Genomic DNA, 72,089 nt, shown 5'->3' on the forward strand with positions numbered 1-72,089 from the left:
TTAGTATTACTAAATGAGAATCCCTTGGAATAAGTCAGGACTTAGAGTTATGTAAGAACGAGCATCGTTCCAACAGGGGTGGAAAATAAGATCCTTGGGGTAACGTAGTAATTTTTGAATGGTTAAAGTGTTAGTGGATGCCCAAAGGCTCTGCATGGCGTTGCAGTAAGTGCCTTCATCACATACACACACACACACACACACATGAATTTCTTAATTTCAACGGTTCTAGAATCTTCGTGATGACTTGGATACGAATAAACAACGAAAAATTTTATATGATAAGCAACGAAATTTTTATGAAAATCGTTTAAGGTGACAATGTAAGAAAAGAAACGAAGTTCTTAGTAAACTAGGGTTATGTACAACACGTACCATTCAAGGTAAAATATCTTTTGAATAAAAGATTTGATTTGTAAAAGCGAAAGTAAAATTTCATATGTATTTGTCAAAAATAAGTAATCATTTACTTTACTTTATATATAACATATACGATTTCAAAAATTTGCACGTATGGCAAATAAAATGAATTTATTTTTATAAAACTTTAAGAGGATCGCACAGTAAAATAGTGTATGTAAAATTTTGGCAACAAAATTTTCATATTTCGGAGGTTACAAGTTGGAAAAAGATTGATGAGAATCGAGTAAAAGACTTCTGAAAATCTCGGGTGATATTTGAGCAAAAATGTTACGAGGTAATGAAAACTATTGAATTTAAATGTGGTTGATGACTATTAGTAGGGCATAAGTCCTTTGACCAAAAATGCTTAAGTGTGAAGTTGTTGCTTATGAGTGAGATACGAATGGGAGAGTATGAGGATGGGATTTAAGCACCCATTGATTTTGGAAAGTTTCGAACTGGTATGACTAATATCGAAGTAAGAAGGATGATTGAGTAATTATCATCGAATAAGAAATATCTCGGGATGAGTTAGGATTCATAGACGCGTAAGAATGAGTATCAAATCAGATTCTTGGGTAGTCCTTAATATAGAATTTGAATTGCTGAAGTGACGGGATACAATTTTCTTTATGTATTGTCGTGTAAGTTTGTCTATTGTATCGGTTTCTTTCATGGCTAGAAAGTGAGCAGATTTGGTGAGGCAGTCAATGATAACCCAGATAGTGTCCTAACCGCCTACCGTTTTTAGTAGCTTGTGATGAAATCCATGGTTATTCCTTCCCATTTTCATTGTGGGATTTCGGGTTGTTGTCATGCAACTAATAGGGTTCAACTTCGGGCTACTTCTCTCCCAGCAACCTATTAACGGCTCACCATTCTTGCGAGGTATACGAATGACCTTCTCACTATAAATAACTTTCGATTTCATCCTTGAAAGCCAGCCCGTTCCAATTATTTCATCAAAGCTTCCTAACTTGATGAGTATTAGGTTAATTCTAAAGTCCATTTCAACTTTTATATCAAGCTTCCTAACTTAATGAGTATTAGGTTATTCCAACCAAATCTTATTGCACTACCGTGAAAAATTCCATCAATCTTCTCAAATGACATCTGCCTGTGCGTAGGTAACTAATCCTTTCCACTACTACTTTAAAACTTCCATGTTTTGTTGACATGAGGTCATTTCCAAATGACCCACCTGTTAATTTTAAGGTACCACCTCAAATTATTCCTCTATCACTGCCCGCTTACCATTATCTTGTCCTATAGTATACTTAACTCTCATGGTTGTTAATGGCTTATTAGTCATAACACTAAGGTTCTTAGATATAAGGTCTCTATCGCTATAGTATTAAACAATTCCGAAACGTACCCTAACTAAAATCAAGATTCATACGAGTCCCCATAGCTGAGATAACGATTGTTCTACCGCAAGTAAGTCTAAAGTTTTTCCTATTTGAGAACTTTTTCCTTAAGTGTCCAGGGTATCTATATCCATAACAAATTTTCGGTTTATCAATTTTGCAATCAAGGCCCTTCTTGTGAAGTATCTGGGCTAAGTGGTTATTCTTTCCCTACCTCTAACAGACCATAATGCGTATACTCAAGTGGTTCCTACTAAAATTTCCTTTGAATCGCTTCATATTCCTTATCTAGTAACATTGGGACTTCTGCATGATTCACTTCAATATAATCACGCCGGCCTGGCGTCATTATATTGTACTAAATCGTACGTTCATTCCAATATCACTCCAAATGGTCAATTTAACGTGATCACTTCAAGTTCTACTCAATTTCATCTAACGGTGCTTTATCTATGCTATCTCAAAACAAAATCTACATAATTAATCTCACGGTTTCTCGGTGTAGGTGCGTAGGTTCCGTAGGTCATGCATCAATGCCTAAATGTCCCAAAATTTCTTCAAAATGTTCGGGTTCAGGTAATGTCGTTAGGTTCCTTTCTAGAAATTTAATTTGGGTCTTGCGTCGAGTTATACGTGTAGCAAGTAGTAATACGATATGTCTTGAGGCGACTCCCAAGTCTTTGGATATGGCTGAGCATCAGTAGAAGGCACTCTAACCTTGTGAAAGGAGATGTCCTCCCGACTTCTCCAATGCCTAAGAGTGTTGGGGACCTAAGTCAAGAAGTGTCGTTAGATTGTCGAGTAGTGGTGAAGAATGAAAGAGATAAGTGATGGTCATGAAAGCGTACGGGATACGAGTCAACTTGCGAAAATTGAACATCCTTCTAATATTCATACGTTGTACGTGGCTAATTAGGGTGGTGCGGTTACTCCGACAAGTCCTCACATATATCCTCCCCCGAGGATCAACTTTAGTGGGCGTGTAATCCGAGGGGTACTCCTTCTAGATTGCGTGAAGTAATGTTTCGATCTCTGGTACGGTGGAACGGTAGTAACAGGTGGATTGCATTACTAGTTCTTTGTAATAACTCGTCCTAATCCATAAGAACGAATACAATAACATATGATTACATCGCGAGGTAATTGACCTCTATATGATACATTTTACAAACATTGCATTCGTTTTTAAAAGACAAACTTTCTTTACATCGAAAGTTGACGGCAAGCATACTATTTCATAATACCTCCAACTATAATTGACTTAATAATAATCTTGATGAACTCGACGACTCGAATGCAACGTCTTTTGAAATATGTCATGAATGACTCCAAGTAATATCTCTAATATGAGCAAATGCACAGCGAAAGATTTCTTTCATACCTGAGAATAAACATGCTTTCAAGTGTCAACTAAAAGGTTGGTGAGTTCATAGGTTTATCATAAAACAATAAAATTCATCATTTTGATAGACCACAAGATTTAAATCCTGCATGGTACAAATGGACCCGAATCCTATACCCACCTGTAATGTACATGCGATATCTTTTAAATACAGTACACCTTTCTCGTGTACGAAATCATCTTTCATAAATCTTAGTATCCGTACACATATCTTGTGCACAAAAATAACATACACATAATCTGTGTATAAAATCATTCTCTCGATACATAACATTCACTTTTCATTGCTTTCATAGCTTGGCTTGATAATCGACCTTAACATATAATGCACATAAATAATATCCCCAAAACAGAACATCTCGTCTGTATAATAATCATATAAACTTCGAAGTACTAAACACCACGCCCACTAGCCCTTCCGTCTAGTGAACATTCTGGGTGGGGGTGTTAAACCCGGTAGCTACCTTTAGGATTCTCGTCAATTAGGCGTGCACTAATTCTCAAAATTAGTGATGTTCCCTAATTCTTAGGTTACCAAGCAATAATAATCAGGGAAAAAATATTCATATCAATTGTGGCAATTATCACGTCCACATAATTCAATGGTGGCAATTATCACTTCCACATAATTCATTCGAGGAATGTTTTGCTTGTGTCTATCTCGTCAAACATTTATAAAAGCATTTCATGTATTTGCAGTTCAAAATGTATTTCAAAAACATTTAATAAATCAGTTGTAAAAGTAGCGCATGTATTCTCAGTCCCAAAAATGTAAAGAGTAAAAGAGAATCAAATGAACTCACCTAATGTATTTTGTAGTAAAAATACATATGACTATATTGAACAATGCAGGGTTGGCCTCGGATTCACGAACCTATATCATTTATATATTTATTAATATTCATATCGTAATCGAATAAGTTTGTATATATATATAATTTACTAATTATATCATTTTTATATTAATAATATATATACGTCTCATATATTCATTTTGTATATAAAAATATTAATTTTGTTATGTTATAAGTATTAAATATATCTTTATATATATATATATATATATATATATATATATATATATATATATATATATATATATATATATATATATATATATATATCATTTGTTTGTTAATGAAGATAGTAAAAATAATATTAAGTATGATAATTATAATACTTAAGATTTCTAAGAAAAGTAATAACGTTAATAATTCTATTAGTGATAATAATAATGATAATCATAATATTAATTTAATAATAATATTACTTATAATTATAATAAAAATCATAGTAATAACAATAGTGATGTTAATAATAATACTTGTAACAATATTGATTTTACTGTTAATGATAGTCATGATACTGATTTTAGTAATTACATAATAATAATAATACTCGTGATAATAATATTACTTATGTCAATATTAATAATTCTATTATTTATTAAAAGATATTAATACTAATATTTACGAAAATGATAATGATTTATATTACTTTCTTAATAATAATAATAATAAACATGTTCATGATAATAATATTAAAGTTTTAAGTTTAATAGTAATATCATAATTAATACTTATAATAATAATAATAGATATGATACTTATAATTGTTATAATAATAATAATAATAACAATTCTAATACTTGTAAAAATAACAATAATTAATAATAATAGTAATAATAACAACAACAAAAATAATAATAATAATAATACTAATAATAACAACAATAATAATAAAATTAATAATAAAAACTACCTTAGAGACTTCTCTTAAAAAAATGCCCCAAGTGGGACTCGAACCCGAGACCTCTCGATAAACCGAAACACTCCTAACCAACACTCCGTTTCTGCTTTTTCTGATTTAAAATATGCCCAAAAAATATAACCCGTTTACGATTATTCATCTTCTTCCTTCTTCTTAAACTAATTCGGCCAAATCAAACAACACCTATTTCCAGTGATTTAAAGATTTTAATTATGACTTGTAAACGAAACTTAATTGACCTGTATTAGTGGTTTTGATTAAACATAACATAAAAGAAAATAAATTAAAAATTCTGCTGCAAGAACACGCGTATAAACTCAGATTCACATCTCGAATTTAAAATTGTTTTAGTTCATGATTACAACACAAATTAAGTTGTTAATGCCTCTTAGAAACTTTCTGGGTTGTCAATTATACTTAAAACATAACATAAAACTCGAATTTGATCAAAGAACTAATGTAAACTTTTTTATCTAAAAACTTTGACTCAAAAATTCTTGCTCGATAGTAAAAATTGGGATTTGAAATCTTCCAGAAAGTTTAAATGAATTGTTTTAAACAGAATTTCATTGTTAGTTTTTTTAAAATCGAGTTGATTTTTAGACTTGGCTAAAGAATGGAAGAACAGAGCAGTTCTTGGGTTATTCATCTAATTTCATTAAATTTAAACAGAAATAAAAGCTGTGAAGGGTTTTTAAATGAAAGAGCAGATGTATAATGAGTACCTCCACAATATAAGGGTGTATCTCGACTGATTATATAACTAAATTAGGTCGACAGGAAGATTATTCTTCAGGACAGAATTAAATAAAATAAAATAAAAAAAATAAAAGTGAAATAGATGGCTAACGGTTTTTGGATCTGTAATGTAGCTGGAGATCGACAGTTTGTATGAATTAAAGACAGAAATCGCAATTATACACAGGTTCTTGATGGGTACGTTCAATTGATTTAGGTTCCATTTGTAAATAGAATTTTATATATAAAGAATATTATTAATTAATAATTATAATTATATTAATAATAATCAAAATTACTAATAATAATAATGATATATCAAAATAATACTAATAATAAGAAGAATAATGACAAAGGTAATAAAAATAATAATTTGAAATAAAGATAATAATAATACAAATAATACTTAGTAATGATATTACTTTTAATCATAATAATTAAAATGATGATATTAATAATAATCATAGTATTATTAATAATTATGATAATTAATTGGATGTTAATCAAAATAATGATAATAACAATAATAAAATAAATTACATGTATCACATTTCTTATTTATATATATATAAAAAAATAATATTAATAATACTGATGTTAATATTAATATTAATATTAATGTTAATAATGCTAATGAAAGTAGTAATAATAACAACTTATATTATAACTTGTAATTAAATTTAATATTTTAATATTATAGATTATTAATTATGTATCATTTAATAATAACATATAGTATTTTGACCTTTTATGTATAATTCAATATATATATCATAATAATTATTTATAAAGTTCATACACATTTATATATAGCTTTATTTTAATAACCAAATTATTATCTTGTATATTATTTTACATACTTAATCTTAATGATCTATTGTATTTTATTAATTCAAAGTATTATATATACTTACATTTATATATATATATATATATATATATATATATATATATATATATATATATATATATATATATGCATATTCATTTACACACAATTGTTCGTGAATCGTCGGGAATGGTCGAAGGTCAATTGAATTCATGGAACAGTTCAAGAATTTTGAGACTCATTATTACAGACTTTGCTTATTGTGTCGACAACATATAAAGATTAAGTATAAATTTGGTCAGAAATTTTCGGGTCATCACAGTACCTACCCGTTAAAGAAATTTCGTCCCGAAATTTGATGGAGATTGTCATGGCTAACAATAAAAATGTTTTCATGACGATTATGAGTTGATAATTAGAGTTTTACTACCATAGAGTAATAAGGATAAAATAATTCGATTATTCAAGGATTACGAATGAAGCTATCACTAAATATTGAAATGAGATAGATAAGTTTCATCATAACTTTTTACTAGTCATGGTTGAATTCTGGAATTCAAGGGATTTCAAAGAAAATCTTGGAAATCTATAAGATCTGATTCTTCGGAATTTAAAGAAATTAGGATCCTCTTTGATTAAATGCGATGATCTGTCTTGATTGCTCTGTCTGATATTTCACTATAAATCCACCCTCTTCATTTCCTTGTTTTCACACTCCCATTTCTATTTTGAAACTTCATTCTTTTGTTTTTCTCTTTTTGCCATTAAGTATCGCAAGTAATGGTCTAGAATTCGTAGGTACTAGATTTGGAATGAACATAACTAATGTTCTGAGAGAGAAATTGTAATAGCATGATCTTGATTGGTTATATTACCAAAATTCAAGAGAATAGAACTATCAAGAATATACTTTCTTGATATGTTTAGAAGTTAAGCAGAATGAAAGAGTTATGTAACATGGCACATGATAACGTTATGATCTGTGAATCATCACGTTTCTTTAGAAACTCAGCATGACTTACTGTAATATAATCACATTGATCAAGTGTCATTATATTATACTAACTCATGCTTCAGTTCCCAACACTACTTCAAAAACATTCATAGTTTAAACTCGAAAGTTTACAGAATATAGAAACTAACAGTTTCTTATATGATGTAACACTGATAGCGCGAAGAGATTAATGATTTCAGATAAGAATAGTTATGAAAATATCTTCAGAAATATCGAGGATATTTATAATGAAAAATACGTTGATATCTTAGAATTTTAGAATAAAATTGTGATGAAGAAATTCATTCACGATGATTTAGAGCGATTAAGGAGCAAGATATTCGCTAAAGATTTCAACGGATCCAGAATTACCTGGATTCTTTGAATATAGAGTATGATCCTTGTATTTGTCCTTGGTCCTTCGTGGTTAGCTCAATCCATTTTCCAGTTCCAATTTTTCTGAGCTTTTTCAACATACCATTCTTTATCATCAAACTTCCGACGATTAAGGTCGTTTACGGTTGTCTATAGTTTCTGCTGCTTCATTCAGCTTTTTCAAAGTTCAATGTATTGATTCGTAGGCTGGGTGCTTTTCAAAATTTTCCGAATGGAAGATCATAATTCTAAGAGATACATGTTATATATATACATATAACTGTTGATGTAGTAACGCTACGAGATTCAAAATACTGATTGTTGATTTCCCGGTACTTGGTATGGCAATTCTCGTTACAAGATGCGGATGAGTATATGATAGGGTTATAATAAGGTTACTCCGGATGAAAAGTCAAAATTGTCTTGGTGGAGCTGTGACAAAATTTGCTACTTCGAAAAGGAATTGCAAAACACAGCTACGTGTTAAACGTTTACTCAGTTTCCGAGAGTTTTTCAGGTGCATAACTATATGAATAAATCTTTCCTTCTGTAGATGAGATACAGTTGGTTCATTCTCTCGATTGAGGTATTTTCAAGAATCATGAAAGGTTTGAACGCATATTGTAATCGTCAAGATACAAATGAGGTTTAAGATGAAATCAAGTGGCAAACTTGAAGAATTGTTTAGTTTCATATGTTATAATCAATATTTTAATTCATTTTTAATTGTCCAATGTTGGTAGTCCACGACCGATAGTCTACAGTTAACAGTCCAATAATTCATATATAGTTTAATATATAATATTCGAATTGATTAATGCGTATCGTGACCCGTGTACATGTCTCAGACTCGATCACAACTCAAAGTATATATATTATTGTAGAATCAACCTCAACCCTGTATAGCTAACTCGATCATTACTGTATATAGAGTTTCTATGGTTATTCCAAATAATATATATAGATGCGTCGATATGATATGTCAAAACCTTGTATACGTGTCCCGATATTTAAATTGAGTAAAAATAAATAACAGAAATTAAATGACGATAAATAAAGTGCGTAAAGTAAATAACAGAAATTAAATGACGATAAATAAAATTGAGATAATTAAATTGCGATAAATAAACTGCGATAAATAAAATGTAATCAGTTAGCTAGGAACAGTTAGCTAGGATTTTGTTAGCGTGGATTCTTAACGAAATTTTCTCATGGTTAATTTGTTTATTTCTAACAAATTTTACTTTGTCAAATGTTTTCTTCATTATGCCACTTGTTGGATTCTGATAGGTCAAAATCCGAATGTAAAATTGAATGAAAATGGTTATTCTGTGGTGAACGGATTCGTATATCTGTGGATATAAGTAGGATAGTAAATGACTGTTGAATCAAATTGGAAGAATGTACAGTGTAACTTATTAATGTGAAATCTAACTATTTCTAGGGTATTACCTACCCATTAAAATATTTTCACCATTAAGAGTCTATACAAAAGAATTTTTAATTACAATCTTTATGAAAGCATATATACATATATATTTTCTTCAGATGTAACCATGGATTTAATGAGTCAATATGATATTAAACTCATTTGATTTACTGTTAGAACAAGAATATATAATCTCTAAAACATTAGAGATTACATAGTCGCCATGTCGAACGAAGATAAATGATGTAGAACGATACGTAGAACGATGATTATACTCAAGGTACAGAATGAGATGTTGAGGCATGGATTGTTGATGGTACTGGTGCTATTATATGGTACTGTTGGTGCCGGTGATGTTGCTGAAGCTGGTAAATTTTGCACCATATTCTCCAAATTGATTACTCGAGCGCGAAGTTCGTTGACCTCTTCTATTATTCCGGAATGATTTGTCGGTCAGAACGAGCGGATGAATAAGGTTTAGAATTGTGGATAGAATATAATCGTGTCAAGCTACTCTAGAAATGAGGGTGAAAATGGTGTTTCGGATTGATTCACCGGTAAGTGCTTCGAGTTATTCGTCAAGAGGGCAATTTGGTTGGTGGAAAAGATCGCCTTCTTTGCGTCTCCATTGATTAAGTCGACTACGAACCCATCTCTAATTCATCCAGAATAAATGATGGCTAATTGGTTGATTCATTCCGGTTACACTGCTTTCAGAGCTCGAGTGGAAATCCATATCGGAATAGCTGTCGGAATAACTATCGGAATAGCTATCGAAATCTGAGGGACTCGAACTGGTTGAGGGATTCATCTCGTACAATCAAATGAAGTATTTTCGATAAGAAATAGATTATAGGATGTAGATTAGTACCCTGCAATACATAATTTACATATGCATATATAATACTAAAATCCCATAAGTTACGGAGGAATCTACGGAAGCTGTCAGGCAAAGGTAACAATAACAGATACGCTAAGATATAAATTTATCTATACACTGTCTATGCAATAGAGGCAGTAAGACGTGTCTAGACTTTAAGGATGATAAGCAAATAATTTTTGACACTAAATGATAAGTAAAACTTTTGACATGCAGACACGGACGAAGTCCAGACTCACTAATGCATCCTAACGACTTATCAGTTAGACACACTAATGCAGACCTGGTTTGCTAAGACCACCGCTCTGATACCACATGTAATTACAGTGGGGACAACCACCGTATCACCCAGTGCCTTCCCAGCTAACCACCTGGTGACCACTGAGTGTACCTTAGATACTGATTTTAAGGCCTGCCTCTCGGCTACTACCAACCCTCGTAAGGGATCGCAAAGAGTAAGAGCCAATGCTTCGTCACAGGTAACACTGTGAGAACCTCCTTTACGACTAACCCGCCACACATGGACAGCGTTATACCAGCTCTGATGCCACATGTAATAACCCGTCCTAATCCATAAGAACGAATACAATAACATATGATTACATCGCGAGGTAATTGACCTCTATATGATACATTTTACAAACATTGCATTCGTTTTTAAAAGACAAACTTTCTTTACATCGAAAGTTGATGGCAAGCATACTATTTCATAATACCTCCAACTAAAATTGACTTAATAATAATCTTGATGAACTCGACGACTCGAATACAACGTCTTTTGAAATATGTCATGAATGACTCCAAGTAATATCTCTAATATGAGTAAATTCACAGCGGGAGATTTCTTTCATACATGAGAATAAACATGCTTTCAAGTGTCAACTAAAAGGTTGGCGAGTTCATAGGTTTATCATAAAACAATAAAATTCATCATTTTGATAGACCACAAGATTTAAATCCTGCATGGTACAAATGGGCCTGAATCCTATACCCACCTGTAATGTACATGCGATATCTTTTAAATACAGTACACCTTTCTCGTGTAAGAAATCATCTTTCATAAATCTTAGTATCCGTACACATATCTTGTGCACAAAAATAACATACACATAATCTGTGTATAAAATCATTCTCTCGATACATAACATTCACTTTTTATTGCTTTCATAGCTTGGCTTGGTAATCGACCTTAACATATAATGCGCATAAATAATATCCCCAAAACAGAACATCTCGTCTGTATAATAATCATATAAACTTCGAAGTACTAAACACCACGCCCACTAGCCCTTCCGTCTAGTGAACATTCTGGGTGGGGGTGTTAAATCTGGTAGCTACCTTTAGGATTCACGTCAATTAGGCGTGCACTAATTCTCAAAATTAGTGATGTTCCCTAATTCTTTGGTTACCAAGCAATAATAATCAGGGAAAAAAATATTCATATCAATTGTGGCAATTATCACGTCCACATAATTCAATGGTGACAATTATCACGTCTACATAATTCATTCGAGGAATATTTTGCTTGTGTCTATCTCGTCAAACATTTATAAAAGCATTTCATGTATTCGCAGTTCAAAATGTATTTCAAAAACATTTAATAAAGCAGTTGTAAAAGTAGCGCATGTATTCTCAGTCCCAAAAATGTAAAGAGTAAAAGGGAATCAAATGAACTCACCTAATGTATTTTGTAGTAAAAAATACATATGACTATATTGAACAATGCAGGGTTGGCCTCGGATTCACGAACCTATATCATTTGTATATTTATTAATATTCATATCGTAATCAAATAAGTTTGTATATATATATATATATATATATATATATATATATATATATATATATATATATATATATAAAATTTACTAATTATATCATTTTTATATTAATAATATATATACGTCTCATATATTCATTTTGTATATAAAAATATTAATTTTGTTATGTTATAAATATTAAATATATCTTTATATATATATATACATATATATATATATATACATATATATATATATACATATATATATATATATACATATATATATATATATACATATATATATATATATATATATATATATATATATATATATATATATATATATATATATATATATATATATATATATATATATATATCATTTGTTTGTTAATGAAGATAGTAAAAATAATATTAAGTATGATAATTATAATACTTAAGATTTCTAAGAGAAGTAATAACGTTAATAATTCTATTAGTGATAATAATAATGATAATCATAATATTAATTTTAATAATAATATTACTTATAATTATAATAAAAATCATAGTAATAACAATAGTGATGTTAATAATAATACTTGTAACAATATTGATTTTACTGTTAATGATAGTCATGATACTGATTTTAGTAATTACATAATAATAATACTCGTGATAATAATATTACTTATGTCAATATTAATAATTCTATTATTTATTAAAAGATATTAATACTAATATTTACGAAAATGATAATGATTTATATTACTTTCTTAATAATAAACATGTTCATGATAATAATATTAAAGTTTTAAGTTTAATAGTAATATCATAATTAATACTTATAATAATAATAATAGATATGATACTTATAATTGTGATAATAATAATAATAATAACAATTCTAATACTTGTAAAAATAATAATAATTAATAATAATAGTAATAATAATAACAACAACAACAATAATAATAATACTAATAATAACAATAATAATAATAATAAAATTAATAATAAAAACAACCTTAGAGACTTCTCTTAAAAAAATGCCCCAAGTGGGACTCGAACCCGAGACCTCTCGATAAACCGAAACACTCCTAACCAACACTCCGTTTCTACTTTTTCTGATTTATAATATGCCCAAAAAATATAACCCGTTTACGATTATTCATCTTCTTCCTTCTTCTTAAACTAATTCGGCCAAATCAAACAACACCTATTTCCAGTGATTTAAAGATTTTAATTATGACTTGTAAACGAAACTTAATTGACCTGTATTAGTGGTTTTGATTAAACATAAGTCTGCTGCAAGAACACGCGTATAAACTCAGATTCACATCTCGGATTTAAAATTGTTTTAGTTCACGATTACAACACAAATTAAGTTGTAAATGCCTCTTAGAAACTTTCTGGGTTGTCAATTATACTTAAAACATAACATAAAACTCGAATTTGATCAAAGAACTAATGTTGACTTTTTTATTTAAAAACTTTGACTCGAAAATTCTTGCTCGATAGTAAAAATTGGGATTTGAAATCTTTCAGAAAGTTTGAATGAAGGGTTTTAAACAGAACTGCATTGTTAGTTTTTTTAAAATCGAGTTGATTTTTAGACTTGGCTAAAGAATGAAAGAACAGAGCAGTTCTTGGGTTATTCATCTCATTTCATTAAATTTAAACAGAAATAAAAGATGTGAAGGGTTTTTAAATGAAAAAGCAGATGTATAATGAGTACCTCCACAATATAAGGGTGTATTCCGACTGATTATATAACTAAATTAGGTCAACAGAAAGATTATTCTTCAGGGCAGAATTAAATAAAAAAATAAAAAAAATAAAAGTGAAATAGATGGCTAACGGTTTTTGGATCTGTAATGTAGCTGGAGATCGACAGGTTGTACGAATTAAAGACATAAATCGCAATTATACACAGGTTCTTGATGGGTACGTTCAATTGATTTAGGTTCCATTTGTAAATAGAATTTTATATATAAAGAATATTATTAATTAATAATTATAATTATATTAATAATAATCAAAATTACTAATAATAATAATGATATATCAAAATAATACTAATAATAATAAGAATAATGACAAAGGTAATAAAAATAATAATTTGAAATAAGGATAATAATAATACAAATAATACTTAGTAATGATATTACTTTTAATCATAATAATTAAAATGATGATATTAATAATAATCATAGTATTATTAATAATTATGATAATTAATTGGATGTTAATCAAAATAATGATAATAACAATAATAAAATAAATTACATGTATCACATTTCTTATATATATATATATATATATACACACACACACACACACACACACACACACACACATATATATATATATATATATATATATATATATATATATATATATATATATATATATATATATATATGTATATAAATTAATATTAATAATACCGATGTTAATATTAATATTAATATTAATATTAATATTAATGTTAATAATGCTAATGAAAGTAGTAATAATAACAACTTATATTATAACTTGTAATTAAATTTAATATTTTAATATTATAGATTATTAATTATGTATCATTTAATAATAACATATAGTATTTTGACCTTTTATGTATAATTCAATATATATATCATAATAATTATTTATAAAGTTCATACACATTTATATATAGCTTTATTTTAATAACCAAATTATTATCTTGTATATTATTTTACATACTTAATCTTAATGATCTATTGTATTTTATTAATTCAAAGTATTATATATACTTACATTTATATATAAATACATATTCATTTACAAACAATTGTTCGTGAATCGTCGGGAATGGTCGAAGGTCAATTGAATTCATGGAACAGTTCAAGAATTTTGAGACTCATTATTACAGACTTTGCTTATCGTGTCGACAACATATAAAGATTAAGTTTAAATTTGGTCGGAAATTTCCGGGTCATCACATTCTTAGGGTTAGACGAGTGGGAAAGTAGTTCAGAAAAACATCTGAACTGGGAAGGATAAGTTCTCCAAGTCGGTACATCAAAAAGCAGACGGGTAGCAAGCACGTAATCAGGTATAGTAACTACAGCAGCCTAGGTCGTCTACAGCAGTACATAGCATGGCAGTAATAGCAGTATCAACAGAAGTATCATGCAAAAAGCAGATAGTAGCATGCAGTAGCGAGAATAAGCAGCAACATACAGTAAGTTCACATAGCAGTAAAAGTAGGCAGTAGCATGCAACAAGTTCATATAGCAGTAAAAGTAAGCAGTAGCATGTAGTAGGTTCCGCAGAAACAAGTAAACGAGCAAGTTGTAGATTAGTCCTATTAGCGAATCCTACTCTACTAAGTCAAGACTCACTAATGCAACCTAATTTCCTACAACCAATGCTCTGATACCAAATGTGACGCCCCGTACAAAACCATCGTGTACGGATTATCAACAACATGATCATTACAAGGTCAAACACTATATGCTGTTTGAAAACCAGTTTTGTATTCATAAAAGATAGCGTTTACAAAAGATAACGTGACACAAAGGTCGTTATAAAGTCATTATTTGAAAATAACATAAATTACAAATGCAAAAGAAAAGTTCCATGGTTGAGACATCTCTAAGTAATGCAGCGGAATTCTAGCACAGCAGGTTCTTAACAGCTAGTTTAAACACCAAGACACCAAGTCTAACCAGCGGAAGAAACAAACCTCTAAGCACCTGAGAAAACATGCTTAAAAACGTCAACAATAATGTTGGTGAGCTATAGTTTAAGTTGTAACAGTAATGTAAGGTAGGCCATGAGATTTCAGTGTTTCAAAACAGTATGAAAAGTATATGTTTAACCGTGGGCACTTGGTAACTAACTTAACGTTTATAACCCCCTAAAAGTACACTTGGCGAGTTCGTATGTTTACGAAGTATTAAACACCCGTTAAATGCTAGCGCGACTAGCCCGACTGGGGATGTCAAACCTTATGGATCCATATCTAAGATTCGCGTTCACCGGTTCAAATACCAATGACTAAACGTTACCGAGCTAAGGGGAAAGTTTATGCCGTTGTATAACCCACACATATATAAATTTTAAGTACTCGTGCCTAGTATGTAAAATGTAAAAAGCGCATGTATTCTCAGTCCCAAAATAATTAAAGTAAAAATGGATGCTATAACTCACAGTGATAAAAGCGGTAAAGTCGATAATGAAAGTATGCAAGTAGTAAGTCGGTCCGAGAGGTCGTTAACCTAAGTCAAAGGTCACTAGGTCAGTATGTTGACCCAAAAGGTTTAAAAGTGAATAAATTAAGTTTTAGTGTCATCATCAACATCATCATTATCATCATCATTCATCAATACTAAGGTAAGTTTAACAAGAATAGAGATCGAAACAAAAGGCTGACTTCGGACAGTTGTTACGACATCTATACAAATCTAAAAAATGCGTAGTCAGTGGTTATGGCTCCATATGTGAGTCCTCCAACCGCTGACCAATTTTCAAAACCTAACTAGTCTTCGTTTGACCGTGGCGACGGTTTAAGTGCGAGTAGGTCAGAAATTTCAGCACAACGTTACAAGGGCGTAGTGTCTTTCGGAAGGCCATAAATCCTAAACCGTATATCGGATTAAGTCGAGGCCTAAACGAAAAGTCATCTACTCGAAACGAACTATCTAAAATTAATTTTCCAGAAGCCCAGGAGTCTGATCAGACCCCGAGAAACAGCAAACAAGTGCTCCGGTGAGGTTCTTGGTGCTTGATGCTCATCACGGTTCTCATCCTTGATGCTTGTAAGCTTCAAGTGTACAACTCTTTGATGTTTTAGCATCACTTTGACCAAGGTTCAACCATCAACACACAACTAAGAGTAAAATCTATCATTCTATAAGTTTTGAACATCAAGATTGCCTCTTTATTGCATAAATCCAATAAAGCTTCAACCTTTGTTCATTTTACACAAGTTCATGCATCTATATCATATGTGATGATGAAGACTTGATATTTATCATCACAACAAACACAAAAAGGTTCCAAGTAAGTGAGATCTACAATAATAACTTAGATCTCAAGTATTAAGAAAACCCTAAGCTAGAAAGCTTGGATCTTTACAAGATTAATGAGACCATAAGCTAGAAATCTAAGATCTTTAACAAAATAATGAAAGTAATGAGACCATAAGCTAAAAAGTTAAGACCTTTAATATAATAATGAAACCCTAAGCTAAAAAGCTTGGATCTTTAGTGTTCTTGAAGATCTTGAAGCATAAAGCTTGGATCTTTAAGATACATGAAGATTTCAAACACAAGTTTGAATCTTTATAACAAAATAACAAGATTAAAGCTAAAAAGATTTAGATCTACAAAATAAGTGAAGATTCAAAGCTAGAAAGCTTGAATCTTCCATGTTCTTGAAGGATTCAAATCTATGTTTGAATCTACAAGATGTAATCAAGATCAAAAGCTAAAAAGCTAGACCCATGATGATGATGATGAATCCGTGAGAGAGAGAGGAAGAAGAAGAAGACAAATCAAATACCTACACTTTTTAGAGAGAGAAGGACTAGAGAAAGAATTAGAGAGTAAGTGTGTGCAAATTACAAATGAAAGCAAGTGTAAAATGGATGGAATAAGGCTTGTATTTATAGGTGGAGAGGTGAGGGGAGGGGTTAGTTGGACGTGGGATATGGTGGGGGACAAAGGGGACACCTTTTTGCTTTTTGGTTAATGGTTGTCTAAAGTTGGTGCTTATGTTAGGATCCCATGCAACATTAAGGATAATACTTGACAAAAATGCTAGTATGTTCCCTCTAATAAATGGACATTTGTCTTACTTATTAATGGGTCACTAGTTATTTATAGTTGGGCTAATTAAATAGTCCACTAGCTAGTGTAGGGTGGGCTAAGGTCCAACAAGGTAGAAAGTCCAACAAGACTAACTAGTGTGCTCTAGTAAATTACTAAGCGTAATTAAACATCTAAAAAACTAAGTAATTGTTATTATAAAATAACAATTAGTGTTTCGTAGTCATAATATTCCGATTACGACAAAAGTTAGACGTGTACGCAGTACGCAATCCGTTAAAAACGTCAAGTAACACCAACGGTCGTAAAAGCTTTCGGGGATCAAGTTAAGTGATTATACACTTAATAGCATGTTGTAAGGTATTAATGAAAGTAATTAATCATTAAATAAGATCCCAGAGCATAAACTAGCTCAGTACGCACATATACGCAGTTTCGTGAAAGCACAAAGCGCAAAAGCAAGTCGAAAAAGTCGGGTCGTTACACAGTGTGACTGGAATGGATCAACCAATCAGTCATCATCTATTTTGAATGAATTGGGGATGGGTTCGTAGCCTCCTCAATCATTGAAGACAAGAAGAAGGCGATCCTTTCCATCCACCACATTGCCCTCTTGGCGAAGAACCTGAAGCACTTACCGGCGAACCTGTCCGAAACACCATTTTCTCTCTCATTTCCAGAGTATCTCGTCAGGTATTAAGGAAATCTTCCGCTGTGCATTAGCTCATTTTAAGGATATTACTTGGAGTCATTCATGGCATATTTCGAAAGACGTTGCATTCGAGTCGTTGAGTTCATCAAGATTATTATTAAGTCAATTATAGTTGGATGTATTATGAAATGGTATGCATGCCGTCAAATTTCGATGTAAAGAAAGTTTGTCTTTTGAAAACGAATGCAATGTTTGTAAAATGTATCATATAGAGGTCAAATACCTCGCGATGTAATCAACTATTGTGAATCGTTTATAATGTATATGAACGGGTCCTTTCACATAAACGGTGTTTGCATATGCTTATCTGAATGTTAATGCGATAATTAGATAATAAAATTTTTAGGTGATTGATAAATTACATTGTTTTATGACTTAATGAATATATAATTAGAAAATAGGCAGAAAAAAATTAATTACTACAGTAATGATTGACATGCTTTTTTTCATTCTCATATTTTGAATATCTTTACATCAAATTAATATATATTTAAGTTTAGCTTGAAAAATTAGAGAATTTGCTAACCACATCCCTTAAGATTGTTGTTAGTGTGCTTTAATGTGTTGTATTAAGCGATTACATACTAATTTGTTTCAACTTTACAATTATTTGATGTATATTAACGACAATTCTAAGGATACCAAAATTCAAAAATTAATTATTATTTACGATTGAAAGTTAAATAATTACTATCCAAACACAAATTCAAACGCCTTTAATAATTGAAAATTTATATTTTTATAATTGAGTTTGATAAACCTACTATAATTAACTGTTAAGTAATAATTCTAATATATAAATATATATTTAAATTTAATATTTAATTAAATGCATCAAACGTATAAATGTGGTGAGTTTATGACTTTATGATGTACTATTACAATTAAATTGGTACAAAATTAACAGAAGATTCTGAATTTAATGAGCTAGATATATCAAAATTAAAACACGAACATAGAAATACGGGGGGACAACTAGAACATTCCAACAATATTACGTCCAACCAACGAGGGTTAATTACGAGAAACCAAATCACTTGTTTTGAAGGGGTTGAAAAAATAATTAAAAAATAACTTAAAATAATATCCATGTGGACTAAAAAAGTACTCCACCCCCCATCTCGATCTCACAAATCACACCAAGAACCGGTATCATCAGCTTCCAACTTTTTTCACACATTTCACCAAACTGTGTAAAATTAAAATCCTTTTCACCAATAACAATACACTTAAACTAATTAAAATTATGTTCTCTTTCCAAGTTTAGATCTCTAGATATGATGTCGAAGTATGTTGAAATCTAGGGCTAGAATTTGGGGCCAGTTTTTTATGATGTGTTTTTGTATTTTCTTAAAAAATAAAATATAATAAATAAGAAGATATGAAAGATATGTTTGGGAGCCCAGGAAGTGTGAGTGGATTGATGCTGAGAATTGGACAGTGTTTATGTGCTGCTGCTTCAATTGGTTGGATGGTTTCAGCTACTGGTTTTTCTAATTATACTGCATTCTGGTATGTTTATGTTTTGAAATTTTTAGATTAAGAATTACATTTTAATTTTTATTTATGCTAAAGCCTAAATTGTGTGTCTTTAATGTTTTTACTGCAAAATTTGTGCTTTGTTGATTGAGAGTTTAATCTTGAAGTTATTTGGGAGACAATGTAATATTTTTATTGAAGTCCAGTTACTGAAGGGGAAACAATACATATAAAAGAAAATATTTATTGGGACTAGACCAGTATTTAAGATTAAGGGAGGTAACTTAAACACATACATAATTTTAGGGAGGCTCACAAATAATTAATTGGAGGCTCACATATAATTTATGGATAAACATTATTGTGAATACTTTGTAGTTAGCCCAGTTGCGGGTGGCAAAACATCCACATGCATTCCCCTATCTCCGCCTTTGATTGAGAGAAATATGAAAATCAAAAGTTTTAAGTTATGAAAAAGGAAATATATGGTTGTTGTAGAACTTGTTCTGTGAGCATGGTTGTAGATAGTGGCTGATTTAGTAAACATATAGAAAGGATTTCATGTGGAAGTTTATGGATTGGTTAGTGCATCAATTAATTAACTTCTGTTAGTTATGGGTTGGGTTCAGTTGAGAGGGTGATTTACGCATCATGGTGGTATAGTATCATTTAGTAAAATATTGCATAATATTATGATCGGTTTTCAACCGTTAAGTGAATGTTCTACGTATTGTGGTTCAGATTAAGCTTCCTTGTTATTGTAGTTTAGGTTTAGATTCTTTTGTGCCAATTAGAGTCCACTATTCATTATTGAAATGATAAGCATTTTGCACTAAGTTGGGCTCATTTATTTATATACTCCAATGTTTACTGTGTGGATGGGAAGAACTAAATTAACAATTCTTCTTCTGCTTTGTATATAGTTTATACTTATATGGTTATGGTTATATTGGGTATTAGCTCATTAAAAACTTGCTAGTCATGATACTTTTGTCTTACCATCATACGTCCCTACTTTGTTGCAGCTATTTAATTGCATCAATGGGGCTTCAAGTGTTGTGGAGTTTTGGGCTGGCATGCCTTGATATGTATGCTCTTAGAATCAAGAAAGACCTTCAAAATGCAGTCCTAGTGAGCTTGTTTGTAGTTGGCGATTGGGTATGTACTTTATTATTCATTAATACAACATCTTTAATCTTATCTTTAATTTTAATCTTGACAAAATTGCACTGTTGGTTCTTGAACTTTGTTCAGAATTGCACGTATGAACCTAAAGTATTTTTTTGATGCAGATGACCTTGATGTTTACACATGTTGCATGGTTGATACCTGACTCTAACGATAGTTAGTCAAATTCCGTTAAGTCACCTTACATGTCAAGTACATGAAAATATTTTTTTTCATTTTATCATCCTTCATCACCTCCATTCTCATCTTCAATCCCTACTAAAAGTTATAACCCTTTTTTTATCTCCAATTTATTAACTAACACTAATAATCATAATAAAATATCCAAAGTCAAATTCAAATTAAAACCTACAAATTAATAACCCTACTGCACTTCAATTACAAAAACACTCGATTACCTGTTGCACTACAAATTAATAACCATACTCCGTTTCCAGTATGCTCATCAGATGGCCGATTCGAATAAGTTGTCAAAAACTCGATTAGGTCAAATACCAGTAGTAACACACCCTTAATCACCTTGTAGATTAGGTACATTAATTTCCAGATGCTTCGCCAGTTTGTATCCTTCGTACAATTGCGGCGGAAATATAAGTAAAAGCCATAACTTCGATTCAATAATAAAAAACGCAGAAGTGAGTACCGTATACATATTTATATGTACGTATATATAATTGTGTGTGCGTTAAGTGTGTGTTTATGTGGAGCCGTGGAGGTGCAAGTTATATCACGAATTCACAATGCCTCCTCTTTGTTTCTATTTCCCCCCATAATCACATTTTTATTCCAGCCTAGAAAGATTGAATGACAATTATACGTAATTTGTTAAATATATCTTTTTCTGTTCGATACTTCGATCAAATTCCTTTTAGTTGTTCTGTTCAATTTGTTAAATACATTTTTGTTATATCTTTTTCTGGGTTTGTTTATGCAGTAGGATGAACTAAAGAAGAAATACGTAAACGACGTCTTTACCCTCATGTGTCAAGCACATGACTGATTTTAGCGAAAAAATCTAACAATCATTAAAGTCTGGTATCAACCGCGCAACATGTGTAAACATCAAGGTCATCCGCATCAAAAAAATACTTGAGGTCTATATATGCATTTTTAGACATACTTTGAAGACCAACCACACAATTTTGTCTTTAATCTTCTGATATTCAATATAAGCTTGTTTCCATCATTAAATCCACCATTAAACAAACTTTTTATTTTCGTTTTCCTTTCGTAACTAAACAACTGATCGAGGGGCGTAAACATATTTATATTGCTATTGATTTTGATTTTAACTTATAAGAATATATAATTTATAATTTATAAATTATAAATTATAAATTATAAATTATAAATTATAAATATAAGAATTTATAAAATTAAAAATATATAATTATAAGAATTTTTTGCTCCGGTGGTCACTCGTTTTTAGTGAAGAAAGGAGTAAAAAGATGAATTTACCCTCACATGCAAGGCACATGTCATGAGTTAACGGACTTAGTTAATGGAAGTCAGACGGAGGGATGCTGATTGCAAATTTTTAAAAAATAAAGGATTCTAAGGGCAAAAAAAACCAGAGGGACGCTGTTAGCAATATAGGGCATAATATGAGGACCAACGGAGCAAAAAAGTCTAAACCAATACTTGAAGAATGCTAAAATTTGGTTAAAAAAATGCAGGTGACAGCTACGTTGTCTCTTGCTGCCGCTTGCTCTTCAGCTGGGATCGTGGTATTATACGCGAGAGACTTGCATTTTTGCGCCAGCACTAAACCGCAACTCCCGTGTAGCAGATTTGAGATCTCAATAGCTATGGCTTTCATCACATGGTTCTTTATAGCTATATCTTCTCATGTTATGTTTTGGTTACTAGCTTCGGCTTAACCAAATATTGCTAATCATTCTTTTACATGATTACCATTAAAAACTCACTTGTAGCTTTTGTGTGTATTCTGTTGTTGAAAATTATTATTCAAATTTTGATCATGTAGTGAATTATGTGTAATCAGTTTGTACGATTTACTCACCAAAATGATTCTGTATTTCTTATTTGGAATGAGAATGACAGCTTCCAGATTGTAATTAAGAAGGAAAACGGGTCTGTCGATGCTTCATCCGATTGAACTATGCGGTCTAATTGTCTCCTGCTCCAGGTTATATAACCTTCATGCTCTTGATATCCTTTTTTTTCTCTGGTTTTTAGCTTATCTTTATATTGTACTCAACATTGTAAATTGGTTTAGACTATTGAAAAGAGTATCAGTATTTTGTAATATACATGGTGCCGAGGCAATTAGCTTGTTGAGTCTCGTGCAATGCACTTTAGGGTTGATTGTCTCCAACATTTTTACTTAATATGTTTCTATATGTTTATGTACAACTCTTAATTCAGTAAATAATTATTTTATTGCCATTTTCTATGCCGTTTAATCTGAAAAATGGTCTATTTGTAGTAAACATAGATACAGAGACCCCTTCCCAAGCAAGGCACATGAAAACAACACTTAATTATTCAGTAAAACTAAACTGCCCCGTTATCTAGAGATTTGAACACGAGCATTCTCGCGAGGGTTTTAGGACTTTAACCACTGAGCTATGTTGAGATGGTTATAAAAAAAAAAGTTAAGGACTTTATGTTACCTTAAAAAAGAAAAATAAAAAAAGAAGAAAATAAAAAGTATATAGTTTCATGTACTTGACTATCACCACTTAATGGAATTGATGCAGTCATTTTATAAGTATTGGGTGAGAAAAAAAGGGTCCTCAAAATCCTCTTTTCCACAGCCCCTAAATAATCTGTTACAAGATTTTCATATGATCAAACAAGCAACAAAAACGCCATAACCAAATTCTAACAAAGGAGAATTATACAAAAAGTGGTTCATATTTTCGTCTTTTTAAAAGATTTTGGCATCTAGTGGCCTCTGCCTTGGATATTAACCAAGGCAGAGATCAACCGAAAGCATTTTTGCTTTCAGAAACGCAACGTAAATAATGGCGTTTCAAGATTTCGACCAAATTTCAGAACGTCGAAGGCTCGAAAGAAAACAAAGGTTGAAACAAAGGATCATCATCGGCGTCGTTGTTATCGTTCTACTTGTCTCAGGAGCTATCGCGGCATTCTTGATATACCTCAACAGCTCTCAAGCAGACGAACCCGAAGAACCTGTGGATAACGTGGAACCCGTCAATAATGAAAACAGCAACAACGATCAAAATAAAGACAACTCGTCTGGTGACGTTAAAGATAAAGACACAAATGTCTTGCAAAATCAAAAGGTGATTAAATCGATATGTCAATCAACGGATTATCAGGAAACATGTGCGAGTCACCTCGAGAAATCATTGAGCTCAAAACCTTCAGGTTTACCCAAACCTAACGATTTTGTCACTGCTGCAATATCAGCGGCCTCTGATGAGCTCGATAATGCTATCACACAAGCGACCACGTTCTTGAACATTGAAAAAGCCCCTGATAACCAAAAGGCTACATTTGAGGTGTGCAATCAAGTTCTATTAGATGCACAAAATGACTTTTTTCATTCAAAAAACTCGACATCAGGAATCACATCAGCTCTCGATTTACGCAGTTGGTTGAGTGCAGTGATGACTTATCAGCAAACGTGCATCGATGCAATAACAGAAGACGCTACTAGAACCAGCATCGAAGAAGCTTTAAAAACTAGCAAAGAACTCACCAGCAACTCTTTAGCCATAATCGCTTCACTTCATAAAGAAGCACCATCGCCAGCTGCTGAAACACCGTCAGCTGCTGCAGCACCGCCAGCTGCTGCAACACCGCCAGCTGCCGCAACACCGCCAGCTGCCGCCCCTAGTCGCCGTCTTCTATCTCGGGACCAAGATTTTCCTGTATGGATGACCTACGAAACCCGAAGGTTACTCAAAGCTGATACTCCAAGTCTTAAACCAAATGTGACCGTCGCTAAAGGTGGTTCAGGAGATTTTGATACCGTTTCTAAAGCACTTGAAGCCTTACCTGAGAATTATCAAGGGCGATATGTTATTCATGTGAAAGAGGGAGTATATGAAGAGAATGTTATCGTTAACAAAACGATGGTGAACATCACAATGTACGGTGATGGGTCGCAAAAAACCATCATCACGGGCAACAAAAACTTCGTTGATGGCATTCCTACCTTTCTAACAGCAACTTTCGGTACGAATCTATCTATAAACATATATTATGTACAATCACACATATTATGTAGACAACGATTAAGCTATGTGCATTTAGGTGGTGTTTGTTTTTTAATATGTTTTTGTCTGAAAATCTGTAAATCACATATGTAGAGAAGATGTGGTCTGATGATATGTGTAGGCTGAACATCAAAGATTGTTTGTTTTTAGGTCTGCACCATATCTCTAAGTCTGCACAATGAAAAACAAACAACACCTTATTAATCTGCCATTTAAATTTGTTAAAATAATGATGTGAATGTATGTATGCAGCGGTGATCGGGGAAGGATTTATGGCACAATCAATTGGTTTTCGAAACACAGCAGGCCCTGAGAAACATCAAGCAGTAGCATTAAGAGTACAATCGGATCGTTCGATATTCTTAAATTGTCGTATGGAAGGCTATCAAGACACATTATACGTACAAACACATAGACAATTCTATCGAGGATGTTACATAATGGGTACAATCGATTTCATATTTGGGGATGCAGCTGCAATCTTACAAACGTGCGATATAGTGATCCGAAAGCCAATGAAGAATCAAAAGAACACAGTGACAGCACAAGGACGAATTGACAAGCACCAAACTACAGGCATCGTGTTACAAAAATGTAAAATTTTTGCAGATAAATCGCTCGAGGGTGAAAAGTCGAAAATTTTGAGTTACCTTGGGAGACCATGGAAGGAATATTCTAGAACAATCGTGTTGGAATCGGAGATTGATGATGTCATTCAATCCGACGGTTGGTTGCCATGGGAAGGAGAGTTTGCGCTTCAAACACTTTATTACGCAGAGTTTAAAAACATAGGTAAAGGATCTCGAGTCAAAGATAGAGTCAAATGGGCAGGTTATCAGACAGATTTTAAGAAAGAAGAAGCGGTTAGATACACGGTTAGCCAGTTTATACAAGGCGAAAGTTGGCTGAAAGGTGTAGATGTTCCTGTGCGTTTAGGATTATATAGCTAGTTAAGGAGACAATTGTTTAGGGAAAATCGAAAATGAAGTACATCAACTGTGTGATGATCGAGTAGCCTAGAAACGAGACTTGTTTCAATCGTAAATCGAGGATTATTGGAAAGAATGATGACGGAGACAAGTAGATGTGGTTGTAAATGAAGTGTGAAACATCGTTGTAACTTGTAAGTAGTTTATACTGTTGATGTTTTTTCATAGAGTTGCAATTTGTAACTATGGTTGCATACCTTATTTGATACGTAGTTAAAGAGATGAACAGTATTAATTACAGTAATAGAGTCGATTTAGTATTCGGTGTTAGTTGATATTGCTAACTAGGTACGTGGTCGCATAAATAATGAAATGTCAATAGGGTTAAGCAGCAACAAGTCACGAGTGAGGTGGTTGTAAATTTAATAATTTTAAGGGGGGTGTGAATACTTTTTTTTAAATATAAAGGGAAAAAAATTACTGTTTTGATCCTGTAATATTATGACTTCTTCATATTAACATCTTAGTTATGAGTGGGTTGTGGGAAAAGTTTGTATTTGTAGAAAAAGTTTGTATTTATTAGAAAAAGTTTGTAATATTATGACTTTTTCACAACCAATCGACCATAAATGAACCAAGATAACCATTTTGACATAACAACCATACACCTGACAATAAACAATCATTTTGACCCAAGGATCATAAGCATAACAAATTTGGCTCAACGTCATCAAACGCCCATACTTATATACCTATTCCAGTTGAAAAGCCCCAAACAATCATTTTTACGAAATGACCCAAAATTACACCAGTAAACATTGGCGAATTTATGAACAAATCTTAAAGAGGTCTCGTACTATAAAACAATAGCGAATCTTAATGGCCCAGACAATAAACCATAAATATTAAAAACACGTGAGACCTATAATTATATTTAGTGATATATGTACATATTTAATGAAAATTTTCAACATTTATTACATAATTAGCGATGTCACCTGACACCACTACATACTAAATAGAATCGTCACTGTCCCTAATAATTTACTTCGTTTTCAAAACACTCAAGAAACATTATAAGATCGTACAAATTACAACTAATGAGAAGAATTCTAGTCAACAATACTCTAGATACTATGTAACCACTTGAATGCAACACCTTAAGAGAATAGGATGAAGACGACTAAATTGTTAACCATGAACCCCTTAACAACAACCGATATGATAAACAACACGATCCAATCTATTCGGAAAAAAAATAAACAATAAATAACAAACTAGATAAATTTTGTGCTTTTGAACCAATCTTGCAAATAAATAAAAAAAGGAAAAAACAACATGATGGACTTAGACCATAGATAACGCAGGCGTTTGTCGCCGTTTTCCGACCACAAACGCCCGGAATGGGCGTTTGTGGGCGTTTGTGGAGGGGCGTTTGTGCTTTAAAAACGCCGGTACAAACGCAATTTAAGGGGACGTGGCACGTTTTGATTGGTTCAAATTTTATGTCCGTTGGAGAAGCTAGCCGTTGCTTCTTTTTTTTTTTTTTTCCTTCTATAAATACACTCTTTATTTTCATTTTTCACACACTTTTATTCACTACACACTCACATATATACACACTCACATATATATAAAAGTTTATATTTTCTTTTTGTTTTAGTAACTAAAAAATATGGATTTTTTAGCCTTAAGTATCGATTTGCTATTCGATTCAACGTCGTCCGAAGAAGAGGAAGAAATCTAACCAAGAACTCGTTTTCAAAGACAACCACGACGTTTTTTAAATAGAGATCGTGAAGCAGCGGGTCAATTATTGTGGAACGATTACTTTTGTGAAAATCCGACGTTTCCGGACGACATTTCCAAGAGACGATTTCGGATGCGCAAAGTTTTATTTCTCCGTATCAAAGACGGTATTCTTCAACACTCTTATACTCCTAATGCCCCCGATCATTTTACTTTTTTCCAACAACGTCCGGATGCACTTGGACGTCTTGGTTTCTCAACTATTCAAAAAATAACTTGCGCGTTACGGCAATTGTCGTATGGGATGACCGCGGATATATTTGATGAATATATTAAAATGGCGGAAAAACGGGTTATGTTACTTTAAATAATTTTTGCAAGTGTATAATTGACTTATATGGGTGGGAATATTTGAGGAAGCCTAATGCAACTGACATTGCTCGGTTGTATTCGACGCACGAGGAGAAACATGGTTTCAAGGGAATGTTGGGTAGTATTGACTGTATGCATTGGGCATGGAAAAATTGTCCCGTAGCATGGAAAGGTCAATATACGAGAGGTGATCGCGGTCACCCGACGATCATGCTTGAAGCGGTTGCTTCATACGATATGTGGATATGGCATGCGTTTTTTGGGATGACGGGTTCAAACAATGACATTAATGTGTTAAATCATTCTCCGTTGTTTGATTCCCTTCGTAAGGATAGAGCCGCACCTTCACCGTTTGAAGTAAACGGAAACCAGTATCCCTTTGGTTACTACTTGGCGGACGGGATATATCTCGATTGGACAACACTAATAAAGGGGTACACGACTCCAATTGAAGAGCCTAGAAAAAAATTTACTAGATTTCAAGCGAGTGCTAGAAAGGATGTTGAGCGTACATTTGGTGTTTTACAAGGTCGGTTTGCGATTTTAAAAACACCGGCACGAGTTATGAGTGTTAATAAGATGAGAAGGATAATGTATAGTTGTATTGTTATGCACAACATGATACAAGAAGATAACGGGTTTGCGTTAAGTACTTGGGAACAAGAATGGTTAGATAAACCCGAAAACCGGCCTCGTCGCAATATTCGTAGAAGGGTCAAAGATCGTCGATCACGAGAGAAAGAGATTCGCGATCGAGACGTGCACGATCAACTTCGTGAAGATTTAACGGCTCATATTTGGAACCTCCCGCCAAACTTTCGCTCGATGCATAACTAGTGTTTTTTTTTTTTAATAATGTACTGTAATTTTTTTTTTTTTTTGCGTGTTTTTTTTAATTGTAATGTTTTTTTTTAAATAATTAATGTACTTTTGTCTAATTAAGTTTATATTTTGTATTAAACAAAATAAAAAATAATTTAAAAACAATTAAAAAAAAGAAAAAGGAAATGCCACGTCACAGGCTTACCAAGACAAAAGCCCCCCATTACAACTCCCCCCAAAATGTCATGGCCCAGTCACAGTTTTTCCCCAAAAAGTGCAACTCCACCACTCCACGTCACAGTCACCATTATCTATGGTCTTACGGTGCGAAAATGATTAAACTACATGGACTACCTTTCAAATTATTATTTTACTCTTTATAATGTTTATTTATATATATATTACTAATTTTAGTAATTTTTTACTATTTATATATTTATGTGTATTTTGTAATTTGTATTTGTATTTGTATTTTGTAATTTGTATTTGTATTTGTATTTGTATACTCCGTATTTGTTTTGTATTTTTGGCTATACCTGTTTCCAAACAACCTCCTGCTTGGATATTTGGATTGCTTTTGGGGTATCACCTATTCACCTCTTATTTTGGCGCGTTTGCCAATTCTTTCAAATTGTTACTATCACCTCCCCTTTTAGCTTCACCACTGTTTTCTTCAATTCACATTTTGGTTGCCACCACCACCACCACTATCACCATTTTCTACCATTTATTGATCTCAAATTTCCCAAATAATGGAACAGAGGCAAAAAAATCAAAATCAAGTACTGCAACAACAACAACAACAACAACAACAACAACAAGAAGATGATGATGAACAATCAGATGAAATTCAACATGGCCCTTTTCCAGTTGAACAACTTCAGGCAATTCTATCATCATTTTCTTTCATTTAATTCTTTAATTTTATCATTACTTGATTGGTTCATGTAATGGGCTTCTTTCAAGTCGATTAATTTGTTTCTGTTTACCTATTAACGTGTTTTCCCCAAAACAATTTGTTCAAAATTAGGCTTCCGAAATCTCACTTTACAGCCAAGTCCTTATACTTTGTGAAAAATATGTCTAATTTTCAATTTTGAATTAGGGTTTTTGTTTTTCGTTATAAATGTTTGTTTCGTTATTAGGGTTTTGACCTTTGGTTTTAATTCACGTTTCTTGATGGGGGTTACATTGCTGGATAATGGATTTAGGCTTCTGATATTAGGGTTTTGGCCTTTGATTTTAAATCATGTTTCTGGATGGGGTTACATTGCTGGATTTAGGCTTCTGTTACTAGGGTTTTGACCTTTGACTTTATTTTGTGTTTCTTGACGGGGTTATCAAAATTTAGTAAATTTATGAACTTGTATCATTGGAATTAGGCTTTGATGATAGGGCTATGACTGTTAATCGTAATTCGTGATAGGAATTTCAAGATTTTGTTAAATTGATGAACTTATGTACTTTTATGGGTGCTGATAAAGATCAAAACCCATTAATGATTTTGGTTGATTACTAACTATAAGTATATATTAAATCCTAAAGACTGCTGGAATTGCTGCCATGGATGTAAAGAAGTTGAAAGATGTCGGTTTATGTACAGTTGAAGCTGTTGCATATTCTACTCGAAAAGAGCTTCTGCAAATTAAAGGAATTAGTGAAGCTAAAGTTGATAAAATTGTTGAAGCAGGCATGTCAGTTTTTAAACAAGATGATTTTGTTCTTTTTGGGTTGCTTGAAATTAAAGTATTAAAGTATACTAATAATAAATACATTATTATTATTGACTTTTTTTTTTATCCCCATTTCAACAGCTTCAAAACTGGTTCCTTTGGGTTTCACCAGTGCAGCCCAACTCCATGCACAGAGACAAGAGATAATTCAGATATCTTCAGGGTCAACAGAGCTTGACAAGATATTAGATGGTATATATACATACGTTCGTATACATATATGCACTCCATATTATGTAATGATTATTTTTAACGGATTAATATATTTTAATTTACTGACAGGAGGAATCGAGACTGGATCTATTACTGAATTATATGGCGAATTTCGCTCCGGAAAGACTCAGCTTTGTCACACTTTATGCGTGACTTGTCAAGTATGAATGATTTTGATTACCGTGAATTTACTTACGCTTTACATTTAATTTTAAATTTTAAATTTAAATATACTGATTTTTTTTTTTGTTTTTAAACTTTTATCATTTTCAGCTTCCTTTAGATCAAGGTGGTGGTGAAGGAAAGGCAATGTACATTGATGCAGAAGGTACATTCAGGCCCCAAAGACTATTACAGATAGCAGACAGGTAGTTGACAAGTTCTTTAGGATCAGTTTTGTGATTTTTAATCAGTTTGATTTTAAAAATTCGTCTTATATCATGTTCATCCTGCAGGTTTGGATTGAATGGTCCTGAAGTGTTGGAGAATGTAGCTTATGCAAGGGCATACAACACAGATCATCAGTCAAAGTTGTTGGTTGAAGCAGCTTCAATGATGGTGGAAACCAGGTTCTCTTCATTAATCATTAAACTGAATTAATTTTAGTAACGATGTGCATATTATTATAAATTTGGTTGACCTAATTGTAATTTCTTGTTTGAAGGTTTGCAATTTTGATAGTGGACAGTGCAACTGCACTGTATAGAACTGATTTCTCTGGTCGAGGGGAATTATCAGCTCGACAGATGCATCTTGCAAAGTTTCTAAGGAGCCTTCAAAAGTTAGCCGATGAGGTAAACATTCAACGTAAACCACTTTAGTTAGTAATAATTCGACTGCAACTAATAATTAATCTTACTATTATCTGATTAGTTTGGTGTAGCTGTGGTGATCACTAATCAAGTGGTAGCCCAAGTAGATGGTTCTGCCATGTTCGCTGGACCTCAATTTAAACCAATCGGTGGTAACATCATGGCTCATGCTTCTACAACAAGGTATGTTATGTTATGTATATATATAATAATAAAGTGCAGGTGGTCATCTGTTTTTCGATATATGTTTAGTTTAAGATGTTCGTTCCCATTTGTTTAACAGGTTATCTTTGAGGAAGGGAAGGGGAGATGAACGAATATGTAAAGTAATTAGTTCTCCGTGTTTAACTGAAGCTGAAGCAAGATTTGTGATTTCTACAGAAGGTGTTATTGATGTCAAGGATTGAAAGTCTTTAGCGAACTCTACTTTTTTAATTGGTTTAGTTTGCAAATGCTCTCTACGTAGGTAATATGTACATGTTTGTATGCAATGGCCTTAAATAGATTCCAAGTTCAACCCTTATGAAAAAGTCTTGAAGTTTAGGCATTTTTGTTTAAGAGCACACTGTACAACAGAAATCGGATAATGATTCAATATCAAATGAGGTTATCTCAGTTGACCATAGATCTTGACCCAAACAATTCTGCTACATGACTAGTGCCTTTTGACCCAAATGTATTAATACATGTTGAAAGAGCTTTTGGAAGTCATTTTTTAGTTCAGATTAGTGATGTTTTGTAGGCTGGCTTAGTTCAGATTGGTAAAGCTGACTCATGATGCTCAGTGTCAGGCTTGCAATGCATCTTCAAGATGCAAGGCTTCAAGCTATGTCAATTTTAGTTGACTAATCATCAATTATCTGGGCTGACTGCTAACCAACGGTCAACGTTTCGACTGATGAGCGACACAACTCAATGTCCGTTTTTAATTATTTCAAAACTGTTTTATACAGTTCCATTTTAGAGAAATTCTATCTTCATCAAACTCCACCTAAAGATACATGTAAGTGTCTTTCAAAGAACTAAAAATGTATACTATTTCATTTCATATAGTAAAAGGACTAAAAGTGTAAAATTGTAAATTGTTTTGCCTAAACTGCACCCGAGTCTGCAACATACTCTGTATTTGTCATCCTTTTATATTTTTACCATAAATATAAATAATAATATTAATATTAATGATAATAATAATAATTATAGGTGTTTTGTATATATGAAACATCAAACACGACTTAGTTGTTAGTACACATTAACATTCCAAATTTTGGGTTCATTGAAGAGATGAGTTTCCGTGTTTTTTTTGGAACGGCCGAATTATATTAATAACCAAACGGCTGTCTAGTAAGGAGCTAAAAGAGCTTTACAACGGGCATAAAAGTCAAACATTCCAATTGAAGACTATATTGTCCCTATATCTAAGTCACACAAAAGAAAAAACTAAATGGAATCAATGATACAACATTTTTTAAGGACTTGTCGTTAAATAACAAACAATTCCTAAACCGCCAAATAATCAAACACTAACTTGGCATACAAACCTTTGTTTTAGTGCCTAAAACAAAAGTACAAAACTAATATTGAGTTATATACGCTGGTCGAACTATTACTTATGAAAAGTTATACTAATTCACGCGATTCATTAGACCACAGCAAGTTATTAGGATCATTCACTAACATATGTATAGCTAACAATGATATATGTTATTGTCGCCTTTCGGATCATCATTATGCCTCTTACATAACTCGAAAAGTTAAAAATCTACATACATTTTTTTATCCTACTTCCATTGTTTAATTTTGGACTTAAATCAACTTGACATTGGCCTTTTCTTTTAGCGTCTTTAATAAAATTACTTAGAAAACTGCCAATGGACAATACACACCGAAAAGTCATATTTGAGGTCATGGAATCTAACTTATTTAAATAGTTATGTCGTTTTGTACAAGAGATGGTAGTCCACCATACACCTCCATTTCATAGTTAGAATTTTAGATAGAAATCAAAAGTAATTGATAAATTTAATGACTCATTTTTATTTTGTCATGTTCTTGGAAAGTCTCAATCACATAGAAATCATAATAGTCCGTAATACTTTATCAAAAAATCAAGAATGGCCTTAAACATCTACAATTTGTCCCCAACATATATATTATATTATTATCACATACACACTTACATAGTTACATATATAAAAGCTCATAGGATGAAATATCCCATACCATTCCAACCAAAGCCAATAACCAAAAGGCAAAAGCTGTATATATAAGATGCCAACTTTCATCCTTTTTTTCTCTCATTAACTCCATACCAAAACCTCTGTTTTTCATCTCAAAAACTATGGCTAAATGCGGAAAGTTAACGAAGATCAAATCCGTTTTAAAGAAATTGCATTCGTTCAGCAATAACAAGTCCGTCGGTCTAACCAAAGATCGTCCTAATGTTTCCACTTTCGACGATGATGATTTAAACCATTCTCATGCTGTCTATGTTGGCAAGTCAAGAAGACGTTATCTTATTAGTTCCGAAGTGGCCCAACACCCGTTGTTCCAAGAACTTGTGGAACGTTCGGGCGATGAGGATGATAATGCGACTATCGAATGTGAAGTTGTATTGTTTGAACATTTATTGTGGATGATTGAAAATTCAGATCCTCAACCTGAAGGTTTACATGAACTAGTGGACTTTTACGCTTGTTGATACTAATTTTGGTTGTTTTTCATATTTCATTCTCGTAATTTGTTCTTGAATTCATGTTATTATTTTCTTTTTTGGATTACAAGCAATCCAATGAATTTTAGTTTTTATTTTACTTTTGATTTTATCAAGTCAATATGGTGAATATAATTTAATTTGTAGCAAAGATTAAAGTTGTGTTTATCACGTCTGGAGTTGATAAAGTACACACATTTAATTGTTTTAAATTCTTAAGTTATGAATAGGTCCAGAATATGAACATGTACTAACAGTCTAACAATGTGAAACATAATCAAGTTCAAACGTAAAAAACTAAACTTAGAATTAATATCGAGACGAGTTGGAGCCCATCTAAAGCAATATATTATCGATATTGATTCGTATTGATAGTGATATTAATATTATTATCAGATTAAGGGTTTTGCAAACTTGTGTCTTCGTTGGCGGAACTAGAATCCGACCACATATAGGGTGAAACTAGTGATCGAAAGCGTAAGCATAAAAAAACCTTATTTTTTTTAAATATTAGAATTTGTCATTAATAAACGAATTAATAAGACAAAGATGTCGTTATTTTTTTTATTTTATTATTTTATTTATAAATAGATACATTACGACGTGTGCAATAGGAGCACAACTAATATATATGAGCAATGTTAACCACAACTTTTAGGTTTAGGACAATGGTTAAGCATTAATTGAAAATTATTATTTTTTTGTATTATTATTTATACAATTATTGTTTAACCATTGTCCTAAAAGTTATAGTTATCATTTTTCAATATATATTTAGCTACAATTTGTACATATATTTGTAATAAATCTTTTTTTGAAAATTCATATCTATATAATCTTTTGAAATTTCAAGCTACGCGTGAGTTTAAATCTTGAAGAATATTACGATGGGCAATTGAAATTTCATCATGGATCGACTTGATTATGAGCAATTGATCGAGCCGAGCTCGACTCTCATTTGCAGGATATTACCATGTTCACAACTCTAATTCTGCATAAAACATGACTACATCAAAGGGACATCATATCATATCTCTAGTCAATTTAATGTGGTATTACTTTTTTACAAGAAAAGAATTTAGGTACTTTTCTAAAAAAATGGTTGCTTCCTTACCGAGGACATAATAATTGCTCAAAACTTTGATATAATAATATAACTTTCTTGCTTGCCTTTCAAAAAAATAATAATATAACTTTCTCACAATATATGCTTAGAAAATTTAGTTAAAAGTGTAACTAAGTTTATTTTAAAAATACACATTCGTCATATCAAATAACAACAGATTGTATCTAGTATTACTTTTGGCATTGTGTCATTATCATATACCTTTTGTTTGAATGCGACAACTTAACACTGACCAAAAAATTGAGTTGGTAGAAATTAAAAGCGAAAAAGAAGGTGATAATATAAATTAATAAATTTAAAATTAATTAAATAAATGTCAAGGTGGGGAAATGATTGAGTTAGTTGGATGCTTTATGTTTAGATTAATCAACGTTAACGTACCAAACAGCCGAAACTGACCCCCTTCTTTCTCCTTCTCTTCAATTTAGCATCCTTTTTTAAATTTTAAAATAAAAATAATAAATGATAGTAGTAACTAGTAAAATAATACTATCTCCTTTCCATATTAATAATCTATCTATTTTTTTGTTCGGTTTTAAATTAAATTAATAGTTCATATCCGTAAATAAATACTTATAATTTATTAGACAAAAACATAAGTAAAAATTAAAGAGTAAAGCTTGAAAGTAGAAAAAAAAAATTAATGTCACAATTATTTTTTTTTAAACCGTGAATTTTTGTGTGTGTGAAATATTACATTGAGAGTGGGAAGTAGTAATAGTATTGTTTACTCATAGAACTATAAAGTATAGAAGAAACGTGTATTCAGCCGCTTCACCTTTAATCTATAATATCTATTAAATTTATAAAATAATAATGTCATAAATAAACATTTTCTAAGCATAAAAATAATTCAAAATAAAAAATAAAAAATTAAAATATCCTTGATGATGTCATTATTTTATATTAATTTAATTAAAAAATAATACAAAATCTCTTATAAAATGAAATATTAATCTCTCCTAAATTGTACAATCTTCTACACAACATCCAATGAACATATTTACAAAATTTAAAGCATATTGTACAACTTTTATATAATAATTGTATTTTAACTTTCTAAAAAATTTGAAAAATATTTATTATTACTAATTACTAATAATTATTATTAATTATATAAATACTCAACTTTGAGCAAACTTTATGATTATTATTATTATTATTTACTTTTATTATAATAATTATAATAATTATATTATTAATATTTGAATATGGATTCTCTTTCGAGATTAATTACGTCACATATGTATGCGAAATACATGTCTCTATATATTCGTAAAAGCAACGACAAGTTTTTTAGTCGAACGGGTCATTAAAATAAATGACTTTATCATTTACATTCACTTAATACCTAAAACATGTTATTAAATTGTTTCGTTTAAACAAACCCGTAATTTCATGGGTCATTTCACTAGTTTATTACTATATTTTATTACTCCATTAATTGTGAATTTGTTTATAAAGTTTGCTGAAAAGGTAACTCGATCCATGATGAAATATTTAATCTTTTAAACATGGCAAAAAGACAATTAATTATGTTATTAATGATTTAAGGTTTAGAAATTGAAAATTTGTTACATTAAAAAATATATGTAATATTCTATTTGTAACTTTATAAAAAAGTTCATTACTTGATTATGAAATAATCCGTGATGAAATAAGTTATTTGTGAACTACTCGAGTTTTACTCCTTAAAATTCGATTCAAGTCGAGCTTTAATAAGTTCACAAACTCAACAGGTTCATGAGCCTAATAACAATAAAGCATATAATATTTTTGATAATAAAAGTGTTGAACTTAAGTTTGTTTATATATATATATATATATATATATATATATATATATATATATATATATATATATATATATATATATATATATATTCGAGCTCGACTTGACTCAACTGGTTTACAACTCTTATCATCAACATCATATCAACATTACACAATCTTGCAAGGGTGCGGTCTGATGTAGGATGTAGACAGTCATATTTTCAGGTTACAACTTTATTTATGTTATTCCCTTCGTCTCAGAATTATTGTCTGAGTTTACTTTTTATTAGATTTAAAATATTTTTGTGAGTTGTTTATTATGTCTTTGATTGAATGAGTTATTTAAGTAAATGAATTTACTATAAAGAGTAATTAGTAAGTTTGTTTCTATATTAAATGTTACATTTTCAATTATAAAAAGTGTTTAATTGAAAATTAAGTAATAATTTATTGTTATTTAAAGTAAAAGGCAATATTTTTAAGATAAACAAAAATAATATGGTAGACATTTTTTTTTTTTTGAACGAACAGAGTATATAAACTTAGGGTGTGTTGACAATCAGATGATCCCATCAATTAATGGCTATTGACACTTAAATTAGCATGCTAAATTCCAAAATGAAAAAACATGCATGTGATGTGATGTAAGCACCATTCTAGTATGTCTACCAACACCATACAAGAAGAATGTTTCATGGGCAAGGGGAAGTGTAATGTGGTGAACAAATCGTGTTTCTTGATCTTTCTATTATTAGTTTTTTGATGTCCGGTTATCTATAGTTAATATTAAATCTTTAACCTTATGATGACATAAAAAATAATTATCCTTTATAAAAATAAATCAAAATAAAAAGAAAATATTAAAAGACATCTAGATGATGTCATAAACACTAATTAAAATAAATTAATTAAAAAATAGTAATTATTTATCTTCTACTTTTTAGTAAATTATTTTGTTCTTTTCATAATAACAACTAAATAATTATTCCGTATTATTTTTCTTTCATATAATAATTGTAATTTTAATTTTTTTTTAAAAATAAAGGTTATAACTAATAATTATTATTAAATATATAAATACTCAATTTTAGAGCAAAATTTATTATTATTATATTATTATTATATAACTATGGGTTTTTTGACAGGATTAATTACGTTACATATGTATATAAAATACACGTCTTAATAAGTTGTTATAATGTAGACTTTTATGACAAGGAAAATAACAACTGTGGTTCCACGGATCAATATATTTACGTTCATTTATTCTGACCAAGTTAAGTGTGTCAATATATTTGTAAAAACAATGACAAGTTTCTTAGTACGAATCTGTGATTTCACGGGTCATTAAATTAAATGACTTTAACATTTACGTTCACTTAATACCTAAAACATATCATTAAACTATTTCATTAAAATAAACCCGTGATTTCACGGGTCATTTCACTAGTAATATTTATTTATCTATGGGATACTTTATCCAAATGGTTTCAGTTATCGTTGGATTTCTATGTGGTTGTTCAATTGTATCAAATAAGTTTTGGGTTAGCTGCCCATCGCGACCATTCAATTTAAACAAAAAAGGTAAAAAAAAAAAAAAATTTACCACCAAGGCAACCGTTCAATTGTGTTATATGCTCATAGCTAATAGTATAAATATAGACAAATTCACACTTTAAAAAAAATAAAGAATCAAAGAAACCCCTGCAAATTGAACCGGAGACCTCCTGCTTACACAACCACACGCCAAACGATTTAGCTACAAATGCATTTGCGTTATGGGAGGTGATCCTCACACACCACTTTTTGATTCATCTACACTTTTGTCTCATAAATTCACAGTTATACTCCTAAATTAATATAGGAAGTTGAACTTATATTATTATTCTAAATATAATTAATGGTATAACATTAAATTATGGCATTAAAGGTATAGATGGATTAAAAATTGGTGTGTGAAGATCACCTCTCAAGGACGATGTGAAAAGGGGAATGCACGAGAAAGGGAATGTCACACCCCCCAAAATGGACCAGGGGTAATTGTGACCAATCATATCATAACACAGTTGTATAAACGAGAACGACTCTATATGAGACTTTTTAAATTAAACCTTTGTTAATAAAACAGCGGAAGCAGTAATACATGTTTACATTATTATTAAAATGTAAAATAAATGTTTATGAACTAAAATATAATATGCGATGTGGAATCCATGCAAGCATCAAATCTATCATCACAATATTGCAAACAGCTAGCTCAATCATCACCTGAGACAAAACATGCTTAAAGTGTCAACCAAAAAGGTTGAGTGAAATTCACAAGTTTATAAATAATATCCAAAGTTTTAGACCACAAGATTTAGTTTAAAGTTGATTGATATAGAAATATCAATCTAAAAGTGTTGCTGCATTTTGTAATATCGCTACTAAACAAGTTTACCCTATGACACCTTGTACTGTCAGTGTTGTGGAATCATTATTATGTAACCAAAGACCAATGGTCGAATGGTTAGAGACGTTACTCTCAATAGGCCTACTCACAATAATTAAGTTTGCATTTAAACGTAGCAATTAACGATATTACGGTAGGGATTTAGCATGAATCAAAGCATGACAGCATAGTTAACAATTTAGTACTTGTGTCTAAGCGTAAAACAGTTATAAAGCAAGCATGTGTCTCACCCCAAAAGTTATAAAACAGTTATGAAATAGTAAAAATGGGGCTATGAAGTTCACCTTAGCAGCACAAAAGAGTATTTCACGAAAGAATTGAACGGAAGGACGTGACCGAGATCTCAACCTAGAGATAGAACGTATGATCAGACATTGCCTAACAGACAATAGTATATATTACTATATTGATAGTAATGGTTCACTAAAGAATTTCCATTTTCGGAAGGTTACTATTTATGGAAAGTTTCCACTTATAGTAATTTTCCAATTTTAGGAAGTTCGAGTTAATATTTAGCAAGATGTTGTACAACTCTACTCAAACTTCGTTGCTATCAAATAAGTCAGGAATGACCAGATGTAACCGGGGGCCCAGGATTCTTGACCAGAATCTAAGTCATGGCATTCGAGATTCACAAGCTTACCCATAAATGGCAACCTAGACATCATTCACTTACGACCGTGAGTAGCGATGAAGTTCACATGAATTATACATTATCTTTGATTAACCTTCAGTTTAGGTGTATACACACAACGAAGTATTAATGTACTTAATAATTATATATGTGATAATATAACCTAAGTTTTATTTAATATTTAGTTATTATACCTTAGTATGTCTTATATATATTAAATATAATTACCTTTAAATAAATACCTAAATTACTTCAAAAATAATTGTGTTTTATTAATCGAACATTATTCAAAAATGTCTAAATAATAAATTAAATATCTAAAAATTACATACATAATTTTTATAATCTTAGTTAATCATAAAGATTAGTAGAAAAATTTAAGAAAATGTTTTTATTATATTTTTGTATTTATTTTTGTTTTTACCCTTAATGTATTCACAAAATAATTTTAATTCTACATAATTACTAAATAAACCCAAATAATTATTTTTATAATTTTTATAAGTTTCGATCAGTCTAATAACCTATAGAAAAATATTTAAAAAATATTTTTTAATTATTTTATATTTATTCTTAATTTACCTTCGAATTACATAATAATAGAGTTTAATTATATAATAAATACTAATTCGACCCAAGTAATTATTTTTATAATTTTTTCAGATCTATATAAGTTTTAAAAACTCAGAAAAAATTATATATATTTTATTTTTGGTTAAAAGTATTTATTACGAATTTTACATTATTTTTACATTTAAACACTACATAATTCGTATTTAATTATAAATAATATTCCATAAATTATCAAAATTATTTTTATGCATCATAACACTTATAATACTAATTATAACATATAAACATAATTAATTTCAAATTTTACAAAGAATATACAATAAATATAAATATAAATGACAATATTGAAAAAAAATTAATAAAAATAGAAAGTACCTCAAATTTTCTTCAAGATTTTGAGAGAATAACTTAAGTTTTTATGTTTGGCAAAAAAAAAAATGAATGAGGAGCCATGTATTTATAGGTAAAAAATGGTTGGTGAAAAGAAAAAAAAATAATAAAATAAAGGTGCCAATTTTGACAAAATAATAAAAACATGTTAAAAATGTTTTTAATAAGTTTTTGTTTTTGAAAATATTTAGTCAAAATTCATGGGCTCATTATTTAATTTATAAAAAAAAATCTTATTTCTTTTTATTTTTATTTTTTTTATAAGCTAAAAATATATATAATGATTAAAATAACTTATCATTTAATTAATAATTATGTTACATATAGTTTTAAATATAATACGCATTAATATTAACTAAAGTTATTTTATATAATTAGTGTAAACTTTAGTTAACAGAACGTGTCAACTAAAAATAAATATTTGATCAATGTCGAATTTAATTATATATTACGTATGGATAACAACCCTATAGTCAAATTAGTCAATTCAGGTATGGAAATATGAGGGTTGTTATAGTACCTACCCGTTAAAAGAAATTTCGTCCCGAAATTTAGTTGTTGCCATTAATCGGTGTTGTTCGTACATATACGAGGATATTTACGTTTTATTTGGTTTTCACGTTCCCAGGTATGCTCGGGGCCTTGCGTGAATTCCAACGGATAGAATATTGTTCTGTTTCAAGAATTAAAATCATACATACCATAATTTCTACAAGTTCTTCTACGAAGTGCATTTTATTATTAATGCGGAGATCATTCAAAATGATGATGTTATACAAGTCATTTCAGTAAATTGGATATATAAAATGTGTTATGAATAATATCGAGCTCATTTAAACCTTGAGCGTTTATGCCACAATGTTAGGGTAGACAAAACAGAGAGTAGTTCATGAAAATTATAGTCATGAAGTTTGATAGAGATCATCATTGTTTACAACAAGAGTATTGTAATGATGAATATAAGTTGAAGAATAAAGTTTTATCACTATTGAATAATATGGATAGAACGATTCGATTATAGAAAGAGTATAAATGAAGTTATCTTAAAAGAGCGAATGAGAAAATTAAATGTTCGCCTTAACTTTTGACGTAGTCACGATTGATTTCCGAAATTCAAGGGATTAAAGGAAATCTTCGTAATCTATAAGATTTGATTCTCCGGTATTTACGGAATTTTGAGATTTCTTTGATTAAATGCGGTGAATTGCCTCGATTGATGTGTTTGGAAATTTTGCTATAAATTAGCTTCTTCCGTTTCATTATCTTTATCACTTCTATACTTTCTTCCTCAATTCAAACTTCCAAAAGATTTGTTAATATGCTCAATCCCGTATTGATACTTGTTATTATATTGACCATATATGCAGTCATTCTTCTTTTTCTTTTACCACCAGAGGAATCTGTTTACTTCTACTATGCCCTTGGGGTTATAGTGTTTTTAATTATCCCGTGTCTTTATATTGCTATACGCATTGATATACACGGTTTGTAATTTCGGAGTCGTTATTGGGCTTTATATTTTCCCTTATATGTCGGAGCTTTATGCTTTTGTAAAGCAAGTAATGGTCCAGAATTCGTAGGTATGAAGTTTCGAATGATCATAATATATAAAGTAGAAAGGAAAGGTAATAGCACGATTTGATTTGTCATATTACCAGAATATCCGAAAAAGACCGAATCGTCAAGAAAAATATTTTCTTGATATATTTAGAGGTTAAATAGAATGTAAGAGTTGTGTAACATGGCAAATGATGATTATAAAGTCTATGAATCATCATCTTTCATTAAAAATTTAGCATGACTTACTGTAATATAATCACGTTGGCCTGACGTCATTATATTATACTAAGTCATGCTTCAATTCTCAACACTTCTTTAAAACATTTATAATTTAAACTTGAATTTTACAGAATATAGAAACTAATACAGTTTCCTTTATGATGTATTAAAGATATCGCAAAGAGATAATTAATTGCGGACAAAAATCGTTATGAAAATATCTTCAGAAATATAGAGGATATTTATAACGACATTTTGGAATTTCTAAGTTCGAAAGTTGATGAAGAAAAATTTTCCGCAAGCTTTTAACATAACTTCGGAGCAAGATATTCTCTAAAGATTTCACCGGATCCAGAATTACCTGGATTCTTTGAATATAGGGTTTGGCCCTTGTGTTTGTCCTTGGTCTCCTCCATGGTTAGGTCAATCCATTTTTCAGTTCCAAATTTTCTTTTGAGCTTTTCCAACGTACCATTCTTTATTATCAAACTGTTGGCCCTTAAGACCATCTACAATTTTTCTGTTTCCTCTGCATTTAATGCAGCCATATTTGAATCACCGGTTATCAATCCGAGATGGTTTCAAAAAATTTCATTTTTAGATGATTAAACGCTGATTGTGATCGTCAAGATTCAAAGGAGGTTTTCAAGAATTTTGAATTTGAAGTGTTTAAGCGTAAGTTGCATCCATCAATGGATCTAACGGTTGACAAAGAAATATTGTGATTTTCAAAAGTAAGGAATGGTAAGTTCGGTGGTCTGGTGTGATAATTCATCATAGAATACGAATGAATATAATTCATGAATTTAGTAATCTTTAGGAAGATAACACTTGTTAAAGCTTTACTTGGATTCTGATATGTCAAAATTAGAATATGTAATTGAATTTGTACGAAAATGGTTGTTCTTTAGTGAACGGATACATATATCTTGTGAACGTAAGTAGTATAATTACTGATTATTGAATCAGAATTGAAGAATGTACAATGCAACATATTAATGTGAGATATAAATATTTCTCGGGTATTACCTACCCGTTAAAATATTTTCACAATTAACAGTTTGTACAAAAGAACTTTAATTACAATCTTTATGGAGATATACGTTCATATATGTATTCTTCAAATATAATATAGATTTAATGAGTTAATATAATATTAAAATCATTTGATTTGCGGTTGGAACAAGAATAAATAATCTTCAAAACTTGAGAGATTACATAATCGTCGCGGAATATTTCTTTAATGGAGTTATGAATCAATACTTCATCGTTCATTGTTATTGATATACCTCGGTATATGATGTTGGTGCTCGTGGAATTCTTGCGAAATTCACAAGACACGAATAATGTTTTCTAAAAAGTTTCGAGTACATCGAAAATGGAAGTGTAAAATCAGACATGTATTTGAATAATACACTTGTTTTATTATGAAATGGAGTTTATTGTGCTGAAGCAGTGATTAACGATCATTAAGTCATTAACGAAGGATGTACATTATAGCATATTAGTGATATGAATTAACCAAGTAGTACATACTAGTTAAGATTCACACGTAATAGTTTAGTACGAAAAGATTTATTATTGTTCCAAACCATATATATATATATATATATATATATATATATATATATATATATATATATATATATATATATATATATATATATATATAAGTATACATATATAATTTACAGGAAGAATGAGTCAATACACCTTAACTCATTATTACTAATATTCCTTGGTATCTATGGGGCGTATGATGTTGATATCCGAGGTACAGATTATGGTGTTTGTTATTGGTGAAGCTGATGTTGTTGGTGGTGATGCTGTTGGTACTGGTGGTGATGCTGGTTATGCTGCTGGTACTGCTGCTGGTGCTCGTAGGTTTCGCACCATATTCTCCAGAGCCACCACTCGAGCGCGAAGCTCGTTGACTTCTTCTATTATTTCGGGGTGATTGGCGGTTCGGAAAAGTGGATGAATAAGATCTAGAATTTTAGATATTATATATTCGTGACTGGATACCCTGGAAATGAGGGTGAAAATAGTATTCCGAACGGGTTCGCCGGTAAGTGCTTCAGGTTCTTCACCAAGAGGTGAATTCGGTTGGTGGAAGGGATCACCTTCTTCTTGTCTCCATTGATTAAGTTTACTACGAACCCATCCCCAATTCATTCAAAATAGATGATGACTAATTGGTTGGTTCATTCCGGTTACGCTGCCATTGGAGCTCGAGGAGTTTGAGGAATCATGTGAGAAATACATATAATCTGATCGGAATAAGGGTTTTTGTTATGAGATGAGTGTTGAATATTGAATGATATATTTGTCTTCTTGATATACGTATATATAGCAAAAAGATTTCCGTAATTTACGGAGGAAATTTAGGAAAAGTGTTAGACAAAGTTTATTAAGATAGATATGATAAGATATAATAAGATATGATGTGTCTATAATCCAATAATAGCAGTATGACGTGTCGAGATCATAAAATGATAAGTATGTAATCTGATAATCTTTCGATTAAAGACTTTCAATTCGTAATGGCCTATTCAGGTCTAGGGGCTTGAGCTATAGGATCCTTTAAATCGGTAATCCAAACCCTTCCATTCTAGAGTTTCGTAGACGCCATCCGTCAAGAAAATTCAATAACGAGAAATAAAAGGTATAAAAGTAATGAATATGAGTAGTGATGACATTATAATGTCTTTGAGATTCTCGATAACTCAATGACATTTTTTGGTTCGCAAACTGATGCATAAAGGCATAAAGCATATAGGTACGTGATATAACAGGGAGTTATATACGTTTGAGTATGAATAGTAACAAATATAGGAGTTTCAAAAATTCATGGATAATATTTCATGTAATACATATGTAATACACAAAACCATGATAAATGATATAGGAATGTCGAGAACGGTGTTGCATTTAAATGTGGTGGCAGAATTGAATAGTACTTAGGAGAATGAGCAGAGTTCTTAGATTGGCTCGGCATTCTAAGATAAGTAAAGTTTCTAAAGTATAGTGTAGCATTTAACAGTTAAAGGCAACAATTAAAGGCACTATAGTCAAAGGAAGTTGTAGTCCTACATTGCTAAGGTACCTAATTGTATAAGGCACACATAAGATGCAATCCTGGTTCTCTACAACAACCTGCTCTGATACCAATCTGTCACACCCCCCAAAATGGACCAGGGGTAATTGTGACCAATCATATCATAACACAGTTGTATAAACGAGAACGACTCTATATGAGACTTTTTAAATTAAACCTTTGTTAATAAAACAGCGGAAGCAGTAATACATGTTTACATTATTATTAAAACGTAAAATAAATGTTTATGAACTAAAATATAATATGCGATGTGGAATCCATGCAAGCATCAAATCTATCATCACAAAGTTGCAAACAGCTAGCTCAATCATCACCTGAGACAAAACATGCTTAAAGTGTCAACCAAAAAGGTTGAGTGAAATTCACAAGTTTATAAATAATATCCAAAGTTTTAGAACACAAGATTTAGTTTAAAGTTGATTGATATAGAAATATCAATCTAAAAGTGTTGCTGCATTTTGTAATATCGCTACTAAACAAGTTTACCCTATGACACCTTGTACTGTCAGTGTCGTGGAATCATTATTATGTAACCAAAGACCAACGGTCGAATGGTTAGAGACGTTACTCTCAATAGGCCTACTCACAATAATTAAGTTTGCATTTAAACTTAGCAATTAACGATATTACGGTAGGGATTTAGCATGAATCAAAGCATGACAGCATAGTTAACAATTTAGTACTTGTGTCTAAGCGTAAAACAGTTATAAAGCAAGCATGTGTCTCACCCCAAAAGTTATAAAACAGTTATGAAATAGTAAAAAGTGGGGCTATGAAGTTCACCTTAGCAGCACAAAAGAGTATTTCACGAAAGAATTGAACGAAAGGACGTGACCGAGATCTCAACCTAGAGATAGAACGTATGATCAGACATTGCCTAACAGACAATAGTATATATTACTATATTGATAGTAATGGTTCACTAAAGAATTTCCATTTTCGGAAGGTTACTATTTATGGAAAGTTTCCACTTATAGTAATTTTCCAATTTTAGAAAGTTCGGGTTAATCTTTAGCAAGATGTTGTACAACTCTACTCAAACTTCGTTGCTATCAAATAAGTCAGGAATAACCAGATGTAACCGGGGGCCCAGGATTCTTGACCAGAATCTAAGTCATGGCATTCGAGATCCACAAGCTTACCCATAAATGGCAACCTAGACATCATTCACTTACGACCGTGAGTAGCGATGAAGTTCACATGAATTATACATTATCTTTGATTAACCTTCAGTTTAGGTGTATACACACAACGAATTATTAACGTACTTAATAATTATATATGTGATAATATAACCTAAGTTTTATTTAATATTTAGTTATTATACCTTAGTATGTCTTATATATATTAAATATAATTACCTTTAAATAAATACCTAAATTACTTCAAAAATAATAGTGTTTTATTAATCGAACATTATTCAAAAATGTCTAAATAATAAATTAAATATCTAAAAATTACATACATAATTTTTATAATCTTAGTTAATCATATAGATTAGTAGAAAAATTTAAGAAAATATTTTTATTATATTTTTGTATTTATTTTTGTTTTTACCCTTAATGTATTCACAAAACAATTTTAATTCTACATAATTACTAAATAAACCCAAATAATTATTTTTTAATTTTTATAAGTTTCTATCAGTCTAATAACCTGTAAAAAATATTTAAATTTTTTTTTTATTATTTTATATTTATTCTTAATTTACCTTCGAATTACATAATAATAGAGTTTAATTATATAATAAATACCAATTCGACCCAAGTAATTATTTTTATAATTTTTTCAGATCTATATAAGTTTTAAAAACTCAGAAAAAAATTATATATATTTTATTTTTGGTTAAAAGTATTTATTACGAATTTTAAATTATTTTTACATTTAAACACTACATAATTTGTATTTAATTATAAATAATATTCCATAAATTATCAAAATTATTTTTATGCATCATAACACTTATAATACTAATTATAACATATAAACATAATTAATTTCAAATTTTACAAAGAATATACAATAAATATAAATATAAATGACAATATTGAAAAAAAATTAATAAAAATAGAAAGTACCTCAAATTTTCTTCAAGGTTTTGAGAGAATAACTTAAGTTTTTGTGTTTGGCAAGAAAAAATGAATGAGAAGCTATGTATTTATAGGTAAAAAATGGTTGGTGAAAAGAAAAAAATAATAAAATAAAGGTGCTAATTTTGACAAAATAATAAAAACATGTTAAAAATGTTTTTAATAAGTTTTTTTTTTAAAAATATTTAGTCAAAATTCATGGGCTCATTATTTAATTTATAAAAAAAATCTTATTTCTTTTTATTTTTATTTTTTTTATAAGCTAAAAATATATATAATGATTAAAATAACTTATCATTTAATTAATAATTATGTTACATATAGTTTTAAATATAATACGCATTAATATTAACTTAAGTTATTTTATATAATTAGTGTAAACTTTAGTTAACAGAACGTGTCAACTAAAAATAATTATTTGATCAACGTCGAATTTAATTATATATTACGTATGGATAACAACCCTATAGTCAAATTAGTCAATTCAGGTATGGAAATATGAGGGTTGTTATAGGGAAACTCTATTCTCTTGGTTTGAGTTCCTTTCACGGATAGGTGAAACTAAATGATTGTGTGCTGTAGTTTCAGTCATATCTCCTTTCTGAACAATTCTTGTGTTATATATGCTACAACTAACTATTTATGTACTAAATAAATCGTTAAAATCAATTGCAAATTTCAATTGAAAATTCACTGTTCATATACTTCTCCAAATGACTATATACATCTGTTATAACTCGAATGTTGCTGCGTGTTTTTTGTCGTTCTGATCATATAGTGTTTCTATATATCATGTGTCGTTCTGGGTTTTTTATAGTTACGATAATATAATACTTCGATATATACCGCATTTTAAGTATGTGTTATTAACATTAACATTAACATTAACATTAACATTAACATTAACATTAACATTAACATTAACATTAACATTAACATTAACACCTATATACTAAAAGAGGTGTAGACTTCCGTCGTTTCAGTTATATTCGATGGTCGTTTTGAGTTTGCGTTCACATTACAAACGGTCCCTCAACTTCGGTTACATTTACACAATGGCCCCTCAAGTTTACACTTTTCTACGAATAAAAAATGTAAATATATAATTTTATTAAAATAAAAGAAACTAATTCCACCCGAATTTATAACGGGCCCTATCTTCTCGCTTGGTGCAAGTTAAATTTTTCCGAGAGCACCGTTCAACTTGAAAAAATATCACGAACCCAACGGGATGAACTATATGCGAAATAGAGACTTTTTAAAAAACGCTAAACACAACGACAGTCCGCATCTTTCTGTTAGCCGCGAGTTAATTTTTTCTGACAGCACCGTTATACTCGAATAAATTTTATGAACAAAACGAAAGTAACTACGTTTGTGACGTCCTCCAGATAGGGCTAGGAAGAATAACGTCACTAAATATATCAAATCACAGTTGTATAAACGAGAACGACTCTATATGAGAAGTTTTATTGAGTTTTGCAGCGGAAGATAAATAGATTACATTGTATTTAATGAACAATGCATTAAATGTCTTTAATTGGTATGATATGTAATGAAGATTCCAAGCATGGCAAACAATCATCATCAAAACAGCAGATATACAGCGGAAGCAATATTTAAGTACCTGAGAATAAACATGCTTAAAAAGTCAACACTAGGTTGAGTGAGTTCATAGGTTTGTCATAATAATGATTTCAGTAATAGTGTTAGACCACAAGATTTTTGTTCATAAGCTTGGTCTCGCAGGGACCAATTAGTAGATCTCGCAGATCCAAAAGTTATTCATGAAGTTGGTCTCGCAGGGACCAATTAGTAGATCTCGCTGATCCAAAAGTTGTTCATAAAGTTGGTCTCACAGGGACCAAAAAGTAGATCACGCAGATCCAAAAGTTATTCATAAGCTTGGTCCCACATGGACCAATTAGTAGATCAAGCAGATCCAAAAATTATTCATAAGCTTGGTCTCATAAGGACCAATTAGTAGATCACGCAGATCCAAAAGTTGTTCATAAGCTTGGTTTCACATGGAACAATTAGTAGATCACGCAGATCCAAAAGTTATTCATAAGCTTGGTCTCGCAGGGACCAATTAGTAGATCACGTAGATCCAAAAGTTGTTCATAGTTTGCCCCAAAGACAAGTTGTGTTTATACTTGTCGGTTAGGGACTTGACAAGTTGTGTTTATACTTGTCGGTTAGGGACTTAGTCGGACATAGCCGGGTATAGCATAGTTTAAAGTTGGCACTTGTGTCTAGCGTGTAAAACAGTTATAAAAGTTGTGCATGTATTCTCAGCCCAAAAATGTAAAGAGTAAAAGGGAATCAAATAAACTCACGATACGATATGATAGTTTGTAGTAATTATGCATAGGATGGCACTGAACAAGTACAGAGTTGAGTTGACCTCGGATTCACGAACCTATATCAAGTATATATATTAACACATATACTTGTAATCGAATAAGTTTGTATATATTATTTCAATTTTTATATATATTTCTGTATATATGTACTTATATATATATATATATATATATATATATATATATATATATATATATATATATATATATATATATATATATATATATATTCCATATATAAGTATTTGTTTGATGAAATAATATTAATAATGATAATGAATAATGAGTTGTATTATTTTGTAATGACAATAATAATACTAGTAGTAAAATGATAATAATCATAATAAGGTGTAAAATTAATAATAATAATTACAATAATTGTAAAAGTGAAAGTTCTTATAATAATTAAAATGTTATATGTTTACAGTAATAGTAATATTAATAATTTTTGTAATATCTTAAATAGTAATAGTAATAATAATAATGAGTTTAGTAGTAAAAATAATAATAATAATGATAGTAGTTTTTAATGAAAATGATAATAACAATAGTTCTTAATAATAAGAAAAATACTCATTTTAATAATAAAATGATAATGAAAATAATAACTTTTGATAATAATACTTGATACTAGCAATAATAAAAATAATAACTATAATAATAATAACAATACTTAATGATAATACTAGTAATAATAATAATGATAATACTGATATTTATAATGATACTTTTAATAATAATAATACTAGTAACAATAATTATAATAACAATGATTATAATTAGTAATAACAATAATAAAGATAATAATAATAATAATAATAATAATAATAATAATAATAATTTTGATAAAGGAAAACTACCTCATAAAGCTTTTTCAAAAAAAATTGCCCAGGACGGGGCTCGAACCCGCGACCAATCGCTACCCCGCTAACACTCTTAACCATGCTTCTAAGTGTGTTTTTCTGTTTTATATTACACGATCTATTATCTTATATCTATCTGTCTTTCTATCCTTCTTCTTCTTTCCAATTTCAAAAGTCGACTTTGAATTAATCCATTAATCAAAACTCGAACACAAAATTAATTTTAGGATTTTAAATCAATACAGAAATACTTAGGAGTTAATTAAATTAATTAAAACAAAAAAAAAATATAATGGTGTAGCAGCAGCTGCTGCGGTCGAAGAAAAAAAAAATAAAACTCAAAATTTGATTGTGAAATCTAGATCGTTTTAGCTTCTGATTATAACATGAAATACGTTTGAAATCAATTATAGAAACTTTTGAAATCATTAATTTAACCTGAAACATTGAAACGAATCCGAATTTCCTCATGAACACCTTGGTTGACTTTTATTTCAATAACTTTGACCTCAAAATTCGGATTCGTTATAAGGAATTGGAAAGTGAAACTTTGCAGATAGTTTGAGTAATTTATTCTTAACAAAACTGCAATTAAGGATTTTGTAATGGATTTCGAAATCGAAGCTTTTAAAAAAAATGAAGCAAATACAGAGGTATCGACCTATTTTTCTGTTTTAATTTTTGAATTGTAGTGAGTAATGGGTTTCTTTGAGTAATTGAATGAGTTGTAATACATATAGTCGATTAGGTTGTTTATGTATTGATTATTGATTGACAAAAAAACAATTTCGTGACCAGTAGCAAGTAAAAAATACATCACGATAAAAAAAATATTAAAAGTAGAATCACGATGGAGAAAAAAAAAAATAAAAAGTATAAGATTAGGTTGTTCATGATCTGGAAAGATTAAAAGCAGATTTGGAAATTCATGATCAAAATAAAAATAATAGCAGTTGTAATTTTAGTTATCTGTTTGTAATTTTATTTTATTTTTATAAATATATTAATAAATATAATACTAATAATAATTATATTAATAATAATATTATTATTATTAATGATATATAATAATAAAATTAATGACAATAATATTAATATGACAATATTAATAATAAGAATGATAATTTTAATTATAATTAACGATAATAATTATTATAACATGTTAATAATACTATTAATAATAATATTAATAATAATAATAATTTGTATTAATAATGATATTTATAATAATCTTTAATAATTCTAGTAGAAGTGATAATACTAATATTAATATTAATATATATATTTTTTTTGAAAAGCAAACATATTTCATTAACTCACAATTCGCAAGGTACAATAGATGATACACGTAATCGTAGAGATGCCGAGCTAGAATCCTACGTCCCACAAGAGAATAAAATTAGGCGCACAAAATTTACAAATTATACAAGTAGTGAACTAGGATTATGTAACCATTCGTGCCATTCAATTCTTCTTGTTTTGCATCGCTTCGTGACCCAATCAAAGCTTAATACTTGAATCTCACTAAGTGCATTTGGAGGAGTCCAAGAGGTCTTCTTAAAAACTTTTTGATTCCTATTCTTCCAAATAAGATAACCGCAAGTCCACTCAACCGCTTGCCAAAGTTGACCCCCCACTCGGAACAATTCGAAGGGACACAACCGCGAAGGAGATTATCAAAAGAGAGGTTGGCCGAATCAAATCCCCACCAATCACGAACTTTTTCCCAAATTACCCGAACATGTGAACAAGACAAAAGCGAGTGATTCACCGTTTCCACATCCTTGTCACAAAGCGGGCAAAGGACGGAATGAAGGTCAATACCCTGCTTATAGAGTTCGGCTAGAACGGGCAATCTTTCACGTTTCGCTCTCCATATAAAGACTTCTACTTTTTTAGGAACAAGATTATTTTTCATTGACGCCGCACTTGCATTATTTGAAGGATACATCTTTTCCATGATATGTCTTGTTAGCTTTCTTGTTGTAAACAAGCCGCAATTACTTAGCTTCCATGAAAAATAGTCCTCCTTTTTCGGATCCATCGCAAAAGTTGAAAGTATTGCTTCAAGATTATCCATCTCACCCTTTGTGCGACCCGTAATATTTCGAGACCAATTCCATGTGAAAACAATTGATCCTTCAATGTATTGCATATGATTAGCAACCGAAACATGGGGATTAGATTCTAGCCGTACCAATCTTTTAAAAACCTCCTTTAGCGGTTTGTCCAATAACCAAACGTCTTCCCAAAATTTAGTGTTGCGCCCATTTCCAATCTTATTTTCGAACGACCTTGTAAACTCGACCCCCGCATTGTCTATCTCGAATCCTGCTTTAACAATTTTACTCCAAGTAGAGTTAGTAGACAAAAAATTCCCCCCGTATTAAGAAGCCCCGAATCCCCATAAATACTCTTAATGACCTTAACCCACAAGGAAGTGGTTTCGGAATGAAACTGATAAGGCTAAAAAGGAACATATATTTCATAGCATTATCCCCCAAGAAATACAAGATTTTAGTTGCAATTGTTCCATTTTCAAGTAATATTCGTTTATTTTAAATAAGTGCGAAGACAAAAGGCGAAAATGACGAATTGAAGACACAAAGGTCCAAAAAGCTCAAAAGTACAAGATACAATCAAAAAGGTTCAAATTATTGATGAAGAACGTCTAAAAATGACAAGAGTACAAGTTACAAAACGCAAAGTACACAATATAAAATTGTACGAAAGGACGTTCGAAAATCCGAAACTGGGACCTAAGTCAACTCTCAACGCTCGACGCAACGGTGTAAAAATTACGAGTCAACTATGCACAAGAATAAAATATAATATTTAAATAATTCATAATAAGAATAATATTAAATAATAAAAAGTTGTTAATTGAGCATAGTTCAGGGGTCGTAAATGAAAATTCAATTTCATATTTTGCCTATAAAAGGCGATGATTTACGTTCAATTAAGGAGACCTTTTTCTATCATATTTCTATCTATATATCGATCCATCTATCTATTATCAATATCAATTATCAATATCTATATTCTATATCTCTATCATAATGTTAACTTAATAAGATATAACAATAATCTTAATTTTAATTTTAAATTATGATAATAATAAGATTTATGATAGAGATCGTTTGAGTGTGTAAGTCGAAATTCTGTCCGTGTAACGCTACGCTATTTTTAATCATTGTAAGTTATGTTCAACCTTTTTACATTAATGTCTCGTAGCTAAGTTATTATTATGCTTATTTAATCCGAAGTAATCATGATGTTGGGCTAATTACTAAAATTGGGTAATTGGGCTTTGTACCATAATTGGGGTTTGGACAAAAGAACGACACTTGTGGAAATTAGACTATGAGCTATTAATGGGCTTTATATTTGTTTAACTAAATGATAGTTTGTTAATGTTAATATAAAGATTTACAATTGGGCGTCCCTATAAATTACCATATACACTCAATCGGACACGATGGGCGGGGTATTTATATGTATGAATAATCGTTCATTTAACCGGACACGGGAATGGATTAATAGCCACTAGAATAATTAAAACAGGGGTGAAATTATGTACAAGGACACTTGGTATAATTGATAACAAAATATTAAAACCTTGGGTTACACTCAGTCGACATCCTGGTGTAATTATTAAACAAAATATTAAAATCTTGTTACAGTTTAAGTCCCCAATTAGTTGGAATATTTAACTTCGGGTATAAGGATAATTTGACGAGGACACTCGCACTTTATATTTATGACTGATGGACTGTTATGGACAAAAACCAGACGGACATATTAAATAATCCAGGACAAAGGACAATTAACCCATGGGCATAAAATTAAAATCAACACGTCAAACATCATGATTACGGAAGTTTAAATAAGCATAATTCTTTTATTTCATATTTAATTTCCTTTATTTTATATTTAATTGCACTTCTAATTATCGCATTTTTATTGCTATTGTATTTAATTGCACTTTCAATTATCGTACTTTTTAATTATCGCAAGTTTATTTTATCGCACTTTTATTATTCGCAATTTCATTATCGTTATTTACTTTACGCTTTAATTTAAGTCTTGTATTTATTTTTTTAATATTTTACATTTGGTTTTAACTGCGACTAAAATTTTAAAATTGACAAACCGGTCATTAAACGGTAAAAAACCCCCCTTTATAATAATAATATTACTTATATATATATTTGTATTTTTATAAAAGTAAACTAATATAGCGTTAAGCTTTGTTTAAAAAGATTCCCTGTGGAACGAACCGGACTTACTAAAAACTACACTACTGTACGATTAGGTACACTGCCTATAAGTGTTGTAGCAAGGTTTAAGCATATCCATTCTATAAATAAATAAATATCTTGTGTAAAATTGTATCGTATTTAATAGTATTTTCTGCTAAAATTAATAACTATTTTATACCACTCCGCTACCACATCAAGTATTTTTGGCGCCGCTGCCGGGGAACGCCGAAGCGAAATGCTATATAAAAAAAGGAATCTAGACAACTAGTTACTTTATTTTAAGATATATTCGAAAAAAAAAAAAAATTTAAAAAAGAAAAAAAAAATCTCGTTTTAAAAAAAAAAAAAAAAAAAGAAGTTAATTATTTATTGTGTCCGGATTGTTTCCCAAATCATCATCCAATCTCGCTTATCACCATAACCATATTCATTATTTTCGCCTAATCATCTCATATTCATATTCATTATCATCGCGATTATTTTTAATCATCATCATTGTGTCCTCATAACGTATCTCGGTCCACCCAACAAGAAGAAATACCACAAAAATTTACTTGTGATCCATAACATGATTTTGGCCCCATTTACCCATCAATTACTCGGCAGCAAGAAAAAAATATATTATACATATAAAGACATGTGGTCTAATCACCCACTTTACTTGGTTTATATCTAACCACGTACTAGTTTTTTTATTTTTATTTGAGACCCTACCTAGCACTAATTCATACACTAATGCGTTTCATATATATCTCAATATACAATTCTTTGTCTCATCATCATCTTTATGGAGAGGAAAAGAATTAAGACGGTGGTCTAGCAAAATTTAAAAAAATATATTTTTTTTAAGATTTTGTCTATAAAAAAAAAATGTTTTTTTTAGTTTTATTACCTTTAGATTTTTAGACTATAGTCGCAATTTTTAGTATTAAGTTTAGTTTTGCCATAGTTATTTTTATTTCTAGATTTTTTTTTTTGGCATTGCCGTAAAATCCCTTAAGTGCTTATTCCTTAGACTAAGATTTAGGTGCTTTAGAATTTTGCGACGCCGTTTTTCGCGCTACTTTCTTATTTTTATTTTTCGACACCTATTTTTCGACCTTTTTATTTTTCGACACTTTTCGACGCACAATCTATTTCTTTCTTATTTCTCGCCATTCTAGTTTTTAGGACTTAGAATTTTTTCTACTTCTTCTCTAAATTTCTTAAAATTACGAAAATTTATTTTAAGTGGTTAAATTGATAGACATCAAAATTTTCTGGTTCGTAGTAATAGTTGGATTTGTACGTGGACCGGGTTATTGGAGCCAAACAGTACTCAATTATATTGAGACCAAACGAATCCTGCCCCTCTGCTGCATCTTTTGGCTATTCGAAACGTGGGCAAAATCAGAAAAGTCTATTAATTAGATAACTTATTATAATTTTTCTTTCCTTTTTAAAAACTAATAGGATATTCAGTGAATGCACCGAGCAAGACGTTCACCACCTTTTGTACGTTCACCACCTGTAACTAGATCAAGACATTTAGCAAATATTGTCGCCGTTGATTTTTCTTTAGAATCGTCATCCAGTCGACCAAGTACTCCAATTCAAATTTCCGATAATCCATTTTTTGAACCCAACCTCACAATTGAGAATCCGGAGAATATTCAGGAACGGTTCGTAGATCCTGAACCACTAAACTTTCCCCCGGAACCACCAATCATTCAAACAGAGATTGTTGAGGAACGAACCATTAAATCAGAATCATCTAGTGATACCGATTCAACAAATTCAATTATGGAGAATCTGGAACCTTTAAGTATGGAAGACCGAATGAGAGCTAAACGCACTGGCCAAGGTCACGCAATTACTCATCCAGACATTAATGCGCCAGATTATGAAATCAAAAGACAAATTTTACACATGGTGACTAATCAATGCCAATTTAGTGGTGCGCCAAAGGAAGATCCAAATGAACATTTACGTACCTTTAATAGAATCTGCACACTATTTAAAATCCGAGAAGTTGAGGATGAACAGATATATCTCATGTTATTTCCCTGGACTTTAAAGGGAGAAGCCAAAGATTGGTTGGAATCGTTACCTGAAGGGGCGATTGATACATGGGATGTTTTAGTTGACAAATTTCTTAAACAATTCTTTCCTGCATCTAAAGCCGTAAGACTTCAAGCAGAAATTGTTACGTTTACACAGAAACCAAATGAAACTCTATATGAGGTGTGGACTAGATATGGAAAGTTGTTAAGAGGATGTCCGCAACATGGTTTAGACACCTGTCAAATAGTACAAATATTCTACCAAGGATGCGACATCTCTACAAGGAAAGACATAGATATAGCAGCTGGTGGTTCTATTATGAAGAAAACCGAAACTGATGCTTACAAAATTATTGATAACACTGCTTCCCACTCACATGAGTGGCACCAAGAAAAAGATATCATTAGATCATCTAAAGCAGCTAGAGCCGATTCTAGCCATGACTTAGATTCCATTTCCGCAAAGATAGATGCTGTGGAGAGACGAATGGAAAAGATGACTAAAGATATTCACTCAATACGAATTAGTTGTGAGCAGTGTGGAGGACCACATTTGACAAAAGATTGTCTCAGTATTGAATTAACAATGGAACAAAGAGAGAATATTTCATACATAAACCAAAGGCCTGGAAATAATTATCAGAATAATTATCAACCGCCAAGACCGATTTACAATCAAAACCAGAATTATAACCGAAATATTCCATACAACAACCAACAAGGTCCTACCAATCAACAAGTATCTAATAACAATTACAATCAGCAAAGACCTAATTTTCAAAACAAACCACCACAACAAACCGATGATAAAAAGCCGAATTTAGAAGATATGATGACGAAGCTAGTTGAAACTCAAACGCAGTTTTTCACATCTCAGAAACAAACTAATGAACAAAATGCTCAAGCATTTAGAAATCAACAAGCTTCTATTCAAAATCTGGAACAAGAAGTAAGTAACCTAGCAAGGTTAATAGGTGAAAGAAAACCGGGAAGTCTACCTAGTGATACAAATGCTAACCCCCGGAATGAAACAGCTAAAGCCATTACCACAAGAAGTGGTACAACACTTAAACCACCTGAAATACCTGTAACTTCTGATAAAGCTATTCCTACTCCACAAGAACCACAACCTGATCAAGATAAAGAAAAAGAACCGGTAGTTGAAAAGGTTAATGAAGATAACACAGCTAATGCTAAACCTTATGTTAAACCATACCAACCACCACTTTCTTACCCGAGTAAAATGAAGAAAGAGAAACTTGAAGCCGAGCAATCCAAATTCTTGGATATGTTTAAACAGATAAATGTAAATCTTCCTTTCATTGATGTGATTTCAGGAATGCCTAGATATGCTAAATTCTTGAAAGATCTGATCACGAATAGAAAGAAAATGGAAGAACTCTCGGCTGTTACTATGAATGCTAATTGTTCAGCAATACTGTTGAATAAGATACCAGTAAAACTATCTGATCCAGGAAGTTTCACAATTCCATGTTTTCTGGGTAGTCTTAGTTCAATAGAAGCATTGGCAGACTTAGGTGCTAGTATAAATCTAATGCCGTATTCACTATACACTAAACTAGACCTTGGAGAATTGAAACCAACAAGAATAAGCATACAACTAGCCGATCGATCAATAAAATATCCTAGAGGGATAATGGAGAACATGCTAGTTAAAGTTGGTACTTTAGTATTTCCAGTAGATTTTGTTGTTTTGGACATGGAAGAAGATTCTCAAGTTCCTCTCATATTAGGAAGACCATTCTTAAACACGGCTAAAGCAATGATAGACGTGTTCGGTAAAAAACTGACCCTAAGTATAGAGGATGAGAGTGTTACCTTTTCAGTTGATAGAGCAATGCAACAACCACAATCTGTAGATGATACATGTTATTATATTCAAACTATAGATGCACATGCAGAATTATTAGAAGAATTTCCAGAATTACAAGGAACAGGAGAATGTTCTTTAGGAGAAGGTAATGAACCAATTGATGAAGCTGAAATGTTAGCTACACTTATAGCTAATGGATATGAACCAACAACAGAAGAAATTCAAATGCTAAAAGAAGAAGACAGATATCGATACAAATCATCGATAGAAGAACCTCCGAAATTAGAGTTAAAGCCACTTCCAAACCATTTGGAATACACTTATTTACATGGTGAATCTGAATTACCTGTAATAATATCATCTTCTCTTACTGAAAATGAGAAATCACAACTCATTTCTGTGTTGAAAGCTCATAAACCAGCCATTGCATGGAAGATTCATGATATTAAAGGAATAAGTCCTTCGTATTGCACACATAAAATCCTTATGGAAGAAGGTCATAAAACGTATGTGCAACGCCAACGAAGACTAAATCCTAATATGCAAGATGTAGTTAAGAAAGAGATTATTAAACTGCTAGATGCAGGTCTAATTTATCCAATCTCTGATAGTCCATGGGTAAGCCCAGTTCAATGCGTGCCTAAGAAGGGTGGCATGACTGTCATTACAAATGAGAAAAATGAGCTTATTCCTACTAGAACTGTAACAGGATGGCGTGTGTGTATTGATTATAGAAAATTAAATGACGCCACCAGAAAAGATCACTTTCCCTTACCTTTCATAGATAAAATGTTGGAAAGATTAGCCGGAAATAGTTACTATTGTTTTCTAGATGGATTTTTCGGATATTTTCAAATTCCAATAGCACCCGAGGACCAAGAGAAAACCACATTCACGTGCCCTTATGGTACTTTTGCTTACAAACGCATGCCATTTGGACTTTGTAACGCCCCTGCAACCTTTCAAAGGTGTATGATGGCGATTTTTCATGACATGATAGAAGAATGCATGGAAGTTTTCATGGATGACTTTTCAGTCTTCGGTGATACATTTGAATCATGTCTAGTTAATCTGGAACGAATGCTTCTTAGATGCGAACAATCAAATCTAGTACTTAATTGGGAGAAATGCCATTTCATGGTTAAAGAAGGCATCGTTCTTGGACATAAAATTTCAAAAGAAGGAATTGAAGTGGATAGAGCTAAAGTAGATGTAATTTCTAAACTTCCACATCCCACCAATGTTAGAGGAGTTAGGAGTTTTCTAGGGCATGCCGGTTTTTACCGACGTTTCGTTAAAGATTTTTCTAAAATTGCTACTCCTATGAATAAACTCCTAGAAAAGGATGCTCCATTCATCTTTTCAGATGAGTGTATCAAATCTTTTAATATTCTTAAAGAGAAACTCACTAATGCACCGATCATGATAACACCAAATTGGAATCTACCATTTGAACTAATGTGCGATGCAAGTGATTTTGCAATGGGAGCCGTTTTAGGACAAAGGATTGAAAAACGATTTCAACCTATATATTATGCTAGTAAGACGTTACAAGGAGCACAAACAAACTATACAACTACTGAAAAAGAACTCCTTGCTATTGTCTTTGCATTTGACAAATTTCGATCATATCTCGTTCTAGCAAAAACGGTGGTCTATACCGACCAATCTGCTCTTAGATACCTATTTTCGAAACAAGATGCTAAACCACGATTAATCCGTTGGATCTTACTCTTACAAGAGTTCGATATTGAAATCCGAGATAAAAAAGGAGCAGAAAATCTCGCCGCTGATCATCTTTCTCGTCTTGAAAATCCTGAATTAGAAGTTCTAAATGAATCAGCCATACAAGACAACTTTCCTGATGAATATCTATTGAAGATAGATTATAAAGAAATCCCATGGTTTGCAGACTATGCAAATTATTTAGTATGTGGATTCCTTGAAAAAGGATTATCGTACCAAAGAAGAAAGAAATTCTTCAGTGATATAAAACACTATTTTTGGGAAGATCCACATCTGTTTAAAAGTTGTCCCGATGGAATAATACGCCGATGTGTATTTGGAGATGAAGCTAGTAAAATATTAAACCATTGTCACACAGGACCAACAGGAGGGCATTATGGGCCTCAATTAACAGCAAGAAAAGTTTATGAAGCTGGATTCTATTGGCCTACAATTTACAAAGACGCACACTTTCTTTGCAAATCCTGTGATGCATGTCAAAGGGCCGGAAAAATAAGTCAACGTGATGAAATGCCACAAAATGTCATCCAAGTATGTGAAGTATTTGACATTTGGGGTATTGACTTTATGGGTCCATTTCCAAAATCTCATAATAATCTATATATACTCGTAGCCATTGATTATGTATCTAAATGGGCGGAAGCACAAGCTCTCCCAACTAACGATGCACGAGTTGTAGTCAACTTTTTAAAACGTCTTTTTGCAAGGTTTGGAACACCGAAAGCTTTAATAAGTGATCGGGGTACTCATTTCTGTAATAATCAACTTGAGAAAGTTCTTAAAAGATATGGAGTAACTCATAAAATCTCCACCGCATATCATCCACAAACAAGTGGACAAGTTGAAAACACCAACCGAGCTTTAAAACGTATTCTAGAGAAAACCGTAGGATCAAATCCAAAAGAATGGTCCATTAAATTGGAGGATGCACTCTGGGCTTTTAGAACAGCCTACAAAACTCCAATTGGAACCACACCTTTTAGACTTGTTTATGGAAAAGCATGTCATCTTCCAGTAGAAATTGAACACAAAGCATTTTGGGCTTTGAAAACATGTAATCTTGATTTACATGAAGCTGGACGTCTACGATTAAGTCAACTAAATGAATTAGAAGAATTAAGACATGAAGCATACGAAAATTCGTTAATCTATAAGGAAAGAACGAAGAAATGGCATGATAAAAGAATCAGAAGTTCAAAAGAATTTAAAGAAGGAGACAAAGTTCTTCTTTTCAATTCACGATTCAAGCTATTTCCTGGAAAATTGAAATCAAGATGGTCTGGACCATTCATAGTCAAAAGAGTTTTCCCATACGGAACGATAGAATTAATAAATGCAAATGGGATTGAATTTAAAGTTAATGGTCACAGAGTTAAACATTACATACATGGTCTGATGGAAGTCGACAACGAAGTTAATCACAATTTCGACACCACAGCTAACTAAGTGTGGGGAGAATCAAGTCTTTAAAGGATAATATGTATTTCTGTTAGAGTTAGATTGTCTGTTTTCGTGTAGTTCTCGAAAATGAAACCCGAATGGTCTTTCCCTAGCAGACCCTAAAGAACTAGTCTTCTCCCCCCATTCTGAATTTTTATTTTTTTTTTAGGTTTTTACAAAATGAAGACTGCCTGTGAACTAAACCATGGTCTAATGCTACACGCTTTGATCACTAAACGTAATAATGACATACTCCCGAGTGAATTAGTATCAGTAATCAGAGAAAGAATGGACGGAGTTAGAAAAGAATCCAGATGCGAAGATAATAAGTTACAATTTGGTAAAGGAAAATCAAAATCCGCAGCGAAAAGAAGAGCACGACACCTAGAACGATGTCACAAATGCGGAAAATGGTCACATGGAGGTAAATGTTCAAATAATCAAACATATTCAAACACTGAATTTGTTACTTTATGCAGAGATGGACCGTTCATATGTTTAGAAGAAAAGACACTGAATGCTCGAGGTTACGCTTATGTAGCCATGGAAAACCAATTAAACCGACTATCTTATGAATGGGATAGATCATATAACTAAGAAATCTATTTCACAGGTATGTCTGTACAGTTTTTATTTTTATTTTTATTTTTAACCTTTTGATAATAAACGCTAATTTGTTCGCTAAAAAGTATTAAATTGGTATTGAATAAAATTAGGTTTGGCGACCGAAATTATTGATATCATTCAAAAATTTATTACATCACTGCGAAATTTAACGTTTATTCTTAAGGTATAAATATCTTTAATCAATCAACCCAAAATATTTCAAAAATTCGTCATGAGTTAAATTAGGTTTTGGAACCGAAATTACTTTACCGAAAAGAGGGGCGCATATTTTTGATAATATTTGATTGATTAAAGTGGGATAAAAAGCCAAAAAGATTTTTAATTTCATTTTTACCATGTTTTTAAAATTAATATTTAAATCTTAAATTAATATTGTAAACTTTGTAAAAACAATATTTTTAAAATTGTAAATATTTGAAAAATTAATATAAGTTTGGTGTGAATTTATAATATGAATTTTTAAATTAAGTTTGGTGTGAATTTTTAATTTTTAAAATATGAATTTTTTAATTTTATGCATTTCAAATTTTAAGTTTGGTGTGAATTTTTAATATTAATTTTGAATTTTATATTTAAATTGTGTGAATTTAAAAACAAAAATTTACTTTATCTCATTAAGTTAAAAATATGATTTTTAAAATTCGTCGTAAGTTGAAGACTAGGTCATTAAACCGAAATTGCTTTACCCGAGGGAGGGACGAGAACTTTTATTATCATTATTTTTAATCTTATTGATTTAAAGTATGCCAAAAAAAATTAAAAAATCCAAAAATCTAAGCTTTTAAAACAATTGCTTGAAAATGACAAATTTTAAAATTTTGTCGAGGGACGGACTAGGGCATCGTTCCGAAACGCCCTCATTTTTAAAAGAAACAAATTTTTAAAATTAATTAATATTTGTTTTATACGTTAAAGGTTTTATAAAAAAAAAAAAATAGTATGTATATATTTGTTTGTAGTTTATCTTACAAGACAGGGTAAAACAACGCGTTTTCAAAGACTGGCATTAAGTTCAGCAAAAGCAAGTAATTTTGACGACAAGATGCAAAATATGTGTGAAATAACAAACAAGACGGAATAAACAAATGACGTGCACCATTTATCATTCAACAAACAAACAACAATATGTTTGAAACTTTGGTAAAATTTAATCACTTTTCTACGCTTATCACCCTCAATAATTTAAATTGTTACTGATTTCTTGCAAATGAGGGCATTGCAAGATCTTAAGTGTGGGAAGGGGTTAAATTCTTTCGGATTTTAAAATTTTTTATTTTAAACACTTGGTTACCATTAAAAATACTAGTAACGCAGTAGTTGTATTAGAATCTAGTGCTCTCTGATAACAAGGAACAGCCCTAGTCTTATATACTGACTACCCACTTCTAGTAAATTTTTCAAAATTTTCAATAAAATGAATTCAAAATCATGTTTATACATATTTATGAACGATGAAAACTAGGTCATTGAGCCGAAATTATCGTTACCTCGGAAAGGACATAAATTGAGAAACAACCAAAATGTTAGAATTCATTTAAGAATGGAATAGAGGAGAAAAAGGCAAAGAAAAACATAAATAAAAGCCATGTGTGGGAAAACTTTACCAAACTATTCAAAACATATATCACATATTTTTGTACAAAATTTTGAAAATACTTTTGTTTTGGAACGATAATCAACTGTTTTATCCGATGAAAGAAAAGAAGAGATAGATCTACACGATGAATCAATTCCATCATTTGAAGGAAGTAAAGTCTTCCGAAAATGACACGCGCTTCTTGATTTAGGTCATGAAGTTGTCGTCCAGACCAGCTGTAGGTTGACGAAAAATCTAGAAAAGTCATCACTAAAATCGGCTGGAAATCCACGGACCTCAGCATCAAACAGGGTCGCCAAGTGGTCAGATTTATCCTAACCATGAGAAGGATTTATCTCGTACAATGGGGAGGCACCGTGCAAATTAGCTTGATAAGACTAATGAATCAGATCCCCGGAAAGGATAATCTCCTTAAAGATTAAAAATCAGCTTTTAAGACTGATATTACTCAATCCTTGAGATTGACCTTAAAGATTGAGAATTCAAACTCATGGAATTCAATGATATCTAAACTCGAGCTTGAACGAGAAAATATTTTGATTAAAAATACAAACCGATTTGTTTTCTGAAAATCCATTTTCAATGCGTTCATTACCATTGAACGTAAAATCCTAGGAATTCACCTGGAATTCATTAGGTCACCTGAACCAAATCGGGTGTCAACCGTAAGAACGGTGGTTGCATAGCATGGTCGGAGACAGGACCTTGTGCCAGACCGAAAAAATTATAGGATGATCTTTACTATTGCTCCTACCAAGGATAGTTCTAGCATCCGACACGTTAATAAGACCATAATCATTTGCATGTCACGGGACATTGCCTTAACAGTTTCTTGTTCATCGCTTTCCTTTACAACCGGACGGTAGTTTACCGAAAGGTAATATACGGAACAAGTAAACTGGATGTGTGCTTTCCGATACCGGGATAGCAGTGGATTACACGAACCTAAAAGTTTTTAGCCAAAATATTGATCCACAAATATATTTTGCAACATCGATGATGGATCAAATCAGAAAACTTGTCTAGGGTAAAATCTAGCATGAATTTTCAAAAGATCAAATGTTTTCATAAAGATCCAATTTCCCTAAAGGATCTACATTTTTATAGTCATGTGGGACTGTAAACCGCCTTTCAAATGTGCACTTTGCTTTGGAAACCGAAAGTAAATCGGCTATTTGATTGAAAGTGTCGTTGACCTAAACCCAAGGCAACTGTGAATGACACACCCACCTTTAACCACATCGTTACTATCATTGTTCATACCGCCGTATTGAAATCACTGATGTACAAAGTGTGAAGAATAAAGAAGTGATTCAAGTGTTTTTCAAGACTATATTGCTTGAGGACAAGCAACGCTTAAGTGTAGGAATATTGATAAGGCTAAAAAGGAACATATATTTCATAGCATTATCCCCCAAGAAATACAAGATTTTAGTTGCAATTGTTCCATTTTCAAGTAATATTCGTTTATATTAAATAAGTGCGAAGACAAAAGGCGAAAACGACGAATTGAAGACACAAAGGTCCAAAAAGCTCAAAAGTACAAGATACAATCAAAAAGGTTCAAATTATTGATGAAGAACGTCTAAAAATGACAAGAGTACAAGTTACAAAACGCAAAGTACACAATATAAAATTGTACGAAAGGACGTTCGAAAATCCGGAACTGGGACCTAAGTCAACTCTCAACGCTCGACGCAACGGTGTAAAAATTACGAGTCAACTATGCACAAGAATAAAATATAATATTTAAATAATTCATAATAAGAATAATATTAAATAATAAAAAGTTGTTAATTGAGCATAGTTCAGGGGTCGTAAATGAAAATTCAATTTCATATTTTGCCTATAAAAGGCGATGATTTACGTTCAATTAAGGAGACCTTTTTCTATCATATTTCTATCTATATATCGATCCATCTATCTATTATCAATATCAATTATCAATATCTATATTCTATATCTCTATCATAATGTTAACTTAATAAGATATAACAATAATCTTAATTTTAATTTTAAATTATGATAATAATAAGATTTATGATAGAGATCGTTTGAGTGTGTAAGTCGAAATTCTGTCCGTGTAACGCTACGCTATTTTTAATCATTGTAAGTTATGTTCAACCTTTTTACATTAATGTCTCGTAGCTAAGTTATTATTATGCTTATTTAATCCGAAGTAATCATGATGTTGGGCTAATTACTAAAATTGGGTAATTGGGCTTTGTACCATAATTGGGGTTTGGACAAAAGAACGACACTTGTGGAAATTAGACTATGAGCTATTAATGGGCTTTATATTTGTTTAACTAAATGATAGTTTGTTAATGTTAATATAAAGATTTACAATTGGGCGTCCCTATAAATTACCATATACACTCAATCGGACACGATGGGCGGGGTATTTATATGTACGAATAATCGTTCATTTAACCGGACACGGGAATGGATTAATAGCCACTAGAATAATTAAAACAGGGGTGAAATTATGTACAAGGACACTTGGTATAATTGATAACAAAATATTAAAACCTTGGGTTACACTCAGTCGACATCCTGGTGTAATTATTAAACAAAATATTAAAATCTTGTTACAGTTTAAGTCCCCAATTAGTTGGAATATTTAACTTCGGGTATAAGGATAATTTGACGAGGACACTCGCACTTTATATTTATGACTGATGGACTGTTATGGACAAAAACCAGACGGACATATTAAATAATCCATGACAAAGGACAATTAACCCATGGGCATAAAATTAAAATCAACACGTCAAACATCATGATTACGAAAGTTTAAATAAGCATAATTCTTTTATTTCATATTTAATTTCCTTTATTTTATATTTAATTGCACTTCTAATTATCGTATTTTTATTGCTGTTGTATTTAATTGCATTTTCAATTATCGTACTTTTTAATTATCGCAAGTTTATTTTATCGCACTTTTATTATTCGCAATTTCATTATCGTTATTTACTTTACGCTTTAATTTAAGTCTTGTATTTATTTTTTTAATATTTTACATTTGGTTTTAACTGCGACTAAAATTTTAAAATCGACAAACCGGTCATTAAACGGTAAAAAACCCCCCTTTATAATAATAATATTACTTATATATATATATATTTGTATTTTTATAAAAGTAAACTAACATAGCGTTAAGCTTTGTTTAAAAAGATTCCATGTGGAACGAACCGGACTTACTAAAAACCACACTACTGTACGATTAGGTACACTGCCTATAAGTGTTGTAGCAAGGTTTAAGTATATCCATTCTATAAATAAATAAATATCTTGTGTAAAATTGTATCGTATTTAATAGTATTTTCTGCTAAAATTAATAACTATTTTATACCACTCCGCTACCACATCAGAAACCTCCACCACCACTTGCCAATTAATGCCAAATTTTTACAATTTAAAGATCCCACATTAAGACCGCCATCCGCCCGAGAGCGGATGACATCATCCCATTTAACCCACGAAATTTTTGAACCATCACCCGACCCGCCCCAAAAAAAGTTACGTCTTACACACTCGAGTTTTTTAAGCACGGAGGGCGGGGCACGGAAGAGTGAAAAGTAGTACAACGGTAAACTATTTAGAACTGCACTCACGAGAGTTAAACGTCCATCAAAAGAAATCGTACGCGCTTTCCAATCCGATAATCTTTTCCCAAATTTGTCAAACACCGGTTTCCAATTCGATAATTTTTTCATATTAGCACCAATAGGAAGGCCGAGGTAAGTCATGGGAAAGGATCCCATTTTACAACCAAACACACTTGTCATTTCCACGACCTCTTCTTTATCAACCCCTACACCAAATAGATTACTCTTATTATAATTCACTTTAAGCCCGAAACTTAGTTCAAAACACTTCAATAGCTTCATTAGGTTTTCCATGTTCTCAAAACTCCACTTACCAAAAAAGATGGTATCATCCGCGTATTGCAAGTGAGATAAAGGGATTTTATCATTACCAATTTCAACACCGCAAAAGAGACCTTTAGCCACCGCCGATTTAGCCATCCAATTGAGACCTTCCGCCGCGATAATGAAAAGAAAAGGGGAAAGGGGATCCCCTTGCCTAACCCCTCTCCCAAGATTAAATTCTTTTGTTGGAGATCCGTTAACTAAGATCGAAATGGAAGCCGAACCAAGACATGAAGTAATCCATCCCCTCCATTTGACGCCAAACCCCATCAAGTACATCATTTCGTCAAAGAATTCCCAATTGAGACTATCAAAAGCCTTTTCGAAGTCAACTTTAAAAACCATGCTCTTCATGTGCTTGTTCCTCAAAAATTCAGTAGATTCATTCGCGATCAAAACACCATCCATAATATTTCTACCTTTAATAAATGCGCTTTGTTCGAAGCCAACGAGATTAGGGATGACCTTTTTAATCCGGTTTTAGAGAAGCTTTGCAATAATCTTATAAAAGCTACCAATGAGGCTAATAGGCCTATACTCGCTTAGGCTTACCGGGTTAGCAACCTTAGGAATTAGAGTGATGAAGGATGAGTTGCAACCCGGGGAGATAGTCCCATTTCGCCAAAAATCACGAATAGCATCAATCAAATCTTCACTAATAATTGCCCAAAACTTTTTAAAAAATCTCATGTTAAAACCATCCGGACCTGGAGCTTTGTTATTCGCACATCCTTTAACCGTGTCCCAAATTTCCTCATCGCTAAATTGAATTTCGAGATCCACAGCTTGTGAGTCAGCTAGTTTGAAAATCCCCTGAACAGAGTCCCTGGTGCTATTTGCTGGAATCTGGACATCAGACCTGTCCACTGAATCAGAAGGGTAGGGTCCATTGGGCAGAGAGTCTGTGAGACCATTTATACGGTCCAGAACTGAAGAAACAGATCCAAATTCGCGAACAGGAGCAGGCCAGGTAGCTGGAACAGGCCCGATCATTTTTCTTGGAATTAATCTGGGCCGAGACCTGGGCTTGGTGCTGAAAATACATTTGTAGTGCTCAAAAATCGAATCTTTAACCATAGTAGGGTCTTCAACCCATGACCCATTGAGATTAAGTCCACGAAAATTACACTTATTATTTTTCCTACGGATCAAGGCATGAAAGAACTTGGTATTTTCATCTCCCTCAATAGTCCACTTCAATCGCGCTTTTTGTTTCAATATATTTGCTTTTGTTTTTGTTTTCTCAATCCAACGTCTTCTACAATCTAACCATCTTTCCCGTTCCGAATTCGTAATAACATTTGCTTCCGCTTTTAACTCCCAATCCGAAACCTCCTTTTTTAGTTCATCAATTTCTCGATCAAGGCCCCCAAACTTACTAGTACTCCATTCTCTTAGTGCAAACTTCACATTCTTAAGTCTATCCCTAAAGTTTACGGTCCTTTTTCGATCCCCGAATAGGCAATTTCCATGCCTCCATAATCACCTTATCAACCTCTTCATAGTTAAACCACTCATCGAAGACTTTAAACGGTTTCGGTCCATAATCTATAACCTTATCCCTTAAGATCAAGGGGCAATGATCCGAGAGATGCCTATCTAAGGCAATCACCGAATGATCATCCCAAAGCCCAAGAAAAGAGTTATCCACCAAGAACCTATCTAGCTTGCTAAACTTCATCCCGTTGTCACTAATTCGCGTAAATTTCCTACCACTTATATCAATCTCTGTTAGTCCGTTCCTCATGATGAAGTCATTGAACCTATCCGCCCTCCTTTGATGAAATTGAGAATTAAGGCGGTCATCCGCAACTCTAACCTCATTAAAATCCCTAACAATTAGTCAAGATGTAGACATACCATTGATGAGCCTATCAAGTGATTCCCAAAATAAAACTTTTTCACGATCATTATGAGGGCCGTATACATTGACGATAGTCGATTCAACCCCCGATACAACCCATTTCCCTTTAATAGCAACAAAAAAGTCACACCCTGAGCAATCCGAAACATCAAACACACTAGGATCCCAAATAGTAATTAAACCCCCCGAACTACCTATTGCTTCTTTTTGGACATAGCCAAAATTCGGCCCACCCCATAAAGTATTAATCCAATTATCATCAGTAGAATTGCACTTGGTTTCTTGAAAAGTAGCAATGCACGGTCTTTCACTAACAAAAAGATTTCTAACCCACCCAAATTTACCCGAAACCGCGAAACCCCTAACGTTTAAAGAGAGGACCTTCATTAAGAAACAAATAAAAATGAAGAAAGGAAAAGAAGAACCTATTGAGGGTCAGAGGAAGACCAATAAAGACCAATTTCCTCCCCATATCACTTTAGGTCCTCCTTGTTGATGGATTTAGATGAGACACCAGTCTTGTTCTTCCTTGGCCCCCCCTTTGATTTATAGCCACACCCTTTACAAGCGAAATTACCACAGCTATTACCATTCCTTGCCCTGCACTTCAGTCTCATGATCCTAGAAGAAGCCTTGTAATTGCACATAGATTTCCAATAGCAGTTGTTGCAATTGGATACCACAATCGTTTTAGAACTTCTGCTCCCTTTCGAATTCCCTTTAGATTGACTCGTTTTGCGAGGTTTTTCACATCTGCTTCTGCTTGGTAATTTGCTCCTGTCACGATCCGTATTACCACATGGATTATTGCCTCTATAGATTTGTTCATCCTCAGGCTCGCCATCTTCCATAAAGTTGTCATCAGCAATGTGATGCCCCGTACAAAACCATCGTGTACGAATCATCAACAACAGG

At 31.4% G+C, this 72,089-nt stretch overlaps 3 protein-coding genes across 3 annotated transcripts; all 3 read left to right on the top strand.

Annotated features, from left to right (window-relative positions):
• Positions 1–19,643: 19,643 nt before the first annotated feature.
• Positions 19,644–23,403, top strand: LOC139877887 (CASP-like protein 5B2). Its single transcript, XM_071865289.1, has 3 exons — positions 19,644–19,952; positions 20,945–21,077; positions 22,784–23,403. The coding sequence occupies exons 1-3, from the start codon at positions 19,822–19,824 to the stop codon at positions 22,985–22,987; spliced, it is 468 nt and encodes a 155-aa protein (XP_071721390.1). The 5' UTR covers positions 19,644–19,821; the 3' UTR covers positions 22,988–23,403.
• A 694-nt stretch (positions 23,404–24,097) lies between these two features.
• LOC139842689 (pectinesterase-like) lies at positions 24,098–35,306 on the top strand. The gene is made up of 4 exons (XM_071832805.1): positions 24,098–24,867; positions 24,940–25,280; positions 25,574–26,247; positions 35,253–35,306. The coding sequence occupies exons 1-4, from the start codon at positions 24,098–24,100 to the stop codon at positions 35,304–35,306; spliced, it is 1,839 nt and encodes a 612-aa protein (XP_071688906.1).
• Positions 29,840–32,576, top strand: LOC139877897 (DNA repair protein RAD51 homolog 1-like). Its single transcript, XM_071865300.1, has 9 exons — positions 29,840–30,077; positions 30,739–30,883; positions 31,008–31,118; positions 31,209–31,300; positions 31,413–31,507; positions 31,595–31,708; positions 31,804–31,933; positions 32,013–32,134; positions 32,235–32,576. The coding sequence occupies exons 1-9, from the start codon at positions 29,946–29,948 to the stop codon at positions 32,356–32,358; spliced, it is 1,065 nt and encodes a 354-aa protein (XP_071721401.1). The 5' UTR covers positions 29,840–29,945; the 3' UTR covers positions 32,359–32,576.
• Positions 35,307–72,089: the final 36,783 nt, after the last annotated feature.

Source organism: Rutidosis leptorrhynchoides, chromosome 1 (genome assembly GCF_046630445.1).
Source record: "Rutidosis leptorrhynchoides isolate AG116_Rl617_1_P2 chromosome 1, CSIRO_AGI_Rlap_v1, whole genome shotgun sequence".
NCBI lineage: Eukaryota > Viridiplantae > Streptophyta > Magnoliopsida > Asterales > Asteraceae > Rutidosis > Rutidosis leptorrhynchoides.

What these genes read in the sequence shown, in the direction of transcription:
- LOC139877887 (XM_071865289.1), top strand. Translation starts at nt 19,822, where the DNA reads ATGAAAGATATGTTTGGGAGCCCAGGAAGTGTGAGTGGATTGATGCTG. An exon ending in TCTAATTATACTGCATTCTG is followed by an intron (nt 19,953 to 20,944) that starts GTATGTTTATGT and finishes ACTTTGTTGCAG; the next exon opens with CTATTTAATTGCATCAATGG. An exon ending in TGTTTGTAGTTGGCGATTGG is followed by an intron (nt 21,078 to 22,783) that starts GTATGTACTTTA and finishes AAAAAAATGCAG; the next exon opens with GTGACAGCTACGTTGTCTCT.
- LOC139842689 (XM_071832805.1), top strand. Translation starts at nt 24,098, where the DNA reads ATGGCGTTTCAAGATTTCGACCAAATTTCAGAACGTCGAAGGCTCGAA. An exon ending in CTTTCTAACAGCAACTTTCG is followed by an intron (nt 25,281 to 25,573) that starts GTACGAATCTAT and finishes GTATGTATGCAG; the next exon opens with CGGTGATCGGGGAAGGATTT. An exon ending in TGAAAGGTGTAGATGTTCCT is followed by an intron (nt 26,248 to 35,252) that starts GTGCGTTTAGGA and finishes ATTTATAAATAG; the next exon opens with ATACATTACGACGTGTGCAA.
- LOC139877897 (XM_071865300.1), top strand. Translation starts at nt 29,946, where the DNA reads ATGGAACAGAGGCAAAAAAATCAAAATCAAGTACTGCAACAACAACAA. An exon ending in GCTTGACAAGATATTAGATG is followed by an intron (nt 31,119 to 31,208) that starts GTATATATACAT and finishes ATTTACTGACAG; the next exon opens with GAGGAATCGAGACTGGATCT. An exon ending in TCAATGATGGTGGAAACCAG is followed by an intron (nt 31,709 to 31,803) that starts GTTCTCTTCATT and finishes TCTTGTTTGAAG; the next exon opens with GTTTGCAATTTTGATAGTGG.